Source organism: Arvicola amphibius, chromosome 5 (genome assembly GCF_903992535.2).
Source record: "Arvicola amphibius chromosome 5, mArvAmp1.2, whole genome shotgun sequence".
NCBI classification, from domain to species: Eukaryota; Metazoa; Chordata; class Mammalia; order Rodentia; family Cricetidae; genus Arvicola; species Arvicola amphibius.
This window is the reverse complement of record NC_052051.1, coordinates 157094613-157166701: the sequence shown is the minus strand read 5'-3', so window position 1 is coordinate 157166701 and position 72089 is coordinate 157094613.

Sequence of the window (72089 nt, the reverse complement as noted above, 5' to 3'; positions counted from 1 at the left end):
TGAGATTTCTCACTCTTTTGAAGCCTTGAACTGACACTTCTATATATTTGTAAAATAAGAGTGTGCTATACCTGCTGCAAATTATATTTTATGGCTTTGAATCAAATAGGTTGCAGCCCTAGAGGGAAGCAGGTTACAAAAATGGCTGGCCCCAAGTCCTGTTATTATGGGAATGGGGAGAGCTGCCTTCCTGCCCCTAGCAATCAAATTGCCTGAGAGCTTCCTTTCTTCATTTAAATTTGAAAAGACTGGAACATTTTAGTTGTTCCCAAAAGAACACAGCCCCCTTTTGGCTAGGAGAAAACTCTGAAGGTATTCAGTGGAGGCCCAAGCAAGAAAATGCAGTCTGCAAGTTTAACTGCAGGGAAAGCTTCAGTTAGAGCAGGGGAAAGTGACGTCAGCCAAGGGGATAACAGGATAGGGAAGTACTGCCATTTAGCTGAGCATCATTGGCTTGACCAGTTGGAAGGGGTCCTGAACGAGAATGAAGGCGGGACAGCTTTGCAGCTCTGGTGAGAGCACAGACCCTGGAAGAGCCCAGCGGGCTGACACTTGTCAGAACCATGGACAGTGCTCAGGGCACTAGCTCAGACCTATGTCTTCTCTGCCAAAGCTGCTGAGATTCAATTCTTTGCCCTTCCAAGAGCAACTTCTGGCCCAGAGTGAAGGCTCTGATTCTATTAATTGTCTTGCTGGCATGACCAAAAAACTAACATGAAATAATTATAAGAAAAGAAGGGTTTGGGATGGAGTGGTGGAAACGGGGGCTCAGTTTGAGGAGACACAGTCCCTCCTGGCAGGGAAAATATGGTGGCAGAAATGGAAAACATATGGTCACAGGTGAGAAAGCGGAGAGAGGTGAATGCAGAACTCAGCTTGCCATCTCTTTTTTTTTATATAACTAGAATCCCATTCCAGAGAATGGTGCTGCCCAAATTTAGGGCCAGTGTTTCTACTTCAATTAATCTGATCTTGAAACCCCCTCACAGTCATACTCCGAGATTAAACTCCTGGGTGATTCTAGCTTATGGCAAGCTGACAGAATACACCACAAGACTGATCCTCCTCCAGGCACCCATAGGTAATAAGTTGGCCGATGGTTGTTAAGGTCTCAACAATGCCAAGTGTGTGAGGGTAGACAATCACAATAGCGAGCGATAGACAAAACTGGTCTGAAAGGAAAACACTTAGAAATCTTTTTCTTGACTGAAATCTCTAAGGTGAAATGGTTCTCCCTTCTCCTTACAATGCAGGACCTTCTTATTGGGCATTTTGACAAAGAAGTAACAAATTTTATCAGAGGCTTTAGGAAATTCAGGTGCTCTCCCTAGAAGTGTTAGCTGCTGTCAATATCCCACACCTTAATTTGCTGGAACCATGAAATCTGTACTCTGTGCCACTGGGAGATTTCTCCTAAGCCTGACTTTTCCCCCTATCTATTCTGTATTGTTACAGTTAGTACTTATCACTTACTAGAGACCACCAAACTCCATGACCTTACTATGCCACTGCATCTATGGGAGTAAGCCTTGCTCAGCCTCCTGTCTACATTTTCTTAGCTGAATCTAACTCAGTTTAGGAAGCACTTCTTCCAAGAAGGTTCAGCGCTGTCATATAGACTTATGTATCCTATATTTGAACATAGGATCCTATTAAATATGTGATTTCTGTTTTAATGACCTATCATACAAGACCATAAAAATCTTGAAAGTAAGGAGTAGATCGTGGTTACCACCTTCTTCCAAACACCTCTCATTGAACATACCCAGTAAATAGTCATGTTTAATAAAACCAAGAGTCCCAAAAAACATCTCCAAATACAATGAATCTACCATCCATGGACTTCTGGAAAGGCAAAGTTTTGCACACAGAGGGGGCTGTGTGAAGGAATAAACACAGTTCTTTCACTTTTGATTTTATTGTAACACAAATGATTGCCTTCAGTCAAAAGTTTACTCAGGGTGTTTGGCTACAGTCCTTGTTTCCTGGAGATCCACTGTGGTGTACTGTGTTATCTCATTCACTCATTCACTGAAGTATATCTCTCGGTCTTTGACCCTTTTTAAATGGAGAACGCTATTTTAAAAGAAATTTTGTGATGTACATACCCCAAATCCATGGGACACCCATGCTTTTTCTTGTTGGTATGACAGCATCCCCAGAGTCTCACAAACTCTCTGGAGTTTGCTAAAGAACAGACTGCCAAAGACAACCAAATAGCATGCAGTAGGCTGTTGAACATTAACTGTGACTTTCTTCCCATTATCGTTGAAGACCCAAAAAATCCAAGGACTAAGTTAAGAGAACACTTATCTATCCAGGATTTCACTTAATGGAATGGTATACATGGAGATGGTCATGGTTACTGAAAGTGTAATTTAGAATTAGAATTAGAATTGTAAAGACAATTCCAAAGTGAAGTAAGATTGAAGGAATGACTTTAAAATGATAATCATGCAAGCTTACATGAGGTTTCTACAAACAGTAAGCAAGTGGCTTTGTTTCCCTCACTTAGAATGAACCTATTGTCTGTAAGTGAAGTCTTCTACTTGTCAAAATAGTCATCTTTTATGAGGTTTCTGTGCTACTGAGAATCTAATTAAGAAGTAGAGCATTGTCTTTCTGTCTGACTCTGCCTATCCTTTGTTACTTCAGAGATATATGGAAGAAAAAAATTCCACATCTCTCTGGTATTTCACAAGCATTATCATCAATGATGTTCTTACAACAAAAGATGTATTCATAAAAGAAACACATAACAAATTAGTCATAGATAGACATGACACAGGAGTCTAAGAAATAAAGAACCAAAAATCCATGGAATACCATTTGACTTTGCTTGTTTGATGAGGAATAAACAAACAAGGTATAGTTGGTCAAAAGGGGGCATAATCTAATGAGATAAACTCCAGATCGGGTAGCAAAATCTGTCCAAATTCTTCTTGGCTTCCAAATGTGGGCTGGAAACACATACTCATGTAGCTACATGTTTCAGGGGAAGTAAATTAGAGTGTTCTGTTATGGACAATCCTGTACAAGAAAGTGGGGAAACCAGAATGACACCTAGTTTCAACGGTTTTCTCAATCTCTAAAAATATCTCAAGGTTCTGAATCTAGAGGTACCATGTTCTAAGCTCAGGTGTGAATAGAACGATCTATAATAATGATAGAATCCAGAGCCTAACATATCCTTCTTGGTCACATACATTGTGATATGTCTTGAAATCACTAAAGTTCACAAACCCATATACTTACCCTTCAACTGATTTGTACAGATATGTCTTTAATTCTATTAAAATCATTTTCTTTCCTCAGAAAAGAAGGCTGCAATGCTAGACAAGTTCCCCCATGGCCTTATGGGCCTTCCTGTGACACCTTATCATCATCTCACTTACTTTCTCCTGTTCCTGAATTTACTCGCACAGCCTTCTCAGTCCCTGGTATTTACAGAGACCTGACTGGTGTCATTGGGCTACTGCTCAGGCATTCTTCTTCCTAAAGATTTTTTTCCACACATACTGTGCCTAACACCAATTAAAGTTGTTTTGCTGAGGATCCTGCCCTGCTATCACTGTCCACCCAATAGTTGCTACATAGTAGGCACGTGTTTGTTGAGTAAAATGAAGGAGCAGACTCAGAAGTCAGGGAGCAAGAAGAAATGGAGGGTAGGAAAGGAATAGAAATTACTTACAAGAAACAGAGTGACATATATTAATATTCTTTATAATGAAACTTGGATTTACGGATTATCTAACGGGTACTGGAGGGAAGGTTTGGTGTTCTAAGTTCCTGCTCCACTTCAACAGATCATCTTCTTGGTTGGAAAAATGAGAAATAAGGCTTCCACAGAACCTTTTGAGGTGGGCCTTTTTGCATCTTTAAGGAGAGGAGTTTGGTGTGTTTCTCTCTAGATCCCAACAAACTCTGCATTAAGACACATCATCTCCAAATCAGTCATCGTGGTAAGACAATCCCAGTCTCTGAAATCTAACTCTTCCTAAAAAGATATCTCAGGACTTCTCCACACTGACTCTCAATGCTTTTGTATCTTGTTGACCGAACTCCTATCAGTATAACTGACTACTTTAACCCCGGTATCTGGCCACCTGGAAGCCACAGATGGGACGTTGTTTGTGGTGTCTCAAAATGCACAACTAATGCACTACCAATGTCCTCATGTTACCATTTGTGTGTGTGTGTGTGTGTTTAGTGTATGTATGTGTGTCTGAATTACCTCATGTTTGCCACTTGCATAAGGAAAACACAGAGGTCAAAGAGGAACACAAGATCCCATGAAAGTGGAGTTTCAGGCAGTTATGAGCTATCATAAGAATGGAACCTGGATGTTCTGAAAGAACAGCAGTTACTCTTAACCACTGAGCCATATGTTCAGGTCCATGTTGAATGTTTTAGTATCGTTCCCAAATATTGACTTCCAAAGTTCAAGCTTCTGTATACACAGTCACAAAAGGTTGTGAGAGAATACAGTCAACAATGGACACAGACAAATGGTTATATAGGTTGAAACCTCTAGGTAAATTCTCTCTCACAGATCACCGTGCTAATAGCAATTGTAGCAGGATCTTGACTCCATTTCTATGCTTCAAAAAAAAATCAATGTACCACTTAGTGCAGTAGCCTCTTTGTCTGTTGCAATAAAGAACCCTGTGCAGCCAAGAAAGCTATGCAATTCCATCAGAGAAACTACTTCCTATGAAGATGTCCTCTGTATGATTATTGTCAAAATTAATATGATTATTGCCACCATCACCAGATACCCACAAAACTTTTCATTCCTGATGCAGCAACAGAGACTTTTCTCATTTGTGTGTAGGCCCACGTGAAACCATTCTAGCTTTGACTTCACTGAAACAGAGAAAGACCTGAGTTCTGTGTGCTGCGAAAGCATCTTCAAGGACCCTGGAGAGTCAGAAGAAAGGAGTAATGAGTTGTGAATGTTGCTTCCTACTGGACTACAACAGCTACGCAAAGTCGTCAAATATTTGAGCACAAGAGACAATTTGGTGTGAACTAAATGGTTGAAAAATGGCCATTTGGGGGCATAAGTTATTTTACTGTCTCTCTTACTCCCGCCTGTTTAATGAATTCGGTATCATAAAAGTGTAAATTGAGAAGTAGAATCAGAATAGGAGGAAATAAAGGTTGAACGTTAGCAAATACACTTAGTGATCCTTTTACAGACACACATGCCCAGAGTATGTCTCAGAGCCGTTAAAAAGCCCATCATCACTTACCATGCATGAGTGCCTTAACACAGCCCTACAGCTACTGTGTGCCACGGATGGGACACACAGCTATTTTCAGTGTAGCAGAGTGGATGGCGATGAAGGTGGTAATAGCTCAGGAGCACACCAGCCATAGCGGGGAGACAGGGGCCAGCGGTGCTCTCATTGAGCAGTGATAGTAGGGAATGCGAGAGGTTAAAGAGTTTCTTTTTTAACTTTGTTTTTGTGTCAAAACCATTCGACACATTCACTCTGTCCCATTAACTCAACCACCAACCCTGTAGGACAAAAAGGGCCTCCTCTGGGTAACCTCTCTGTCAGGATGTGCTCTTCGGACAGGGAGCTTCAATCATAAGTGGCAGAATTATATATATGAGGCTTTTTACCTATGATAGCAAGGAGCCAGAACTAATTGCAGTCTGGGCTGTGACCCCTCCTTTTCAGTAGCCTTTAAGTGCAGGTTAATTGTACAGACACTGGATTTCAATGCAATCTTTACATATGCATATAACATACGTTGACCGTATTCATCCCATTATACACTCTGTCAATTCTAAAGTTTTGGAAGTTGCTTACAATGCACTTGCTGTTTACTTAGGTAATATTATATCTTTCTGGAGTCTCTGAATGGAGTTGAAGAGTTTATAGTTTTTCTTAGTTATGATAAAAGGTAAAGTACATATAAATGTTGTAACTGTGATTCTTGCTTGATACCTGTTTTGTTATATGTAATTTTACTATGTTAAAGTTAAAATTTTCCTTTTTTTATTTAAACATAATAGGGGAGGTGATGTGGGATTCCCCTCTATATGCTGTGATTACCATCAATGAATAAAGAAGCTGCTTTGGACCTATAGCAGGGCAGAACTTAGCTAGGTGGGGAAAACTAAACTGAATGCTGAAAGAGAGAAACACAGAGTAGGGGAAGCCATGGAGCCACTGCCACAGACAGACACGCTGAAACCTTGCCAGTAGGCCACGAGCCTTGTGGTTAAAATATAAAATAATGGAGATGGGTTAATTCTAGATGTAAGAGCTAGCTAGCAATACACTTAAGTAATTGGCCAAGTAGTTATTTAATTAACACAGTATAAATAACTCAATGTCCATTTCCCTGGGATTCACTCATGATCTTCTGGGCTCCTCCAAGGAGCCTGAGTCACCTCTTTAGCTCTGCCCTCTGCATCATACACAGCTTGTCTTCTAGGCCTGACAGGGTTCACTCCACCGCTGCTGCTGCTGTGGGGGCCTCTCCCATGGCACTGGCATCTCCAAAACACTGGGGTCATCTGTTGCAGCTGGGCTGAACTTTAACTTAATGGTGCCAAGCTTCAACATCTCTGCATGACCCCTTCAGTCCTGGCCTTCAACTGCCACTGAGGCTGCATCTTCACCAATGGCCTCTCCTGGGCTCTCACAGTGCCAAGCCTCAGCTGATCTCCATGACCCCTTCATATCCACAAACCCAGTACCACCTGGGTGACTCTTACACATTACCAAGTCCAGCTGCCAGTACAAGGTACAACCTTGGCCACCTCTGGAACACAGCTTCTCTGTCAGGAAATAAATCTCAGAGGATTTCTCCAGCCTTGCTGGTCTCAGTCACCACTAATCTCTTAGCTCTAGCTGACCAGCAGCAAGTATCCTGCAAAGCAAGGTTTTTGCTATAGCAGTTCTGGTGCCTTGTTAATCATAGCTGATTCGTCAGCCCCGGCTAATGGGAGTCACAGGATCTTAACTCAAAATAACAAACAGCCCCGACAAAGTCTTTAAACTTCCTTCAGAAACTTTGAAAGCCACACCTCCATTCTCTGCACTGCTCTGAATATTCTTATCTTCCAAGATCCCACAGGATAACTCACAGAGGTCTTAGCACTCAATGGCTCTTCTAACCCAAAGTTCCAAAGTCTTTCCACAATCCTCTCCAAAACACAGTCAGGTCTGTCACAGCAATACCTTGGTACAATGGTACCAATTTGCCTTAATTAGGGTTTCTATTGCTGCAACACAATGCTATGACCAAAAAACAAGTTGGGGAGAAAAGGCTTCGGTTGTCTTACCTTTCCGCATTGCTGTTCATCACTGAGGGATGTTGGACAGGAACTCAAACAGGGCAGGATCCTGGAGGCAGGAGCTGAGGCAGAAGTCATGGAGTGGGGCTGCTCACTGGCTTGTTCAGCCACCTTCTTATAGAACCCAGGACCACCAGTACAAGGATGGCACCACTCATCGTAGGCTGGGCCCTCCCCCATTGATCACTGATTGAGAAAATGCCTTATGGTTAGCTTTCATGTAGGCATTTCCTCAGCTGAGGCTCCTTCCTCTTTGATGACTCTAGCTTGTGTCAAGCTGATACACAAAACCTGCCAGTATAATAATTTAGCTATCGCAACAAGTACAGTGATCTTGGCTCTGCAGGTATCTCTCTGGTATGTTGACTTTGATTGTTTCAGCAATATATCCACAGGTGTACAGTTGGATGACTTGGTAATGCTCATTCGAATCTTTGAGAAAACGTGACACTGATTGGCATAGTGGCTGAAATAATTTGTATTCTGTAAGCATTGTATACAAGTTTGTTTTTCCCACATCCTCACCAGCATTTTTTAAAATTTTTTGATGATCATTTTTCTAATTTGGGCTAAGGTAGAATCTCAATATTGACTTACATGTCTCTACTGTCTGAAGACATCAAACATTTATGTATTTACAATCCATTTATATTTCATTTGAAAGAGAATGATTTCCAATTCTGTCAACTGTTAAGATTTTCCTTAATTGCATCAGGCATTGTAACCGAATGCACATCGAAGATTAAGGTCTTGCCCCTCCTCAAATTCTCTAAAGCTACTAGGAAACACTAAGGTGTTTAAACCTTTAAATCAAAACACTGCTAACTTTAAACAGGAAAAGCTTGAACAAGCTCTGAAGAATTTAGAAAAGTCTCTGCAGTACATGGTGTGAGCTTAGTTTTCATCAAATCTTCCCAGTTTTTTTTTTTTCACTAAAATATCAATTTTTTCTTTCTCCAGAGTCTTTGTAATACATTTCCTGGATTAAAACCCAGGTCATAAATTCATGTTTATCAAAGCTTCTACACAAATCTCCAACAAACAAACACACGAAAAAGTCTATAGTCATCTCTGAATTCTTAGTACGTGATTGCAAAGGAAAATGTCCACTCCAAATCTTCTGCTGAGCTGTCTTTACATGGACTATTTTAAAGTGTTCTGTAATCGGCATACATTCAGCAAGAGGCAGTAAGAAGTACTTGCAATCATTGTCTCCATTATCTTCATCAAAACAACACATAAAGTAACACTAAAATGCAGCATTTCTTTTTCCATGTAATCTTTTCTGTATGCGAATATTATTTAATACTTTTAATCTTTCATCCTAGAACCATCTGAGCTAAAATACTTCTTTGGAAATAGAAATATTTTTTCTATTGTGTTAAACGTCTTCCTGCATCTAACGGCTTAGAGTCAATGCGCAGGATATAAATATAAAATAGCAAAATCTTACAGAAATATACAGTTGAGGGGGAAAATAAAGCTCTTTTACCCAATTGCTTCAAAGAACATTTCTGATGTATAAACAATGCACTACATTTTATTAAAAATAATTTTCTTACAACATATTTTGCTCATGTTTACCTTGCCCTCAATTCTGCCTGGATCCTCCCCACCTCCCTACCCACCCAATTTTATGTGATTTTATTCTTCTCACTCTTAAAAGAAAAAGACAAAGAACAACCACAAAATGAGCCAAGAAACATACATCAAAATATCCCACCTAACAGCACAAAAGTGGAAACAAAAATAAACAAAAGACCAATGGGACAAAAAAAAAAAAAAAAAAAAAAAAGCCCAAATAAAGCAATATGAGAAAAAAAAAAAGTCTGCAAAAGACCACTGAGTTTGTCCTATGTTGCCCAACTTATCCTAGGCGTGGGGCCAGACCTGGGAAATAGTTACTAGAACCCAGTGATACTTCACTGGAGAAGACTGATGTTTCTTCCTTTACCGCTAAATTATCACATGCAGATAACTTTTTCGTTAGCGGTCGGAACTCATGTCTACTCCTTTGTCTCAGTACTGAGGCCCATCTGGCTTCTATCTGTCCAGGCCCAATGCAGCCACAGTCTCTCTGTGAGCTCACATGTGCAGCACCAGCCCCGTGAGTGCAGCCCCAGTCTCTCTGTGAGCTCACATGTGCAGCAGCTCTGTCGTGTGGGGGGAGTCATCCCCTCCGGCTCTTGCAGTGTTTCTGCCTCCTCTTCTGCCCAGGTCCCTGAGCCCTGAGGAGAGAGGTCTGATGAAGACATTCTGTTTAGGACTGCATGTTCCAAAGTCTCTCACTGTCCATTTCATACACCACTTTTCAAAATAGATTTTATTGTGTTTATGTAATGTTTAGAATATGATATGGAAGGATTATAGAGATAGCAAAATGGTTACTATCGTGAAGCAGAAAATAGTTGCATATAAATTAATATTAACAGAAAATACCTAGTAAGAAAAATATCTTCATGGTTTTTAGAAATAGTCTTTGCTTTAAATTTTTCAAACCCTCAAAGTGTGTGCCGTCTGCGAGCCAGGAGTTGCTGAGCTTGGGGTAAAAGAATGGCTGCCTTTTAGCAATGAGTCTGTGTCCTCCGGAGACAGCAGCACTGATTTCCGCAGAGGGCACTGTTCTTGGACTATGTGTCATTGTAGTTTTTCCTTCAGTGTTTGCAAAATGATTCTCAGGTGTGTTCATACGGCACATTCCCTGGTCTGGGGGCATCATAGTGGATTCTTCCATTAGTCGGGGAAGGACATTGAAATACTAATGAAGACCCCAAGGAAAATGTGTTTTACTTTAGAGGATGCTTCCTAAGTGTGCAATGGGGTGCCCCCCAGCTTAGGGTTAGATTGCAGTGGGGTGGTCACACAGTGGGGTGAATCCTCCTTGTGAATCGTTGCTGTGGCTGATTGTGTTGAAGGGTTGTTTTCAAAAGTCCTATTCATTGCCAATTATGGCATGAAATTACTGCTGAGTATTAATCATCTAATTCAGTCATACAAATTTGTGATTGGTCCATTACATTCCACAAGCACTTGCTGCTCTCTTGTATCCAAGAGGAGGAAGATGAGCAAGGTCAGAGAGAGCCGCTGGTCCTCCCACAGAGATGAGCTAAAAGCAAGCAGGGTCACTTAGATGTCATACTTCTTAAAACCGCCAGTGTGGTAATCACACAGCACTTTACCCTTCTTCGCGGAGAACAGGACTGTGGGATGACCCCTAGATTCCAGACGTAGCTCTCAACATCAGGGCCACATGACTCACACAGACCCATCAAGCCCAGGTCTCGGCAGTCCACTGCATCATCCTCCATGGAATAAGTGCTCAGTATCTGGGGCACAGCAGTGACAAGTCAGTGGTTAGGTCTGACTTCTCAGTCCAACACCCAGGACAGCACACGTGTGCAGCAATGATGCTAATTATTTCTGGCAATAAGTCGAACAAAACAAAATTTGAATTTGAGGAAGAAGAGAGATAAAAACATCACCACCTCTTTTGCTTTGTTTCAGTGACATCTTTGCAGCAATGCTGAGACAGAGAGAGAGAGAGAGAGAGAGAGAGAGAGAGAGAGAGAGAGAGAGAGAGAGAGAGATCAAGGTGGTCAGGCTGGTCCCTCCTGAAGAACTTAATCTATACATCTAATTCTAAACTTAAAAGGCCATCAGAAGGCTGGTGAGGTGGATCCATTCATAAAGGTGCTGGCTTCCATGTCTGAAGTTCTAAAATCAGTCCTAGGAACCCCCATGGTTAAAGGAGAGAACTGATTCCCACAAATTTTCCTCTGACTTATGCAAAAGTGTGCGTGCACACGCATACATGCACACACACACACACACACACCTAACACCAATAAATGAATAAATGCAAATAAATGTTTAAAAGAACAATGGAATAGTCAAGGTTTGCCAGAGAATGACTGGTTAGCATTCTCTAACTTGAATAGACTTGAGTGTAGCAGTCACACTAGGGTGGGGCGTGAATGTCACGGTCAAGGCCAGTGCTGCAGCTGAGAGCCAGCATCCTGTCTGCAGCTTGTGGGCAAACACCTGGCATTCGCAGAATTAGATTCAAATTCCCCTCTGTTACTGGCAAGACACAGCCTCACACTGACCTCATCACTGAAGATGATACTGTTGTGAATGAGACTGACAAGCAGGAGGGAGAGACATCGAGATGTCCTGTTGCCACAGTAAAGCAAATGACCGTGGAGAGATGATTATCCGCACAATTTCTGTTTTTCACGTAGGTTGAAGAAGACAGCCTGGGGTACCACCATGAATGCAGCAATCACACTGAATACATCCTAGAAGGAAGGAAAGCAACCGTTCCCTTAAACTACTGGTGTTCCTTTTGAAAGGGGCTATTTTATAAAACACAGATGTCTGAAAACCCCTGTACAAAACACTTAAATCAGCATCTTTGGATCCAGGATTGCAGTTCTTTCCAAATCCCCCCACCCCCAGCTCAGCTCCATAACAGAAACGTGAAGCCAGGGTTGGCAATCACTCTTTCGCTCATCTCTCTGACTGTCACCGGGTCTCAGTGTCAACAAGACACAGGTCTAGCATGCCCCACAAGGGACCAGCCTGCAGTCTTCCAGCACGTCATTGGTGGCTGTCATTGGTAGCATCACTGGCTACAATTTCTGAATTGATTTTTCTGTCCTGGCCCACATGCTCACGCCTGATGACAGTAACTAATTATTGTTGGCAACATTTCCATTATCAGTTGGAAAATCCTTCCATGGGGGGCCTGGAGAGGGGGAGGGAGGAAAAGAAAGCTCCCACCTCCAGAGAAACAGGATCCACTTCTCTGTGTGAATTTTGCATAAATTACTTAACTTTCTTGTGGTAAAATAAGATTGAAGTAAAGCACAATGTTGGATTATGAGGAGCGAGAGAAAGACTGTGTGTGGGGTGTGTGTGTGTGTGTGTGTGTGTGTGTGTGTGTGTGTGTTACCAGTGCATTTTCGTAAATCAGTTGACTGGTTTCCAGCAAGAGGCACCTATTCATGTTTTATTGGAACGAAATCCAGTGTCAATGTAGTGTGTCTTTGCTGAAAATTTAGCTTATTTCAACCCGATTTTCTTACGAATTATGAAGCAGAGACCAATTCAACTATACTCCATGGACCAATGCTAGATCAGAATTCCCCGCACCCTTTATTGACCTTTATTCGGTATCACCCACAGGACAGTCCTGGTGGGAATCTCATCTTGGCTCACGTGTTCTTTGCATTGCTGATAATCACAGATACCCAAATGATAATATACCATGATTTCCATGACAGAGCTACTCAGGATAAAAGTCAGGACAACATTGAAAAGCTACGGTTTCATACTTTTCACGGATAGATTTGTTATGACTTAGAGGAAGATAATTCCTTCGAAAAGCAAAGGTTTTTCCTTTAATTCTATCTGTATGTAATGAGATTTTTTTTTTTTCCACACAGGCTGGAGAAAACAGCCTGGGGCACATCATAAACGCAGTGTTTATTTATGTATCTGCGAGTAATGAGAACACAAGAGAACAAAACCCAAAGCTTTCTTCCAATTTAATTATTAGAGTGAAATGTTAATTGAGAAATACACAATTTGCATGGTTTAAGACTGTGACGTGAAGTAGTTAATAGTTACTCTGAATATTACAGCTAAATGTGTTAGGAAGAAGGAGAAATCACTTCGGTGTGTCTTTCGCGGCATCAACCAGATAAGTAAACAAGTGATGAAATAAACCAAAGAGCTGAAGGAGCAGAGATTATAGCACAAGGCATCTGCTCCTCAAGAACAGGAAGCTGCTGCGGAGATTGTGGAGATTATGCTAATCACTTCACTAGCGAGGGCTGGGTGGTGGGTAGTCAATGACTGAAGAATTTTGCTTTAATTATCTGTTTTTTTTTTTTTACAAATTGTTCCAAAACTTAGTGATTTAAAGTAGTCATTTTACTTCATTCATGATTTATTAAGCAGGAGCTGCTCATCTCTGATCCGTGGGGCTTCTCATCGGAGGTGCTGAGAGCTGAGAGGTCCGTTTCCAAAACGGAGTACTCTGGCCCCCACACTCACACACAATCTGTGGCTTCCCACGTTCTTTCATTCCCATTCTCAAGAGACTCGGACTCCTTATGTGGTGACCCCTAGGTCCAGTGGTCCAAGGTCAACTGTTTAGGACCTGAGTTCAGAAGCTAGGATCACATCACGTTTGTACTTTACCTTCAGTTAAGAGGATCTGAGGGCCGCCTAGATCTGAAGGATCAAGGACTTGATGAAGGGATGGGCAGAGAACTCACAGGGATATTTAATCTTGCTTTTACCTTTAAGGCAGCGATTCCAACAGCAAAGGTGTAATCCAGAGAAAGGTGACTAACGTTAGAGTCCTGTTTGGTGCCCACAACTCACTAAGGGGTAATGGGGAAAGACCAAGAATTCTATGCAACCGCGCAGACTGCAAAGCCACAGCAAAGAATGATCCAGCCCATGAGCCAACTGTGCTCATGCTGAGAGACACGACCGTCAGTGCTTCCTTGACCAGAACCGAGGGATTACTGAGTGTTACTTTCTCCACACATTCCTTGGGGCCACAGTGGATTCCAGAAGAAAGTGGAATCCAGAAGAAAGGCAGAATTGTTCAATGGTTTTTAAATGAAAACGATAGAGACCCTGATGTATGCCGGGTGCCGTGGTGAGATCAGAGACCTATGTGTAATACATGATGCTTGCCCTTGGGAGAGGTGGAGTCCAGTAGGCATGGTGACTGCACCAAGGAACAGGTGAGTGAATCCTGTCATAGGAGGAGCGAGCAGAGCTGGAGTGATGGCTCAGCTGTTAAGAACGTTTGCCACTCTTCCACGCCTCGGCTAATTTCTCATCACCCACCTATACCATTATCTTCGCAGACCCAACGCTCTTCTGACCTCCAAGAGAACTGCAACACACAAGGCCTACATGCATGGACACATATACACATAGTTTAAAATAAATATTAAAGCATAAAAGAAGAAAAAGAAAGAAACGTCTGACAGACTCTTCCACAGCCCTGGCTTGTGCTAGGTAAGTTCCAGGCCCGTTACAGTTGCTCGATAAGGGGCTGTTGAAAGAAAAAATGGAACTGAGTTTTTCTGAATGAGGGGAGTATGTAAGATAATGCCCAGACTGGTTCCCAGAGGAAAAGGACAGAGCTAACACGCCCTGCCCCACCCCCTAGGAGGACCTTCACTCACGACAAGCAGCAAAGAAACACTGGCTTGCTTACACTGTGCACTCGGCAGATTTAAAGTTCAGATAAGTGGACAAGAAGGCTACAGGTCAAACTCTAGTGCTGGGCTGAGGCTGTGGTTACGGCCATGACGTCTGTACGGCTTCTTCTGTCCCTTGCCCAGGTCCTCCTGTTTCTCCATGGTGCAAAGCAGCCTAACACTCAGGGTTCTGGTCACTTTTCTGTGGCTGTGAGAAACACCAAGAGCAAGAACAACTTTAGGGGAGGAAAAGGGTTGACGTCAGCTTACATTTCCAGGTCAAAGACCATCGTGGAGAGGAGTTGGGGCCAGCGTGGCAGGAACTGAAGCAGAAACCATGCTGAAGGCTGAGTATTTGCTTCATTCTCAGCCTCATTTCTTTTACAGCAAAGGCCCAGGAGCCTAGGATGCTGTTGCCCACAGTGGGTTGGGCCTTCCCACATCCTCATCTACCAAGACCCCTGCTCACAGATATGGCTAAAGGCCAATCTGATCCAGGCAATTCCTCGACTGAACTTTTATCTTCCTAGTGTCAAGTTGACAACAGAAAATAACCAGAAGGTCCAAGATTCTTTCTTCAGAGTAACCTAGATGGCAAGAGGAAAGCACCCATCAGTAACGAAATTAGAAGATCCAGATTGGAGAGCAAGCCGTGTTGGAGGAGGCCGCTTGTTGGTTCCCGGCTGCTCAACCCCGAAATAATCATGATTTAAATAACTATATTATTTAAATCACTGCTTGGTCCATTAGCTCTAGCTTCTTATTGGCTAACTCTTAAATACTAATTTAATCCATTTCTAGTAATCTGTGTGTTGCCACATGGCTGTAGCTTACTGAGTAAAATTCTGTCCAGCTCAGGCAGGGCTACATGGATTCTCCCTGACTCTGCCTTCTCTCTCCCAGCATTCAGTTTGGTTTTCCCTGCCTTGTTAAGTTCTGCTTAGCTAAGTTCATCTTCCCTTTTCTGTTTAAATAAAAAGGAAGGTTTTAACTTTAACATAGTAAAATTATATATAACAAAACAGGTATCAAGCAAGAATTACAGTTACAATGATATAGGAGTGTTTCTATCTATCTGCTGTTTCATTGGTTAATTAATAAAGAAACTGCTTGGCCTGATAGGTTAGAACATAGGTGGGTGGAGTAGACAGAATAGAATGCTGGGAAGAAGGAAGTGAGGCAGATGCCTCAGACAGATGCCCTGCCTCCTCTCTGGGACAGTCGCCATGAAGCCAGCCACCAGGTCAGACATGCTGAATCTTTCCCGGAAAGACACCACTTCGTGGTGCTACACAGATTATTAGAAATGGGTTAATCAAGATGTGAGAATTAAACAATAAGAGGCTGGAACTAATGGGCCAGGCAGTGTTTAAATGAATACAGTTTGTGTGTTGTTATTTCGGGGCATAAGCTAGCCAGGCGGCTGGGAGCTGGGCAGGAACGCAGCCCGCAGCTCCTCACTATAGTTACAATATCTTATATCTTCTTTATCTTTTATCATAACTAAGGGAAACTATAATAATAACTATCTATTCTTCAACTCCATCAAACACTCCAGAAGGATATATTATTACCTAAATAAACAATAAGTTCATTGAAAGCAACTTCCAAAACTCTAGAATTGAAAGAAACATCTCGCTGCCTGGACAGTCACACAAAGTTCTTCTGCAATGTTGGGGCATCCATCTTCAGCCTACAGGCCCATAGCATCTGGCAGACTTTCCCATGAAGCAGGAAATTTCAAAGACAATTCCACCTATATTGGCAGTTTGTCAGTCACTTTCTCCTGTGTCCTGCAGAATGTCTGGCGGACTCTTTCATGAAGCAAGATCCCTGAAGGAAGTTCCTACCTCCAGGCAAGTTTAGCAGTCATTTGTCTGTGGGTCCTACATGTCCAGTTTACACAGCATAGCATCAAGTAGTCCAGGCAAGAGCAGTTTTATGCCCAAATGGCTAACAAACTTCAGAAGGGGCCTCTTTGTTGCCTATATTCCTCTTGAAGTAATTAGTGCTACCAGGAGCAGATGTGTCTCACTGTCATGAAAAATCCTAAGTTTTTAAAACATTTTAAATGCCATATTCTGAAGGTCTCCGAAAGATTTGAAGAATACCTATGTAACTGAAATACATCTCTATATATCTAGAAACCCTAATATGTCTAGAAGTTTGACTATTATAGAGGATTCTCTATTAACCTATATTTCTTAATTATACATTACATTTTTAAATGAGCTGCATTAACACAATACCTTAATCAAGATCAGAAATACATATACACAGTATAACAAAATTGACCTTAACTTTGTATCAATAAACCAAGATCCATACCAATGCAAATCTCTATAGTAAAGCTGCTTTACCTCACAGGGGTAACTAAGACTGTACCAGAGGCCAAAAAGCTCCATGTGAGCCATGTGAACCATGTGAGCTATGTGAGCCAGGGGATGAGACCTGTCCTTCGCTTCCAGCAAAGTGCATAGGTCTTTAACCTCTGATCTACTTTCTCACTCAGTAAAGGAATGTTGGACACATTTACTGATGATGGGGTAAATATAATCCTTATCATGTTTCATTAACTTAAATGGTCATTATGAAAAGCAAATGCTGACATTAACTATCATCAAGTCCACCAAATGTAGGTGAATACTCTGAGAAATTGGTGGGAGAGTGTTTTTTAAGTTTTCTCAAGTCAACCACTCCACAAAAAAAGACTGAAAGTTTGAAAACAATACATAGAACAAGAGGTATGACTCTCACACTTAAAATCAAAATAATTAAAAATTAAAGAGCCAACTTCTTGTAAAAATGATTGAAGTGAACCCAAACTGGGAACATATTTGGTGAAAGAGGTGTTATTCAGGTGGCCAATAATATTTTTTTAGCCATATAAACGAAACATGTTCATCGTGGTAACAGAGAAAGGGGTACGAATAGGTTCATCAGCCTGTGAAGGAAATCCCAATGGACATGTGGAATAACACTTTTCACTGACAACAAAGACAAATAAGCAGGAATCAAGTATAAATTCAGTTCTTTCTGTGCAAAATTCGTTTTCTAAGGCACTGGATACAAATGATTAAGACAAATTAAAAAAAACATTTAGCAAAGAGTTAAACAATAAACTAACCTTTGAGCCAAAAATTCTATTTCTGGAAGTTCATCCTAAAAAGATTAATGAAAAATAATCAAAGAGCAAAACAAGGGATGAACAATCTAAACTGAGTAAACGTTAAATGGAATTGAGATGGTGTTTTCATTCGCAGTGAAACGTATGTAGTTATTGACATGGAAATTGTTGTGATATTTAAGTGAGAAGGGTACAATGCCAGGTTGTATTTAAAATATGATCCATTTTATGTGTGCACTGATAGATGCAGAGAGAAATAAAAATTTTTTAAATATGCTGAATGTTCTATGATTGTTGGGTAATATTGTGCGTGAATTTTTACCAATAAATATTTCAAAAGTAAAAAGTAAGGAAATGCAATTTTGATTAAAGTATCAGAGTTCTGCTGGTATATTTTAAGACTCTCAATGCATGTGGAAGAATGATCTTGAATGAAATTCAAGATTGATTTAGATTCCCCCACTCCACAGACAAGACCAAGGCAGCTTATTAGGTTACCAGTAAATTGAGTTCCCTACCTTAAGAAGACTTCTTTTCAGAGAAATGTTGACAGTTTTAATTTTTTAATGTTAGCTCAGCTAATATCAAATATAAATGTCACTGTCCCAAAATAAACATTTGCTTTTTGATAGTCTAAGGCATTTGTTGATTCAGAGTAGAGTACAGAAAGAAGTATTTAGTCATTGCCTCCAAAGACATTCTAGAAATGCTGGGGAGAAAAGAGAGGTCTAGGCTTTGTCTGCAGAGGGCATCAATTGATTCGCTTAATTTGAAAAAGATCTCTCATGGTTTACTCGGCGTTATCAGCAGCACCGTACTGAAAGAGCAGGTGGGGTCGTTCTGGCCTAAGAAAATCTAAGCAAAATTCACATATTAGCAGAAGTAAAATCCTAGCATTGAAAAAAACAGTTTTCTTTCTAGGTCTACACATTATCCATCTGGGTATTTGCTGCCCTTCATTTCTAATTAGGTGCAGCATTCAGGAACTCATACACCACTACCTCAAAACTTTAAAAATAATAGAAACTGGTGGCGTAGGTATAGCCCTCCTTCAACTTCTGAAGGCAACACCCCCTAACAGATAGGTGCTCACAAGAAAACACTGGAAGTAGTGAGAGTTCATCCAGAGTTCTCCTGATTCTTCACTTATTTCTACCTCTCTGTTGCTCCATTTGAAAGGTAGGAGAAACGATGTCTTCTCTTGCCTGCCTCTTAAGAACTAATGGGTGATTAATTGTTCAGCAAAAGGAATGGAGAGCCCAGACTTTGCAGAACTGGCTTTGCATGCACATTACATGAGTAGTCCAAATTAAAAGAACAATTTCATGTGTACAGAAGACACCTTAGGAGTGTTGTCAGTAAGGAAATCCATGGGGAAGAAGCCTGCCTCACTCCTTGCCTCTTATCAAAGCTGTTGAACTTGAACTACAAGTGAAGTAAGGTGACGACCCTCTCAAGCCAATGGCCATGGGCTTGGACTCTACGGCATGGACGGGCTCTGTGGGAGCCTTGTCAGTTTGGATGCTCATCTTCCTGGACCTGGGGGGAGTTGGGAGGACCTTGGACTTAACATAGTGTAGAGAACCCTGATGGCTCCTTGGCCTGGAGAGGGAGGGAGTGGGGGTATGGGTGGAGGGGAGGGGGAGGAGGGGAGGACATGGAAATTTTTAATAAAAAAATGAGAAAAAAAGACTTGTTTTAACGTAAAGCCAAGCCTAGCCACAAGTTATGTTTTACAGTTTAAACACCACTAACCCACTGTTCATGATTTTGTTAGGACCAAGGTTTCCAACCATGCTTCTGGCATAGTAAACACCAGCGAGGGACAAACACAAAAGAAAAGAAAGAAAATTACACATGAAAAAAGCCAACTTTGCTAAATCTGAAATCAAAACACTTTCTAAACCTTCCTAGCAATAGCTTAAGATTGAGTTATTATCTCCAGGCAGCTTGCAGATGTACCAAAGTGATGTAACTAGGAAAGGCAAACAGACAGACGAGACAAGGAGAGAGATGGCAATACCTAAACCAAATGGATGGAGACAATCTATTAGTTTCTCTCCTGCTCTACAAGTGGGAGGCTTTGAATGTAGATGTCGTCGCAGTGTAAACGTTGAATGTTTTGGGGAGTTGATGAAAACTTGAAGCAGCAGGATCTGGGACGATGAAGCGGGTCACTAGGTCGATGTCTTTGAAGAGTGTACTTTGTCTCTATCTCCAATCTTTCTCCCTCTGTTTTCTGGGTGCTCTGAATTAACCAGGTCCACTTCATCAGGCCCAGAGCCTTATATCATGACGGACTGAAACTGTGAAAATCAGTCTTCACTCCCTTGCTTATTTTTTATTTTTTCCAGTATTTTTGTCATTCTTTCATGGAATGTATTTTAGTCATAATCACAGCCCACCCAGCTTCATGTTCTCTCTTCAGATGGCTGTGGTTGAGGAAGGTTCAGTAAAATACTAGGTCTAAGAAAAATAAAGCAGATTAAATGTTCTTTCTTCCCCCAAGTGAAGAGCTCACCTCATCCATATACATGAAAATGTACATAAATATGTAACTTTTCTGGAAGTATGTGAATATATTTTTGAGAGAGAAAGAGAATTACTACACAAAGAGCAAAGAGAAACAAACATAATTAATCAGGTACTATCTGCTGTCCATCTTTCGTCAAGGATTGTGACATGCTAAATGCAATTCATGAAAAGGAGGCGTGTATTTAAGAAAAGATGCTTGTAAAAACAAAACAAAACAAACAAATGAAAACACCTCTGAGGTCAATCTAACCTGCATATTGTTTGAACAATCAGAAACCCATCTAAACCATTTGAATATTAATACAATTGTGTTCCCCCTCTCCAAAGGGCCTCCACACTTCTCCTGTATTATGATCTGAGACCAACTCGACAGCATGCAGCAGATGCTGGAAATCTGAATGCCTTTTGAGAAGAAAAGATACAGACCTTGTATTGCATGGTTTATTGTAGTGTTCACTGCCCATCTGGGGACTGAGTTTTATTAGCTGCCCACACTGGCCAAAAGCACACTAAATGGTCACGGATCAATCTGTGTGAGGGAGGCATTTAATTTGTGTCTTGGCTGAGAAGGTCCTGCTATTTGCAAAATTAGTTCAATCCAAGTCAAACGCTAGGGATTGGCTGCAAAGGAGCCATTTCTTCATCAAGGAAAACCAATTCCCCAAAGCCAAGCAATGGAATGCATTTTATTTTCACCACATTACCTGGGAAGCCACTGTGTAGCAGAGAGGCCGGGGATGTAGGAAATGCTGAGACCAAGATGAAATCAAATGGCCAAATGAGAACGCCAAGTTCAATTCAAAAAATAGGAAGAATATTGAATTTCTGAAAATGATCACACAGCGTTTCCTGAAAACACTTGAGCAGCAATTCTTATACTCGTGGAGATCATTTCAAGATGTTGAAGATGATCCTAGCAGTTCAAGGACACCTTGAAGGCTGCATAGACCATGCTGTGCGTGACAGGAAAACAGTCCAACAGTCACTTTTGGGCATCTGGGGATTTCCTCTGCATCCTCTTAAGCCTGTACGGTGCAGAAATCCTTCATCGAAGTGGCCCTGATAGGATGGCAAGGTGCATCTCTGCATCCTCACAAGGACTCCAGTTCCAAACTGGTTGTGGAGAGAAGCTGGGGACAGAGCCGCTAGGGGTGGCATGCCGGGGAAAGGATAGCACACCACTCCAAGTTTATGGAATTTCCAGGAAGGCAGAGAACAAAATTATGGAGCTATGTACACAGGAAGCTCAGACCTCTGGACCACTATAGCAGAGACCACCTTTGTTCATGTGATAAGCCCTCTCCAGAGGGCCTCCCAGGATGTGAGGCCAGATCACCAAACAGAAAGCTGAGCATGTATGCTACCTACAGCCAACATTTTCTGTCCTGGTCAAAATCTGTACTTCCTCTCTGGTCTGCAACTTTAAAGGGAAGAGGGAAGCAGGGTTAGAGTTAACATGATAGTTAATGACTGGTTAGTTTGAACAAATAAATTCATATAAATAATTATGTATTTTAAAGTGCATATAAATTATTTATGTACGCATATACATACCCTGTCACAGCCCAGAAGTAACTACAGACAGTTGCTAGCCTAACTCAGGTACCTGGAAAGAATGTAGGGTTGGGGAGGAGCATGTGTAACAGGGCACTAGGGAGGTCAGATAACAACTTTCTCGTTTTTCCTCTCCTTTCACTGGGAACTGGATAGTCCACGGGTCATCAGGGCTACACACCAACGCCATTATCAATGGTGTACCATCTCGCCAGCCCTATCCCTCTCATTTTTATGAACCGGTTGACATTCTCTAGAGCACAAGTGTGGGACACAGGTTTTATATTTTCTCTTCGGCTAGTCCAGCAGAAGCCTACCAGTGGAAAATAAAAGAAGGTGAGCCATTATGAGAAGGAGAAGCCAAATTAGTCAATGTAAGAAGACAGCAGGTTCCTCAGTGCCTGAGCAAAAGAAAAGCACTAGATAACATGCACGAGTGCATGTGTGTGTGCATGTGTGTGCATGTGCGTGTGTATGTGCATGCATGTATGCTTGTATGCATGTGTGCATACATGTCTGTGCATTGTGTATTGTGTGATCATGTGCATGAGTGTATGCTTGTGTGCATGCAGGCATACATGTGTGTCTGTGTGTGTACATGTGCATGTATATATTTCTGGGTGTGGGTATGTGTGCCTGTGTGCATGTGCATGTGCATCCATGCATCATGAGTGTATGCACATGTGCAGTGTATGCAGCTGTGTGCATATGTATGTGTTTCTTATATTCCTGTCATCATGCCCTTAGGAGAAAAGATCCGGATTCCTTGTAGTTGCTTGGCTTGCATGCAAGGTGGCTTCTGTGATACATAGACATTCATTAGGCTACTTGGAGGCAAAGTAGCTGCTTACAAGGATTCAGAAGGCAAGTATTACTTCTTTAGCCTCTGACACTTTGCTGACCTCTACTGTTTGTGATGTCCAGGTCAGGTTCCAAGGTCCTGGTCATACTGGCCTAGAGAACAGAGAGCTCTCTTTATCAGCCAGCCTGGAAAAACAAAAACTAGAAAAACACAACAGGAATTTCCTGGAGTTTGCTATTAGCATGATATCACCTTGGTCTCCCAACAGCTGAGGACTGTTTTTTACAATCTTAGAGGAAAATTATGCAGTCATAGGCTAAGATGGCAACATAGGCCACTAACTATTGCTTAGTGATTCCATTTCTAAAAGAAGGAAAAGCAGGTAGCTAAAAGCCAATAGGCATTGCATTCACAATAGCCAAGCCCGAGAGACAAATTAAGTGCCCATGGGCAGATAAATGGAGGAAAAAAGGTGTCATGTCCATGAAATGGAATATTATTAAGTCTAAAGGTAATGAGATTCTGACATGCACTGCAGTGGGGATAAACTTTGAAAATGTCCACCAGGTGACAGGAGCCAGACATAAAAATTGTCGATCCTCCAAGTCTGTTTCTCTTAAATATCCTGAACATGAAAATTCATAGAGATGTAAGGCAGAGTGGGCTGGACTGCATGGTGCCTGCAGAGTTCAAGTTTGAGAGATGAAAAGATTTTGAAAGCTGACAGCACCACACGAACACAATCAGTGCCAGACTGTAACATACACCAGGAATGGGTGAAAACAGCAATTACTTTATTTTGAGAATAATGAACTGTAATTGGGGAGGAGATGGGATGGAAGAACACTTACTGGACATCAGAAGACAGCAGACTAGCAAACTTATCATCCCGTGCTTTACTTTGGATATTCAGATGAACTGTATGCTGAGGGTCTGATATCCAACCTGTGGCATTCCTGGGAGGCAGTAGAAAATATAGAAGATGAAAACCTATTGAAAGGAAGCCAGGTCACTAGAAGAAAAAAAAAAAGGAACCATAGAGTAAGGCCTTGTCCTCCTTTCTCTATTTGCTTCCACACTGCTATGAACTGAGTACGGTTCATGCAACACACGTTTCCCACCGTGTGGTGCTATGCCACCACAGGCTCAGAAACAACACGTCAATTGATTGTGGAACAAACCCTCTGTGACGGTGAACCAAAATAAGTCTCCTTTTCTTCAATAGTCAATAATCTCAGTCATTTTGTCATAGTGGAAAACCAACATGTTGTCCACCACCACACGGTGACATGAAAGCCCTAAGTTATTCTTAACCAGCTTCCAGGCAACACATCTTGATGACCATGGGCTCTGTGGTTGGCTGTGTAGAATCTTGGCTAGGGACCATCAGAAAGCAAGTCCTCAGCCATGAGGCAAGTCCCTATCCCTACCTCATCCCAGAAGTCTCCTGTCTGGTTCCATTCTAGCAGACAGACCAGTGTGACTTCTGTATTTCCCACCAGTTCCAACCTGTCTCTGGGTCTTAGGACAATGTGCACATGGAACAGTTTCTCTGGCATTAACAGGCTTTGTGACCCCAGCTCTGCTCACAAGGTCAGGTGTTGTGAGGAGGCCGCTTGGTTGTTCTGGCCGTTCAGCAGCTCAGACCTGAAATAATCACATAGAAACTAACACTGGTTGGCCCATTAGCCCTAACTTCTTATTGGCTAACTCTTACATCTTAATTTAACCCATTTCTAGTAATCTGTATATTGCCATGAGGCTGTGGCTTACCGGGTAAAGTTCTGCCATCTGTGTCCACCTTCCTTCTCTGAGCATTCAGTTTAGTTTCCCCAGCCTAGCTAAGTTCTAGGCCCTGCTATAGGTCCAAAGCAGTCCTTCATTAACCAATGGTAATCACCGCATACAGAGGGAATCCACATCTGTCAGGCTATACTGACCTTAGACAATATTTAATTCTGTAAATCTGAGATGTTTGTAGGCCCTTTTCCTGGATGTTTGGAACACCCTAGTTTTGATCCCATCCCAAGTTGTCTCCATTGAAACAATTCCACCCCTCTTCCCAAACCAGGGTGCTGTGTGTGAGATAATGCTATTACTGCCCACATGCATTCCCTTCAGAGTGTCTTTTCTTCTAGGAAATCTGAGAAGTCAAGTGGGGGTGGGGAGCTATCTCCTTGGTTAATGTGTTTGTAACACAAACATAAAGTACTGAGTTCATTCTCCAGAACTTAGATGCAACAGCTGGGCATGGTGGTAAAGACATGTAATCCTAGTCTCAGGAGGAGGACACAGGTGGATCTCAAGAGATCCCTGACCAGCCAGCTTAGCCTCTTTTGAAAATTCCAGACTAATGAGAAATTCTGTTTCAAAAGAACAAAGCAAGTATCACCCAGGAATGACAGTCAAAGTTGGCCTTTAGCTTCTACATGTGTATCAAGTACACACACACACACACACACAGAGAGAGAGAGAGAGAGAGAGAGAGAGAGAGAGAGAGAGACACAGAGAGAGAGAGAGAGAGAGAGAGAGAGAGAGAGAGAGAGAGAGAGAGAGAGAGAGTTAAGTGACCTTCATGTAAAGAGTCACTGGGCGGAGATGCTAAAGTTGGCTCTGGCTCCATTCCCTGGACCATGACAAACCTGGGTCCTGGCACACTGGGCTCACATTAAGGAGCCTGGGAGGCTGATGGCAGTCCTTTCTCTGTGGCTCCCATTTGATCCCTCTATGCCTCGCTTTCTGAGGCTTCCTCAGCACTTGGAGTGCAAACCTTGCCTGGGAAGCCTGCCGGCCCAGGTGTTGTATGGCTGTGCTCATCAGCGTGGCCCTGTTTGTCTTTTAATGTTGGTGTTGATTTTCAGATTCACCCATCATGGAAGATCTGGGCGCATAGTCAAGGACAGATGCATGCTTCATTAAACTCTGAGCATCCCCAACCTTGATCTTACACACTCTTATCCCTGAATAATAAATCAGGAAAATGTCAGGACAGTCTGACGGCCCTATAGTCACGTGCAGTGCAGGTGGCCAAACCCCAATTAGGTGCTTCCAGTCAGGCAGACACATTCCACGAACGCACCCTCAGCACCCTGGTACTTCAACAGCCTGCAGGGTTCCACCTCAACCTGCTAGACTACGTTCACATCTCCTACAGAGGGAGCTGAGGCCCTAAGCTTGGTGTGGGCAGCCTTACTCCATGGGTATCACTAGGTACGGGAGCACGGTTTAAGCTGGAGGATCAATGCAACAGGCTTGCCTCCCTAGTTTTTGGTCTATCATGTTTGTCTTCAATTCCAGAGCTCAAGGTCTGTGGCATGTTTCATTCACCCTTCTCTGTGGTCACAATGTCTGTCCACATCTTCACTGCGGAATTGGCACAGGCTGTGGGTTCCAGCACTACCAACAGCGTAAACAAAGCTCATAAGTCGAACACTCTGGATACAGCTGTGCTTACATCTGGTGCCCTGTGATCCCCTCACACAGCCCACACATATCCAGAGGCACTTGCTTTGTAACCAGGTGTGTATGCCATTGAGTGGTCTGAAGCTTGGGGTGGGGGTAGTGCCCAAGATGGGCCAACATAGAGCTAAGGGCCCCAAGTGTCAGTGGAGCACACTGAGCACCCTGGACTAGGGTGCTCCTATCCCAGCCTGACTTCATGAGTCTTTATAAAGGTTTAAAATAATCACCACTTACTGTAAGTTGGCTATTTGTTACATTACCTTCAAACCACTCCGCTTATTAGCAGACGTGTAATTTCCAAGCTGTTCCACCTTGATTTGTCATGCCTCACTCCAAGTTTGCATCAAGTTTCAAAGTTTCCCTCACTTGTTTAACATCGAGCTTTCTGTCTATCCTGCTGCAGGGGGAGAGTCGGTCTTTGAAGGGTTCATGGCAGACACCACATGTCCCATGACCAGTCAGAGAAGACCCAGTATTGCCTCAAGGAACATGGAAGCACCTTTGCTCTTGAACATTAACAGCATTGGAAGGACATTTACAGTCATAAAAAATCAGCACATAGAGACCACTGTGGTCTGTGGTGGTCAAGAGACTTGGTCCAGAGACTTCTAGGAAACTATGAAACCTGATACGACCCTTCAAGACAAGTAAAGGCCACGGAGCAGAACAACGCAATAAGTCATGACGGCAGACTTTACTCTGCAGATCAAACCCCAGGAAAGCAAAGAAGGAGCTGAAAGTAAATTTTTGTTGGGGGAGAGTTAGATGCAGCATGCAGCAAATACGTCGGGGGCTATTTATTATGAAGTGTGAGGACTTTGAGCCAGATCTATCAAGTGGGAAAAAAATCATTTTGGAAATCAATGTATCACTACGGAAAGCCAGGATGAGAGTCAGAAGGCAATTGAGAGACAGATAATGCAGTGATTTGGAAACTGTGAAAGGCACCGTGGTTAAGGTGAGATATTTTAGCCCCCAAAGTAAATGAGTAGTGATTGTTCTCATAAAGAAATTACATGCTTTCAGAGGCAGAAGGCGAAGAGAGGATTTTGATCCATTCTATTGGGGAGGAAGAAAGAGCATGCTATTTCCACAGGACTTCTCAGCAACACAGTATCTGCTGTTCTTTCTGCTCCTTTTGTTGAAAGTGCTGTAAATCAATGGGCCCATAATGGCCCCATCTAATTGCTTATTTTTGAGCCGTTATCTTATTTCTCCAAAGACGCTTGACTTACTTGAACTGCCCCCCTTTTAAATGCATTTTTAAGCACATGCAAGCAGTATGTTCTGCACAATGCCTAGAGCCACGTGATTCCTTCCATCGGTAAGCTTATTTCCCTAGGAAACATCCTTTAATCCGATGACTGGGCACAAACGCCTTGCATCTGTGCAATCATGGCAAGTATGATATGAATGTAGAATGTGATTCTGGGGAGGTGGCTTAGTGGTTAAAATGTCTGCCAAGCAAGAAGACTGGAGTTGGATCCCCAGATCCTATATCATAAGCAGTATGCAGCCATGGTATCCCACCTTCATTCCAGCCTCAAAGACAGGGCTTGTTCCCAGAGCAAGATGGCTAGAGAGACTAACAGTATCCCAAGCTCTGGGTTTGACTGAGAGACCCTCGCTCATTGAGTAAATGGAAAGAGTCGTCAAGAATGCTTCCCAGCCTTGATCTTGGTCCGCTGCATGTCCTTGCACACATGTGTATGAACAACCACCCACGCAAGTGTTCCCATATGTGAGCACACATACCACACAGTCATGAACATGGAAATAAAGAAGAATAAAAAAGGAGATTAGAGTGCTCTGAGTTTGGCATGTGGGCCCTCTTTAGTCTGAGAGCAAAAGCAAGAACTCTCCAAAGAGATGGTATCCCAACTGGGATATGGAGTAGAGCATTTACCGTAATCAGGAAGGTGGTGCTTGTCATATCAGTGACAGCAAATGGCACTGTCATGGTCCAACCTGGCATACTGGAGGGCCAAGAAATGCCAAATGGGTTTTTGCTTCCGTGAAAGTAGATTAGGGGAAGAAAGGTACTCAGGGTGTAGCAGAAAGACAGATGGGTTGGATGCTGACACTCACAGTACGGACTGTAAACTTAATTCAGATCCAGCCTGATCCACATCATAAGCTCTGTATCTTCGGTCCTGGGGCTGTGCATGTGAATATGGCCAGCTGGGTTACGGTCACCACCTGTGGAGCCCACCTTCACTGGGTTCCACAGGGCTGTCCTTCAAACTGGGGTGACAACAGAGATGTGGCCGGAGGAGAGACCAAGCAAGAGCTCTGTCTGAAAGATAAGGCAGAAGCCGCTGTTTGGTGGTGAGAGGAGAGGGCGGGAGGATGGGGAACCCCGTGTGGGTGTACAAAGTCTGATGTGTCTGGGACACACCTGGGTTCCTTGTCATAGAAACACAGTAGAATGTGTCCTTGAGTTTCAGCAAGGTCCCTGTCCATCTCTCTCTCTCCCTCCCCACTTCCACCCCTTCTCATGGGAAAGTCCCTTCCTCAGGCTCCTCGTGGAGTCATCCTCCTCATCATCCCCTCGTAACAGCGGTGGCCCACTGCACACAAAACCACAAGACTTTTCTGGGCAGCCGCCCACACACTGGGTGTGAACCTCTCCCTCACAGGGGTCTCCAGTCCTTCCCCAGTGCCTGTTGTGCTTCCCCAAAGTGTCTGTCTCATCATTAGTCACGAGCAGGTCAGATCCACCCTGGAAGCTCTCTATCTGCTTCCACCCTTGTGGTTCTTTCTGTGGGTACACGTGTGAATGTACCAAATCTGAGTGTGTCTTCCCCTTAAAGAAGAAGGCAAGGGTCACGCAGGTCTGTGTCCCAGCTCCTGTGGGTGGTAGTAGTATCCACCCAGCACCTGCCACAGATGTATATCATCTCCTTTAACACGAGTTTGGCCACTTCATGAAGACTATGACCATCTGACTAGATCCAGGTCCCGGAACTCTCTATATCCTCTCCCCGCCCATACTTGGCCCCAAGCCACCCCTCACATGTTGGTGACCCTGAAGCTACCCTACCCTTCTTTGGCTAGGGTTTTCCAACTCCAGCACATTCTGTAGCTCATCCTGAGCATACTATTTTAGCAAGCAAGACTGACCACATCCCAGTCGGAGCCTCACCAAGCCGCGATGCCCAAGGGCGCGGACTGAGTCTGGCTGGCAGAGCCCTGTGAGCCGCCTGGCCCCTTCCTGCTCTGTGGAGCTGTCTTCTCGCCGTGCCTCCGCCTGCAATCTCAGTGCCATCCTTGCCATTCTGTGAGCACAGGCTGACTCATCGGGCTGTGCCTTCGCAACTGCTGCTCTCTCCACCTAAATACCTCTTTCCACTTAAGAAACTGCTCTTTGTTCAAATGCCATGTCTCCTTTGAGCCTGCCTGATGCCTCCCAAGGAGCTCACTGTTACGCTGTGTCTATCTACAAGAGCTCTCACTCCCTTCCTTAAATCCTTTAGTTCTTTGAATCCTGCAGCCAAGGGTTAAGCTCATCTCTACTAGCTTGCTCTGTACTCTGGTTGCCCCTTCAATCTCACCAGGAAGTGACCTAAACGTAGCCCTGCCTGGGAATCACCTCAGAGTGTCCTACTTACTTGGCCGGGTGGATACGGGGATGATAGACCCCTGATGCAACCAGGCAATGATGAGGTACTTACAGAGACATGAGCGAGCGTAAGAAGTGGTGATTCTCATGCTTCAGAGCTGGGAAGATGTGCCCATAAGCGAGGAGAAGCAGGAAAACACTCCACCACCTGCCACACTCAGCTGGGCCTGTTGCACCAGTCCAAGCAATTTGGCAGCACCGGAAGCAAGAAAGCTGGCAAGCCCGTGAGGGGGCTGATGGACTGGATCTTGCCTAGATATGCTCAGACCAGATGGATGAGTTGGAGGCTAAGTGCTATGCCATGGTGTAGGGCAGGGATCTGAAAGTTTGCCTGGATTTCCCTTCCACGTCACCCCCGTCACAGCAGTCACAAAGGTAAAGACGCGATGTGGCTACGTCTATAATACAACAAGCGGTCACGCTCTTCGCGTCCTCGCTCGAGCCCCAGGTACACCGGGGTTATTACACTGTGAGAGTGAATCTATTACTAATAGAGAGAAGGAAGACGTCAGTGCAGACAGCGCCTCACATGCAAAGGCTGGCCAGAGGACTCCCAGCTGCCATGCACCACCCGGCCTTCTGTTTCCCGTCCTGATTCAAGACTCTTCTGCTCCCCCAATGCCATGGCAGCACCAATTGACCACAGTCAGCACTGCTGGCCAGAGTCCGAGGGAGCCAGCATTCCTGCCTTCCCTCCCTGAGCACAGCTTAGGTTCAGCGCTCAGCCCACATGCAGGACTATGAACTCTGGCTGAGCCACTGATCCTTGGCCTGACCCTTCCCTAACCACCCAGGAAAGGCCCCAGGGACCTTTGAAATCCTCACCCCTAGGGACAGTGTGTGTGAGCACAGGCTGACATTTGGAGAAAAGAAACAAAATAGAACAACATGTAGGAAGTTGTGAGCAAAGGATTATTTAATCCTTTTCTGGGAGCTGGCAGGCTCCAGGAGCGGGGGGGCAGGAAGACCCAGTTTAGAAAATGGAAAGCTAATCTGAATAACGATGAGCAGGAGAGCCAGTGGTGTAGGGATCGGGCCTTGCGGGCTCATTTATAGCCTTGTGAATAAGGGAATAATTGAATCCTGTGAAGACGAACATGCTGCAGGGGAGGGATCAGGTTGGCCACCCCCCCCCCCAGTCAACAATGACTCACAATTTCTGCTCCATATCGCTGGATAAAGAGTTACATAACCGAAAGAAATACATCTTCTCTTCAGAGTCTCACTAAAGACATTTCTTCCACCCCATCCATTCAGACGCCGCACCGCTTACACTAGCCTCCAGCTTGGGTGGCCCGCTGGCTCCTGGATCTTTTTGTCTGAGTCCGGAATAAAGCCACATCTTGAAAGCAAATTCTAAAATACATACTCATTTGTCGAAAGCAAAATAACAACACGTGTCTGTGGTTAACACTTTCCCAGATGATATGAGATGTTGCCAACTGTGGCTGTTTGTGTCCTTGAACCAGAAAGGCCCGCGAAGCTCTGCCCGTTGGCCACCTCGCTTCGCGGGAAGCACACTTCAGCCCGTCTGCCTCGTCTGTCCAAAGTGCAGCCTCAGGGAGCAGTGTTTTCTGGCTCTGGACTCTGTTTTGGGAGATCCAGAGCAGCTCCTAAGATTAATGAGTAGTCTTGGTTTGGAGAACTCCTGGGGTTAGCGAGGGGAGGGTCTTGGTAAGCGTGCTGCGTTCTGTTGTTGAAGAGGCCACGGGGCCTCTGTGGCTTCCAGCTTTGGGAATAATCCTCTCCTCCCTTACCGTTACTGCTTTGAAAGCAAAAATATTGTCTTAGCACGAAATAGCTCGCTTGTCTTAGCACCCCTTAATAACTGACAGGCGCTATGTAAATAAGGCACAAAGAAATTATTTGTGGCCAGATTAAAATTATACAAAAGTCACTAATTTTGAAAGAAAAGTGCATCACAGGATAAGACGTCTAGCCGTGGGACCCGAGTGCAGAAGTCAGTTTCTGATGAAGGCCATGAAGGCTGATGATGAAGCGTGGCTCTCCCAAGTCTCCCAGGCTTCCTCAATAGCAGTCAACGGCCCTGAGCATTCACAGGTCAAACTCCTTTATGCCTCACAACACTGTGGCCTCCACTTTGTGAAGCAGCTGAACACAGGAGATTGTTTATTCCCGTCAAAATGATACAGCTGGGAAATAGTAAATCAAGCCAGGCGTTCTATGGCCAGAGCCCACTGCACTGCCACGCTGTGTGCACCTCCCAGTGCCATCTAGAGTCAGAAATTTGGTCTGTACTTGCTGGTTACTAACCCTATGTAATAGATGATAGAAAGTGGCACTTCAGCAGGGTTCTCTGAGCTCTGAAGGGAGGGATTTGAAGGAGACACCCACTTAGGGCTGAGTGTTCCAAGGTGTCTTTCCCTCTCCCTCACCCTCTCCCCCTCTCCCTCTCCCCCTCTCTCCCTCCCCCTCTCCCTGCTCCCTCTCCCCCTCCCCCTCTCCCTCTCCTCCCCTCGCTCTCCCCCTCCCCCTCTCCCCCGCTCCCTCTCTGACTCCCTCTCTCCCCTCCCTCTCTCTCTCTCCCTCTTTAAAGAGTGTAAGAACCAGAGGGATGTAGCACACCAAGAGAACACGGCTCTCTAAATCAACAAGAACTAAGCTCATGTAAGCACCACACAGACTGAGGCAGCATGCACAGGGCTGATGTGGGTCTGCACCAGGTCCTCTGATATTTATTTTTGGATTCCAGTTTAGCATTTTTTTACGGGATCCTGCGTGTATGAATGAGTGGCTCTCTGATTCTTGTGCCCTCTCTTAGGTCCGTTTCCTTCTATTGCTTTGCCTTGTCTGACCTTGATGTAGATGATTTTTATTTAATCTTATTATATTTTTAAGTATTGTATTTGACCTATTATCTCTTAGAAGCTTGTTCTGTTCCAGGACAGCCTAGGCTACAGAGTGAAATCCTGTTTTCAAATAAACAAAAACAACTTAATTTTCACCAATAACCCACTAGTAAATTCAAACTTAAAATTGAAAGAATCTTGCTATGGCATTATACAACTAAATGTAAAAAGGATTCTTTCTGGATCCCAACCACATCAAAGTGTGAACATAGCCCTACTATGGTATCCAAAATACAGTAATAGTAATACTCCAAAGATACTTCTGCTTATGTTATAAAGTTTAGTATTAGTGAGATGTTTATTTTATTTTTACATTTATTTGTTCGATGTATGTGTGTATACACCTGGTGTCCACCAGTGTGGCAGCCAAAGGGACCTTGCAGGAGTCTGTTCTCTCCTTCTACCATGTGGGTCCTGGGGATTGAAACTTAGGTCACCAGAGTTAGCAGGACAACTGTTTTACCTGCTGCATACTCTCACTGGCCCTTTTAGGTGTTTTTTTTTAAATTTTCTTATCAGTTAGAAATGTATACTTATTATTTTAAAAAGAGTCCGTGAACAGAAGACATCGACTGTAGGGCTTGTAAGGGATGAGGCTCATCCTTGTTATTACAAACCCAAGGAAAGGACAGGTGATTGTACAAGGCACTCAGATCCACTGACTGCCGCTCCACCCCCCATCTCTCATCTGTCACAGAGTAAATGGCACGCTCTGATGCCCGCCTTGCTTCATTCACGGCATCCTCAGCTGTCAACAGACATGATGGACAAGCTATCCCCTATCTCTGAGTGTGCAAGGGAAGGCAGTTGAGATTGGGAGGCTTTGGGAAGACTCCATTCCACAGATACAGAAAGTAAGGCACCAGACATGCTCTTTTTTTTTCTGGCGTCACATAGTCTTTCTTCTTAACATCCTGACAGAGCCACAGAACTGAATCTCAGAAGTAAATAACTGAATTTTGAGGTTAAAAAAGGCACCACAGTGGAAGTTCTGTTCTCTGTCAGTTTTCCCCCCAAGAAGCCCAATTCCAGTTCCTTTATAAACAAACGATACCAGGACCATTTTGCTACCGGACAACTCCATCTGGCCTTACAGGCCCAAGTGCGCCCTTCTCATGGTGAAGTGAAAATTCAGATTTGCACAATTCCACTAGCTGCCCCATCTACCTTACTATTTTATGTTTCTTTCAACTGACCCCCCCCCCCCAACATAGCCAGAACTACACTCACAAATAGCTCCTCCTAGAACCATTCTCCGATGCCACCAGACCCCATTGGACCCACTGTTCAGGTACTCTTTTCATTGCTGTGACCAGAATCCCTGTCCAAGAAATCTTAATGGAGGAGGGATTTCATGCGGGGATCACAGTTGAAGGGGAAACAGTCTCAGTGAGGAAAGTCATTGCCTCCACAGCCAGCAGGATCACACTGGATAGGGAAAACAGTCCTCAGTGGGGAAGGACATTCTGCTCTACAGTGGCAGGATCATGTGACTTCTCACCTCCTTGTCATCTGCATGTGGGACAGGAAGCAGATACCAGATGGAAGTAGAGAATGGACTACAATCAGGGCCCATCATCACTGACCCACTTCCTCCTAGCAGGCTCCATCTCCAAGAGGTTTGCAAGCTATCCCAAATTACTGTCACCCAGCTAGGGCCCAAAGCCCTCAAACACATGAACCTACTGAGAAGAGTCACATTAAAACAAATTTCAATGCTGCCAGTTTTTAACTTAACATTCTTCTCTGCTTTCCACCAAATTCAATTTCATGTGTCCAGATCCAGGTCGCAGCTGATCCTGAGGATTCACCTCTCCTATCCTTTGTTTCAGAGATACTCCTTTACTAGCCCTGTCTTCTCAACAGCCCTGCAAATCGTTAAATCTTCCATTAAATTCTCTACACTCAGTATCTTGTAGGTGGATATGTACAAGACTGAGAACAGCGAGCATTCAGGGTCCTTGCTACTTTTCTATTACTATGAAGAGACACCACGACCAAGGCAACTCATGAAAGAAAGCATTCCATCAGGGGCTTCTTTATGGTCTCAAATGGTGAGTCCATGACCAACATGGAGAGGCACGAAAACAGGGAGGCAGTCATAAGGTTGAGGCTGTAGCTGAGAGCTTTTAAGTTGTTCTGCAGGCAACTTTTAAGTTGGAGGCAGAGAGGAGAATGCCTCCTGGGAATGGTAGGGACTTTTGAAACCTCAAAGCTTATTCCCTGCCGCCCCCCACCTCAGTGACACGCCTCTTTCAACCACAGTCCCACCAACCGGGGACAAGGCATTCAAACGTGTTAGTCCATGGGGGTCATTCTCATTCAAAACCACCACACTCAGTGTTACACCAGGCACCATCAACACTCTTCCCTAGTATACTACATCCCAACTCACAGTGGGAGCTTGTAAACCCTGGGTAGGTTCAGCCTTTCAAAGGGAGAACCAGGGTTTCTTCAAAGGAGTAGAGACCCCAGCTTTATCTTCTTCCTAGGAAGATAAGAAACAGAAGACAGCTATTTTAAGGCATGCTGTCCTAGTTTGTTTTCTGTTGCTACAATTAACACCAGGAGCCAAAGAAACCTGAGAAGAAAATGTTGCTTTCACCTCATAGTTCAGTCTACCATCAAAGGAATCCATGGCAGAAGCTTAACCCGGGAACTTAGAGGTGGGAACTGGAGCAGGAAACATGGAAGAACCTGCTAACTGCTTACTTTCCTTGGTTTGCTCAGCTGACTTCCTGTATAGCACATCTGCCTAGTTTTGTCAGAACTACTGTGGCCTGGGCCTTCCTACATTAACCATTCATCAATAAGAAAATGCTTCACAGACATGCCTACAGGCTATTATGATCAAGATAATCCCCCGTTGAGACTGTCTAGATAACTCTGGAAGTTAACCAGGAGACATGCCATCACAGACCGGGGCACCATTGCTTTCTATAGCAACAGTCCCTGATGCTCAATCCTGAGAGAAGCCGAATTGAGAAAATCCTGTTCTCAGTACAAGTTGGAGTTTTCCTGCTGTGAAAACAAAGAAAAAGGAAAAAGAAAGAATACAGGGGGGGGGGGAATGAAAAGAGAAGGATTACTTGTTTGGGTTCACCATGACAAAAATTTCAAATGTCCATAGACCTGGGCATCCACGATTCTGGACCCACAGAGAGGCAGAACGCCATGGAGGCAAAAGCATGTGGCAGGACATAGTCTCACTTTCTCTCACAGGAAGCAGAGTGGGAAGGAAATGGAACTAAGAATAACCTTCAAAGGCATGCCCCCGGTGATCTGCTTCCTCTAGCTTGGTCCCTTCTGTACCCTTTCCACTCTCCCCCAAAATAGCCCCTCCATCTAGGTACCAAACATCTAACACATAAGCCTATGGAGGACATTTCGTATTCAAGCCATAATATTGTGCCCCAGGCTCCTGAAGGCTCATGGCCACCTCATAAATCAAATTGCATTTAGTCCATCTCTGAAAGTCCCTGAGGTCTAAAAACTCCAACATTGTTTAATAGCCCAAGTTCAAAGTCTCTTCTGACAGTGCGAATTCTTATGTGTGAGCCCTTGCAGAATCAAAAGAAGATATGCACTTCTCCGATACAGTGATATATAACAGGTATGCCATTATGAAAGTGAAAACCACAAGCATTGAGAGCAAGACTCGACCAAAACAAGATTAAAATCCAGCAGGGTACACATTCAATTTTCAGGCACCATGGCCGGCGTGGAGACGTGCTATGAAGTCAAAGGGATGGATGGTGGTGGGAAAGGTCCTCCCAGGAGTGTTAGCAGCCTGAGATGCTGCCAGTTTTAGTCCAGGTGACCTCTCTCTTGGGTTGGCTCTGCTTACCACCTGTAGCTTTTCATGGTGAATATTCTATGGTCTTTACAACTCCAGCTTTCTTGGATTTCCTCTGCAGCTTAAATTGCTCTCTCACAGATTGAAACCCCCCTCAGAGGGCATTTTTCAAGGACCTTAATCCTGTCACACACTGCCTAGCTACCCAGTCATTCATTACAAATCTTGACAATGCCATCCATGATACTACAGTATGTGTGTTTTACGCTTGTGCCTGATAAGACAGCATCATGTGACAGATCTGTTGCCAGCTTTAGTGGTGTTGACATCTAAGCGCTCTTGCACCAGTCTCGAGAGTACCTGGGTGACTGAGATCAGCTACAATGAATCTTAGAGAAACAACTTCCCAGGTGGCCCTAGGCAAACAGGGTACCTCAGAAGCACTGCCTTCTCAAGAGCTCAGGTGGGTTCATTCTCACACAGCCTTGAGCCTCTGAATAGAGTCCTCCAGATGCCTGGGTGCTCCCAAGACATTTTTACCATCCCAATGCAAAACACTTCACTTCCTTTTCATGATCCTAACCTCTTCAGTAATCTTACCTTTGCTAACCTCAACTTTGCTAGAGCTTTTCTGCCAAAAGTGCTAATTTTTTAGTGTATCTGTTCTGCTATTTGCTCCTAGTTACTGCTATTAACCTGACAAAAAGCAGCTAGCAATAACCATGGCGTAGCCTGAGTGATGGACTATGGAAATCACTGAATAATTTCCTCCCCAGATTACTTAATCCGTCCCCTTCAACATGTCACTCAAAGTCTTGGTACACAGAAAAATAGACACAAATTAATTCCAGTTCCCAATGGAGTTTTCATTCCCATCTGACATTTCATGTCCATAGTCTTCACAGCATCCCTATCAGCATTTTGTTTTTTTCTAATTCCAACCAAAATCACCCAACTAAGCTCTACTTACAGAATTCTAGGGCTTCAATAAAACACATATGCAAACTCTCTGAAATTCCTTCTGCAAACAAGTTTCAAACCACATGGTCAGGTTTCATCACAGCCCTGACTTCTCCAGTACCAGTTTCCCAGATTTGACAGACTTTTTTGTGTCATGATGAATTATCTGAGCACTACAGGGATAAAGATTCACCTTGGCTCAGTTCCTGATGTTTCCTTGTAAAGCCAGAGCCCTTGGTTTTACAGTCATTGACCCCCACAGTGAGGTAGAAAATCATGGTGGAAACTTGAGGCAGGGGCGGTTGAACCCTTACAGGTGGGCAGCATGGGGCAGCGGTCACTCATAATGAAGTTGGTGAAAGAGAACACACCCTTGAACTAAGCATAAGCTTCAAAAGTATATCTTCAGAAATCTACTTCCTCCAAATCTTCCACCTCCTAAATTTTGACTAACACCCCCAAAGAATATCAGTACTGGAAGACCAAGCATTCAACACCTGATCCTATCGAAGGTTCTTCATATCCATACCATAATAAATACATACTCCATACCATGCCTGTGCTGTGGACCGTGTAAGTGCTATTTAGAGGGAACAAAGGCAAACCAGATGGAACTCCTAACATTATACACTTTAGGCTAGTGAAGGTAAAGTCTTCACAGTTGGGTTAAATATCTTAAAGAAAGCACTCAGAACTAAGAAGGCCAATAGTGGGTTGACCTAACCTAAGCTGTCAAGTCAGAAAAAACTCTTGATGTGACAGGTGAGACACTAGCTAGGGCAAGGAGAGAAAGAGCTTTCCTGAAGTGCTCATAGCTAGCATAGCTTCTGAAGGCCAGGAAGTAAGCGGACCATGGGAACTGTTTTGTTTGCTTCCTTATGGCTGTGATAAAATATCCTGACAGAGAAACCTAAAGCAGAAGGGATTTATTTGGACTTACAGTTCTAGAGAGACATAGTCCATCCTGACAGGGAAGATATGATAGACAAGAGAGGCACAGTGGCGGGAGCAGAAGCCTACTGCGGCATTGAGTCTTCACTCATGGAGGGAAGAGAAAGTGAGGCTGGATCTGGCTCCTCGAGGCTCCACAGTCTTCCCAAACAGTGCCAGCGGCTAGGGAACAAGTGTTCAAATGTTCAAACCTGAGCTTGTGGGGAACATTTCACGTTTAAACCACAAGAGCTTTGGAGCACTGGTCACAGCAAAGCCAGGAAGTACAGAAAGCCACGTTAGCAAATGTGTCCCTTATTCTAAGAACAATGGGAAAAAATTGAGCAGTTTTAAGCAAATCTGTGACTGCTGGCCTTCACAGAATGCAAGAAAGACAGGAGAAAATTGCTTTTGTGGCCCAACAGAGAAATGAAAACTAATTTGGAGAGACGTTAAATAATTATAAACTGAAGAATGTTAGAAGATACTCTGGTTGAAAACTCCCTGATGGAAGAATAAACAGCAGGACTCCCCTTGCCACTCTTAGCACTTGCCTTTGGACTTCAGACGAGTTCTGTGTCCTATCTGAAGGTCAGTGTCGTATAAGAAGCCTGCAAGCTACGGGAAGTCAGGGAGGGAAATCCTGTTCAGTATTCCTATCAAATTCACCATCCCTTGGTTACTTTGGAGGCTGTTTCTGCAATATTGTCACTGATTAATGCTTACTGAATCACAGATATTCCATTGTTGACTTATTGATTGTTGAAACACATGGCATTGAAACTAGTCCCTTGTGTATGCTAGGCAAGAGCTCTACCACAGAGTTATGTCTTGGGCTATTTTTATCTCTTTTTTTAACTTTGAGACATTGTCTCACGAGGTTGCCCAGGCAGGCATTGAACTAACTCTGTAGTAGTCCAGGCAGCCTTTACCTCACAGTGCTCCTGACTCCACCTCTCGAGCTGCTGGACACACAGGCCTGTATCAGTACTAATTATTCTTACCAATTCAAAATTCAAGCATGCTTAATCAGCACTCCTGTTAGTATCACCAATGTCCGCTCTGTTTTCTGCCAACATCGTGTGTCCTACTACGGATACAGACACCTATACCTGTTTGTGCTTTCCCTGACCCACCCAGGACAAAATGAAGACAGACACTAGAAGAAAAAGTATGACCCCAAAGCATCATGTCTTCTATTTTTGTGGGCACTGTTCTTTCATCTTCTCAATGATCTCTCGCTGACTTTGCCTTTTAATACGCAGTGTTTGTTGCCTAATGTACACACAACCTCGCGGACTTTGATCCGTTTCTTTCTTCGAGCTCCTCCCCCATACACCGACTATTGAAGCCATTCCTCACCAAAGTCAGCCTCCTCCACAGACATTTTCAGAGTAAGTGGATAGACACAGCTTTTTTCCTTTTGCCTAGACAGAAAATAATCCCTAAATAGAAGTGAGGAGATATATTCACTAAGTATATCAAAGCCAAGATACTAACTTATTCTGTAAAGATGGTCCCTAAATTGAGAAGTATTTTAACCATAACAGACATGATGAATATCTTTTCCAAATGGAAATTCCCTGATGGAGCAACTATAAAAACTACATTACTATTGTTACATATTCATGTGACTAGAAATGGATCAATAAATAGACATGCAAGAGGCCATATATTCTCTACATATGGACACCATATGCTTCAGGTTTTCTGGGAAAGAAATATTATGTCCTGTGTACCCATATGTATAGTCATCCTGGCTAAACCATGTGTCCCAAATTCTAGCTGAGAAAATATGGCCACTAAAGCTTATATAAACTGTTAAGGCAGAATTTAACCGATGTACCCAGGAGTGTGTATTGTGTGGTTTCAACAGTTTGTTAGGAAAAAGCTTAGGACAAAACTTTGTGCAGGGTCTCATAATTAGCACATGATACAGAAGACACACACTATGCTTATAAACTTTGCAATAATTAGTCCACAGGAAAGAAGTAATTAGAAACATGCCTACCACTTTACAGGTAATGAAAAGAATTCTGTAGGAAGCCTTTCCACATGCATCTGCATTAGGGGCAAGTCTCGTCCTGGCATTGAGGAATCGCACTTAAAGAACAGAAGCCACCAGAGCAGAAGGAAGGAAGCCGATGAAAACCTGAAAGGCTGAGCACAGAGCAATCACAGACACAGCCAGGGTGGAGCCCCTTGGATAAGCATAGCACACAGACTATGGTGATCTGTTCAGTGGTCAGAAGCCACCCCAGCAAAATGGACAAGAGTCAGATTGGCATTTTCCAACCACACCTGTTATGATTTGAATCTGAAATCACTTGGTCCCAGCTGGAGGCACTGTTGGAACACAGCCAAGCCCAGCTCTGTTCCCCTTCTCTGTTTCCAAACATGAGAAACTGCCCACAGACACAGACAGATAAAACTCCATAGCATGCCTTCCCTGTCACGAGGGAGTGTAGCCTCTGAAACCATGAGCCAAAATATTTCCTGGGTTAAGTAGCTTCTGCCTGATTTTTTATCACAGGGATGACAAGACAATCAACTAATACCTAGGAAGAGACTTTCCCTGTTGACACCAGGATTGTGCTGTTAGTGTTTGTGGGGTTTTTTGATGCCTTGTGCATTTATCTCTGAATTAATCATTTGGTGAAGTATAGACAATGCACTTTGGTTAGGATTTGTGGTAAGATATCAGGTAAGAATTCATTCCTGTAATCGTCTCAAACTTCAAGACCCAGCTTCACCAAAAGTTCATCTCTAACTGTTGGTGTCCTTGCCTAGAGAATGGAAGCCATTGCGAGTGGCTTCCCACATAGTAAGGAACTTAAAGTGATATGCAGACAGCTTCATCTCAGAACTGCTAATAACCTGGGAAATGCATTTGTCTGAGTGGCCAGAAATCATCTAGCTGGCTGGCCGGTGTGATTGTGAAAAGGAATGTGGATGTATGGGTATCTAACCAGCTATCAGAGGGACTGGGGAAAGAGCCCAGTCATATATCTTATGTGACTGAACCCCAATCAAAACTCTGGACAGTGAGGCACGGGCAGCTTTTCTGATTGGCTATGCTTGGCACATTGTCACACAGCCCTGCGGAAAGGAGTAAACTCTGTAACTGTGTCCACTAACAGATCCAATTGGGAACTCTAGGAGAGTTTGCCCAGGATGTCTCTAACCTGGCTGTGTGTTGGATAGCTGTCTTCTCTAGATAAAGCCATACCCTCCTGAGGGAGCCTCATGAAACTCACAGGACACTTAATAGGCTTAGTAAGATAGTGAAACTCACTTAGTTTCCCCCCCCCACCCAAGGTTACATACAAAGTAAACAAATATTGAGAGAAGATTTCAATGGGGCTGCCTAACTGTTGTACAGAGACAGTGGAGATGGAACTTTCTAAGTCATCCCCATGCTGGAGGGGGACAGTTATTTGGTGGCCCTTGGTCTATGGGATTCCAACGAATGCATGGAGGAGCTGCACATCTGCCGTACAGCCTCAGGAACGTCTTCCCACCTTCGGATGCCATGGACTTAAAAGCTCCGTGACGTAACAAACAGCTGATGAGGCCTCCTAGAAATCATGGAAGCGGAAGGTGATCTTAGCGACCCGCAGACCTGTGGCTAGTGTTGGACTGAGTGGTCTTTGGAGCCATGTAACTTCATACTCCTTGTATTTCATCACTGTGAAGACAGAGTGAAACAACCCACATAAGTGCTCGGTTCACAGCCTGGGCCCAGCGGGCGCTTACGGTGCTGCTTCTGCAGTCCTGATTTGTGAAGTGTGTGTGTGTCTGAGGTGTGTGGTGTCTGCATGAGTATGTGTGTGCGTGTCTGTGTGTGAGAGTGTCTGTGAGTGTGTGTGAGAGTGTGTGTGTGCGTGTGTGAGTATGTGTGTTATGTGACTGATATACCTTCTCAGAAGCTCGTGGAACTTTCTCCAAAACTGACCACATTCAAGCAAAAGTCTCAAATGATACAAGGAAACTGAAATAAGACCCTGGCATCCTATCTGACCATGATGTGTTAGAGTTGAAAATCAACAAACACAGAAAATATCAGAAAGTTTACAAACTCATAGAAACTGAACAAACTCATTGCCAAATGAAAATAGGGTACTGGTACAAGACAGAAATAAAGAAATCAAAGATTTTCTGGAATTAATTGGAAACTGAATATATAAATGCCCAAACTTATTGTGTTAATAAAAAACCGTTTTAAGAGGCAAATTCATACCATAACGTGCCTACATCAAAAAATTGGAGGAATCTCATACTAGTAATTTAACAGCACACCTGAAAACTCTAAGGCAAAAAAGAAAAATCACACCCAAAAGGTGTATATCACAAAAAAATAATCAAACTCAAGGATGAAATCAAAAAAGTACAAAAATTCAAAGGACCTATGAAGAAAGAGTTGATTCTTTGAGAAAAAACCAATAAGATTGACACACCGTTATCCAAGTAACTAAAGGCAGAGATGAAAAAGAAAATATACAAAATTAAAGACAAGAGGAGAACAAAACAGCAGACATTGAGGAAATCCAGAGAATCATACAGACATACTTTAACCAAATTAAAAAAATCTAAAAGAAAAGAATTTTCTCAATAGATAGCACTTACCAAAGTTTAAATCAAGATCCAGAGAAGCAGCTGAAACATATCTATAACCCCTATCAAAACAGAAGTCATAAAAGTTTCCAAACAAAAAAAAAAGGGGCAGGGCCAGAAGATGGTGATAGCACAGAATTCTATCAGACTTTCAAAGAAGAGTAATGACAATACTCCTCAAATTATTTCACAAAATAGAAACAGGAGGAACATTGCCCAACTCATTTATTAGGCCATAGTTACCCTGATACCCAATCTACACAAAGATTCAACAAAGAAAGGCATTTACAGGACCAATTTTCCTTATGAACATAGATGCAAATACTTACTAAAATACTTGCAAAACAAATCTAAGAATACATCAAAAAGATCATCCACCATAATCAAGTAAAATTTATTCCAGAGATGGAGGTGTTGTCAATTTACATAAATCAATAAATACAATCCACCATATAAACTAACTGAAACACAAAAAAAAATGGGGGGTCATTCTCTTAGATACAGAAAAGGGGCCTTTGACGAAATTCAACACTCCTTTCACAACAAAAGTTCTAAAGATATTTGTGATAGAAGAAACATACCTAACATAATAAAGGTCAGTTTACAGCAAACCCATAGTTAACGTCCAACTTAAGGTGCAGAGGGAAAAACTCAATGGTAATTCCACTAAAATCAGGAACAAGACAAGTTTGTCCACTTTTCTCCATACATATTCAAATAGTTACTTGATGTCTTAGAGATCACAATAAATAATTAATAAATAATATTAATTTAATTAAATTATTTAATTATTAAATAAATAATTAAAGGAATTCAAGCAGATACAAATTGGAAAAGAAGAAGTCAAATTATTATTTTTAGATGATATGATAGGAAACATAGGTGACTCTAAAAATGCCACATGGAAACTTCTGCAACAAATAAACACTTTCAGCAGAGTAGCTAGGTACAAAATAAACTCATAAAATCAGCAGCCTCCCATATACAGATGACAAGCAGACTGAGAAAGAGTCAGAAAACAGCACTTTTCATTATAGTCTCAAATAATATAAAAATATCTTGGGAGAACTGTAACCAACCCACTGAAAGACTTATGTGGTAAAAATGGTAGGACGTTGGAGAAAAAAAACTGAAGAAGGCGTAAGAAGATAGAAGGCTCTCCCATTCTCGTGAAGATAGAAGGCTCTCCCATTCTCGTGGATCAGCAGAACTAATGTAGTGAACATGGCCATTTCTACCAAGAGCAAACCACTGAGTCAATGCAGTCACCGTCACAATCCTTCACCAATCTTGAAAGGACAATTTTCAGCTTCATATGGAAACAAACCAGGGATAGCTAAAACAATTCTGAATAATAAAAGAACTAGTGGATCCACCACCATACCCAGTTTGCACTAATAATAATAAAAAACAGTGTGATCTTTTCACAAAAACAGAGAAGTTCTGAGATGAAATCATAAATCCACACACCTATGAATACCTGATGTTTTTATAACAAGCCAGAAATATATAGTGGAAAAAAACGCAACACCTTCAACAAATAGTGTTTGTCAAACTGCACATAGAAGAATCTAATTAGATCCATTCTTATCACCCTATATAAATCTTAACTCCAAATGGATCAAAGACCTCAGCATAAAACCAATGCACTGAACCTGATAGAAAAAAAGAAATGGAGAATAGCCTTTAACTCATTGGCATGAAAAGGGCTTTGTGAACAGAACAAGCATCAGTGCAAGCACTAAGATTAACATTTAATAAATGAACCTCATGGAACTGAAAAGCTTCTGTACAGCACAGGACACCATCATTCAGACAAAGTGGCAGCCTACCGAATGGGATAGGCTTTTAACAACTACACATACAATAGAGGGCTTATATCCAAAATACATAAAGAGCTAGCTTTCATGGTACCAGAAGACACTGTGCAAGCTTCCAAAAGAGGGAAGCAACCAATGGCCATGCCTAGCTATGATGACTATGATCTGTAAAAACCAGCATAGCACAGTCATTCTAAGATAACAATAGTGGCATGCATAACTTGGTTGTAACCAGCAGCTTTCTATTGGATTAAAAACACATTCCACAAGGGGGAAATCATTCCTTGATACAAAAAATATCTAAAAAGCTACTCAGGGATAGTAAAGTCATGGATCATGAAGAGAATGTGCAACCAACACTTTACTAAACCACTATAAGACTTGCCTTATTCTAAATATTTATCTTTGTTTCTTGTTTGTTTTCAAGACAGGGTTACTCTATGTAACAGCCCTGGATGTCCCAGTGTCTAGGGTCTTGGGCAGCTGGAGGCTTTAAGGCTGGCTTCTCTACCTTGCTTTCATTCCCCCAAAAAGATCTGTTCCAGTCATATACCAGACGAGCTAGGAAACAAGGACCAAGGGCTGTACATCCCCCAAGCGCCTCACATCCCTACTGTGCCTTTCAATAGACACAGGCCTGCAGATGAAAGTCAGTGAACTGTGGGAGCTCAGAGCCCTGCAGGAGGTTCTAGACTAAGGCAGAATCCTAACTCCATGGGTCTTCTAAATACTGATGCTTTAATCCATATGTTCAGGAGAAATGTGATAAGTAACTATGATAGTTAATCTTCATTGCCTACTTAACTATATTTAATAATCTAGGAGACACACTTCAGGCCTTATGGACCAGTATCTTCAAAGAGATTTCACCAAGGAAGGAAGAGTCATCCTTAATTTAAACAGCACCATAACATGGGCTTTCATCCCAGACCAAATAAAAATGAAAAAAGGAAAACAGTTGGGTACTAATAACACCCTCTTTTTCTCCCTCTTCCTCTTCTCCCCTCTCTCCCCCTCTCCCTTCTCTCTCTGTTTCTCTCCCTCTCTCTCCTCTCCCACCTCTTTCCCTCCTTCCTTCCCTCCCTCTTTTTCTTTTTGTGCTTCCTGACCATGAACACAATGTGACAAACTGTCTTTTGCCTGTTGTCACACTTTCTCAAAAGTTGTGGACTGTGTCTCCTTAAACTGTAAGCCTAACCCTGCGTCCCTACAGAGCTTTTGTCAAGTGCTTTGTCACAGCAAAGGGAAAGGAAACTAATACAGCTCTTGTGACCAAAGACTAGGCAAGCTATTTGCCTTCACAAAATTCACCTTCCAATAAGGTAATGAGGAAGAAAGGAAAGAAATTAGATATGCATGACTAGTAATCCTATGCAGTGATATCTATGAAGAAAATAAAATATGGCCACAGAACATGGGAACGGGCATTTCCAGTTTACACGGGATAGACTACCCGACCTGGTATGCTCACTGTACAAACTGAAGTGCTGTCCTTCCCTCTAAACTCATAATAAAGGTGAGTAAGGTTTTAAAGGTGAGATAGTTGGGGGCTTCAGGATCATTATACTGAGCCTCAGTAGCTGTCAGACGGTGTGGTGTGGATGAGATCCTAGTTGGCATGTATCTGAAAAAACAAGGACTTTACCAGTTCATTGGCCCAATAATCGTCCATGTGTCAAGAACTAGAAACATTGTAATGGGCAATGTAGGCTTGGCCTGTGGTGTGTTCGTGTTCTACAGTAACAAGTTAGCATAGATGCTGTGGTTTAAATACACACTATTACCCTACCTTCGTAGGCTAGAAGTGTATCTCAGTTCTCACTTAGGGACTGTGAAACAAGCTATAAGTTTCCCCTCATGACTCTAAAGGAGAAACCATGTCATTAGCTTTCAGCTTCCATAACTAATGAATTCTGTTCCTCGTGGCACTTTCTCCAAGAGCTAATGAATTCTGTGGCCCATGGCACTTTTTCCAGAGTTAATGAATTCCATGGCTCGTGGCACTTTCTCCAGAGTTAATGAATTCCGTGGCTTGTGGCACTTTCTCCATATTCAACCTCAGCTACAGGACAAGTCCTTCTTACTTCACCTCATCTTGAATGCCACTTCTGTTTCCTTTTCCAATCTGGAGAACCGTGGTGATTACATTGGGTCACTAGGTTATTTCCCTCCCCTCCATATCTTGATCCTAATTTTATATGCAAAAATCTCTTTGCCCTATAATAAAATAATAGCTTCACGAGTTCCATGGATTCTGGGTGTGGATATGTTGGAGAGGACATTATTTTGGCCCGACATATTGGCCTTGTAGGCCCTCATGTAAGTGGTGAGCCTTTTACCCAATGTTTCCAGACCCAAGGTATAGACGCCCGCCTCCCTATGCTGACACCTGCAGAAACGGGATGAACCCACTGTCACTCTGCTGCCATCCTCGGAGGACAGAGAGGAGGGCAGAGCTGCCCCCTTAGCCGTTATAAGTGATCGCACATTTTAGGAAGAAGAGATGACAGTTTAATCAAAATACAAGCCCCTGCACCATTAGTCTTTATCGACTTGATTATTGAGCAGAAGCTGACTTCATCACACACAGGGATTTCACCTCAGTATCCTAATTAGCATTTGTGAATGAGCCTTGCATGGTTAATTCACTAGATAAAATATTTACTCCTTGAGATTCTCTTGTTACTTTAATTGTCGTCGTGTATAAATTATGTTACTGCGGATTTATTGGAAAACCACTCATGGTTCTCCAGGCTACACCAGGGCAATCACCATCAAGCTACTTCGTGGCCCTAGAGTTCAGCAGCAGAGCGGCGATTTTGCGCACCATTTAACACTCGTGATCACGCTAGCCCTACCGTCTCATATTTCACGATCAGCAAATGGAATTCAAAGCATGAAAAATCATCTGTATTTAGTCTTAAAATTCCCTGTGTAAGACTGATGAATCATAAATTCTATATTTTGAATGAAATTCTGAATTTAAAAGACCTGAATCAGAAGAGAAATTACATAGATGGTATTAAAAGAGAAAAAAAAAAAAAAAGCCACTGAACAAGAAAGGTCAGGTGTCAGCCTTCCTTGTTCCATCAAAACCTGTCTTATCCTATCCCATAAACTGTGAAGGATGGCTCACAAATTTGAAGAAGCTAGGCTCAGAAGTCAGAAAGATGTGGCCAGGAAAATGCCAAGCTGAGGGGACCACAGGCAAGCCTCTCCCTCTCAGTAATGACAAAGAACTTGATCTCCTATTTGCAAGATAAGAGGGCTGTGCAGGTAACTGGGGAAGGCCTCCTTAGCTGTCATTCTGGTTCCTATTGTCCTGCATAGATCACAGAAGGGTGTCTCCTAGCCTGGTCCTTTACAGAGTAGATTGTATCTTCTTGGAGACAGAGGACCCTGTGTTTGTCGCACCCCTCCCCCACCCCTCTCCCACCTTCTTATACCCATGACCAGTTAAGCATCTAATGAGAGACAGAGAACAAGGACTTTAGCATCCCCTGATGAATGACATTACACATGTTTTAATGTATTGCTAATATTTGTGCTTTTGACTCTCTTTTTCTCCATCTCCTTAATTTTTGAGTGCTGCACTCACAAACCTGTGTGTTTTCTATTCAACCATCTCCCCAACTTAGTTACTGGCCCTTTGAGTCTCAAATTTGAATCCTATTTCCTTTCCAGCACTGAAAATTTTTCAGCAAAAACACCTCGCTAATCCTAATTTCTGTAGGTCTCTTATTCTTTTCAACTACAAACAACTCTCTTTTTTTGACCCAGTTCTAGAATGACTTTCTACCTTCTTGCAGTACTCTGTTATTAAGAAATAAACTTCACTTTAACTTTACCAAGTGTGTCTTCAGAGAAACAGTAGGAGAATTCACTGGGCATATATTTCACTTGGGAAATGTTTATAAATGGCTTCTAAATTGCTCAAAGAAGTTAGGTTCTGCATTGGTAACAAAAAATTTCAGAACTTAAGAGAAGTGAATTTTCTTACACAGCCTCAGGAAACCCAGGGAAATCCTCCTGCGGAACTTATGGTTACCAGGCTGGATTTATCTCAATATGTAGTCTTGGGATTGTTCCAGCAAAGAATCAAAAATAGTGAATAACTCACACACACACAAAAATAGTTGAAAAACTCTCTCTCCTCTCTCTCTCTCTCTCACCACCTACACACACACACACACACACACACACACACAACACACACTTCAAGGCCAGAAGTTACCCAAGACACCTCCATCAATTCTCATTTGCTGAACTAGTCACATTGACCCCACTATTCTGAGAGAACTGGAAGTAGTGTCTGGAAGTCAGCAGAATAAAGCAGAACCTTGTGAGCTTTTGTACTGACATTTCATTTGTATTTTAATAAATAAAGCTGTAGTGATATTTCATTGTATTTAATAAACAAAGCTTGCCTGAAGATCAGAGAGTAAAACAGGCCCACTGGTCAGCCTGTGACACCACCTTTAATCCCAGTAGCACCATAGAAACCATGCAGTAGTGGTACATGCCCTTAATCCCAAGCCCTGGAGAAGACATATAAAAAGACGGAGAAGACAGCTCTCACACACAGTCTCATCTGAGATTCCTGGAGGCAGGATCATCATTTGTATGAGGTTGAGGTAAGAGCCAGTGGTTGGCTGTTCTGCTTTTCTGACCTTCAGGTGTTGGACCCCAAATACCTCTCTAGGTTTTTACTAATTGTGCTTGCAACCCATTCTAATCTCAGGGTCAATAAATTCAGTCTTGCCCTGGAGGATAAGCCTCAATTTCTCGGTGTCTGACTTTGTGTACTTTTACTTTCTGAATAATCAAGGAAGTTCAGCCAAGTCAAGAACAAGTCAGACCATCAATGTCTGGAATAGCAGGGAAGTAGCAGTGTGTCTTGAAAAGTGAGCCCAGAGCAAACTGGGTCAGTGGATGGTTTGAGAGCCAGGAGCTCAGAGTCCCCAACATCCATCCTTCTTCTCTGACAGCAAAGAATATTCAAATCTGAGCATTAAAGCTTAGAGATATTTTAGTCTCTCTGTCTCTGTTTCTGTCTCTCTGTCTCGTCTCTCTTTCTTTCTCTCTGCTACCAAATGCCATCATCCCTGGCTCTACAACTCCTATTGATCTATAAACTTTAAGATCTTCACCAACCCTGCAACTGACAAAGGTGATCTCTAAAATATATAAGGAACTCAAGAGACTAGACGGTAAAATGCCAATTAACCCAATTAAAAAATGGGGCGATGAACTGAACAGAGAATTCTCAACAGAAGAAGTTCGAATGGCCAAAAGACACTTAAGGTCATGCTCAACCTCCCTAGCTATCAGGGAAATGCAAATCAAAACAACTTTGAGATATCATCTCACACCTGTCAGATTGGCTAAAATCCAAAACACCAATAATAACCTTTGCTGGAGAGGTTGTGGGGTAAGGGGCACACTCATCCATTGCTGGTGGGAATGCAAACTTGTGCAACCACTTTGGAAAGCAGTGTGGCGGTTTTCTCAGGAAATTCGGGATCAACCTACCCCAGGACCCAGCAATTCCACTATTGGGAATCTACCCAAGAGATGCCCAATCATACAACAAAAGCATATGCTCATCTATGTTCATAGCAGCATTATTTGTAATAGCCAGATCCTGGAGACAGCCTAGATGCCCTTCAGTGGAAGAATGGATGAAGAAACTGTGGAATATATACATGCTAGAATACTACTCAGCGGTAAAAAACAATGACAGCTTGAATTTTGCAGGCAAATGGATGGAAATAGAAACACTATTCTGAGTGAGGTAACCCAGACCCATAAAGATGAACATGGGATGTACTCACTCATATTCGGTTTCTAGCCATGATTATAGGACATCGAGCCTATAAGTTTGGGATCCTTGAGAAGATAATAAGAAGGTGAACTCCCAAAAAAGATATAGTAATCCTCCTGGATATTGGAAGTAGACACGATCGCCAGGCAAAATGGGAACTTGAGGGTTGGGCAAGACTGGGCCAAGGGAAGATGGGGAGAGAAAAGTGTGAAGGGGAGAGCGGGGGGAGCTCGGAGGAATGGGGTGCTTGGGATATAGGAAGGGTGGATATGAGAGCAGGGAAGCATATATCTGAATTTAAGGAGCTACCTGAGGGTTGTCAAGAGGACTTGACCCTAGAGGGGTTCCAGGTTTCCAGGGAGACGCCCCAGTTAGTTCCTTGGGCAGCTGAGGAGAGGGAGCCTGAAAAGGCCAGTTCCTATAGCCATACTGATGAATTTCTTGCATATCACCATAGAACCTCCACCTGACGATAGATGAAGAAAATGACAGAGCCCCACCTTGGAGCACCGGACTGAGCTCCCAAGGTCCTGATGAGGAGCAGAAGGAGAGAGAACATGAGAAAGAAAGTCAGGACCGTGAGGGAACCTCCAGCTGGCGACAGATGGGGAAGGTGACTGAGCCCCACATTGGAGCACTGGACTGAGCTCCCAAGGTCCCGATGAGGAGCAGAAGGAGCGAGAACAGGAGGGGAGAAAGTCAGGAACGAGAGGGTGCGTTCACTCATGGAGACGGAGGGACAGAACTAATGGGAGATCACCAACTCCAGTTGGAATGGGACTGATGGATCATGCGACCAAACCCGTCTCTCTGAGTGTGGCCAACAGCGGGGGCTGACTGAGAAGCAAAGGACAATGGCTCGGGCTCTGATTCTTCTGCATGGACGGGTTCTGTGGGAGCCTTCTCAGCTTGGTCGATCACCTTCCTGGACCTGGGGGAGTTGGTAGGACCTTGGTCTTAGCATAGAGTAGGGAACCCTGAGGGCTCCTTGGCCTTGAGAGGGAGGGAGGGGAGGTATGGGTGGAGGGGGGGGGGGGGGAAGGGGGAGAAGGAGGGGAGAGAGAAAGGGGAGAAGGAGGGGAGGGGAGGGGGGAGGAGGAGGGAAGGAGATGGAAATTTTTAAATATAAAAAAAAAATAAACCATGAGGAAAAAAAAAAAAAAAAAAAAAGAGACAAAAAAAAAAAAAAAAAAAAAAAACTTTAGTTCCTGAATAGCCTGGTCTCTAAACATCATTAATGAATGTGAGCTTATCTCTGCAATGTCCCATGTCCCCTAAGGTGCCAGAAAATGAGGGGATGCATAGGTAGTGCTTTCAAGGGGAAAAAAACTGTTTTGCTTTTTAATCAAGCCCATTACAGCAGTCCAAAAATGCTGCCTTCCGGTTCATGCAGCCATGCTGCCAACCAACTGTGGCTGTAAGAGCAGTTAGGATTGACTGCAGAACCAAGGAAAACAAAAATTTATTTTCAAATAAATAAGTAACCACTAAAAAGCTACAAAGTTTAGTACATTTATCATTGGTCCAGCAGCATCCCATCCCAAGGCTATGTAGATATGATGCACGAAGTATCCTAAAGGAAGAATGACTACCACACAAAAGTCAGCATTGTCCTTGGGGGGGGGGAGGTTCTGCATCCCTGATTTTAGTGACTTAATGATTTTCTATTTATTAATGAGCTGAAATGGCTATAAACTCACATTCATCTATCATCCTAACCAGCATCCATCTCCATTTGTGTCCTGATGCATTAAAATTATAATTAATCTCTCTAGTATTGATTCTTAGACTTTGTCCTGAGCAAGGGCATCATTTCTACTAAGGCAGAGGCAGTTTTCTTGCTATCAAAATATTCCTCCCTATTTCCCTCTGTGGACCCATTCTTTAAGACCAAGGTCACTCCTTAGACAAGCCCTGAGCTTACTCTGAGTTCTGAGAGCATTGACTTGATTTAGTTAATTTACTAGTCATGTTTTCATGTGATTACATCTCACTGTGATTATTGGAATATTGAATTCATGAAAAATCCATCTAAGGAACCTAGCATCCTGTTTTATTAAGAACAATGTTCACAAAGTGGTGTCCATTGATTAACTAGAGAAACTGAGAGTCATTGTGACTTGTGTGTGGTCTTTGGCAGGAACAGGATAGAGCCCAAGGGTGCAGAGTTAATCTTATTTCTGCATCTTACCAGCATAGCCTTGGGCATCTCTGCTCCTTCAGCCTCAGCTACCAAAACTATAAAAAGGAAATAACAGTGCTTGTGCACTGTCAGAGTTTACATGTGCACTGTGTTGGGGGTATTTGACATCACTGTGGCAAAATGTCCAACGTGGATAACTAAAAGTGAAAACAAATTATGTTGGCTCCTTCTAGACATTTCAGTCAACTTTAGCAGGGAGGCCAGGTCACAGCAAGGCAGACAGAAAGCAGGCTGGAGCAGTTCCAGGAATGAATGGGCCTGCACTTGCTACAGCTCACAAAGGCACGTCCCTGGTGACTCACTTCCCAAAAGTAGGTCCTTCTTTCCATATTTCCACCACCAGTCAATAGTTTGGTCAGATTTTCGCTCTCTCAATGGACTAATCATTTATGAGGTAACAGACTGGCACCCCCAAAGGTGCCAATCAAGGGGACAATCAAGATTAAATATCACAGACATTCACATGTTCCTAAACGCCACTGAGCAGTTACTTAAAATTGGTGTTTTTTAGTTTCTTATTGGAAAAAATCTTCACTGTGTTCAATGTAACGAGAGATTCTGTTTAAGATACCTCTGCTTTACTCAGTGAGTCAGACATTTGTATAAAAAAAATCTCAACTTTGCATTCATTTCATGTGCTGGATACTTCTCTCTTCTTCTTCCTTCTCTCCTAACACTACCTCCTCCTCCTTTTCTCCAGGACCCACCTGTGCTGCCTTCTTTCTTACTTCTTCACCTTCTTTTCCATCTACTTCCATTTCCTGACTGGAGTCTGACCACAAGAAGAAAATTATCAATGTAATGAACATTAATAGGAGCTTACGATGCTCCAAGCACTGTCCTCTGTCTCACAGGGAACCAAAGAACAAATGTGGAACCTACATTCTAGAGGGAGCAAGTAACAACATAGTATGTCAGATTGGATAAAAGCTGGGGATGCAGGAAGATTGGGAATAAAAGATCAGCAGTTGAAAGTAGCCTCCATTGTAAGTAGTGTGGCAATGATGGATTACAGGAAGTGGTTTGGGGACAAAGTTGTGTGGGAATGAGAAAGGAACCATCCCAGTGATCCAAAGGGGAACACAGGCAGAGACGCAACCAGTGCTCAGTGGTGGGAGAAGTGCCAGCTTGGATTAGCTTGAGCATCAGCACCACATAAATCATGAATAACAAAAACACACCAAGAATTCCAGTACCAGGGAGAGACAGACAGGATGGTTAGGAGTTCAAGGCCATCCTTGCCAAATAGAAATAGAATGTTGGGGGGGTCTTAGTTAGGGTTTTTATTGTTGTGAATAGACACCATGACCATGGCAACTCTTATACAGGAAACATTTAATTGGGGTGACTAACAGTTCAGAGGTTCAGTCCATTATCATTATGACGGGGAGCATGTGGCATTCAGGCAGACACTGTTCTGGCTACATATTGATCAGAAGGCAACAGCACACCAACTGAAACTTGAGAAAAGAGACCTTGAAGCCCACCCCACACATACTTCCTCCAACAAGACCAGGCCTCCTAATAGTCCCCCACGGGGGAAAGATCAGAACTAACCAGTGATCAAAAAAATGGAGAAACTGGCACTTTGCGTGCCCATCACCTTGTCAACTGTGAGGAGTTAAGGAATTGCAGATATGTGGCAAAGGCAATGGAAGACAGACTAGTCAGAAAATATTTGCACTTTAGCCATGGTGACCTGAGTTCAATCACCAGCACCTACAGAGAAGAAAAGCTAGGATAAGTACCACATGTGTACAAGTCCAGTTCTAGGGAGGCACAGACAGATCAATTTGTGGGACTTACCAGCCAGCGAACGTAGCTTACACGGTGAGTTCCGGGCCAGTGAGAGACTCTTGTCAGAATACAGGGTGGAATTTTCCGGAGTTGGCCATGTTTTCCCCCAATATAAGAGAATAATCTGTAAATGTTACAGTTCAGATGCAAAGGTATCCTGGCATTTGGGAACCAAGGTACCACAAAATCACACTGCACAACAAACCTCACACAAGAGATTTATTGGGAGGGGAAAACCCAGAAGGATGGCTGCCTTTGCTCAGGCAAGAAACGACAGAGAACTGAGCAGAAGACAGGGTTTATATAGAAATCCTCAGAGGTGGGGAGCTTTATTTCCAGGGTACAGGTCGCCAGGGTAGAGATTAGTGAGTTTTCAAGTCCAGAGCTTAAGCATTTTACTCTGTAGGGCAGGGACTGAGTCTGGCTGTTAGGGCAGTTAGAGTGTTCAGTTAGGAACCTGGCAGTTGGATGTCTTCAGGGGAGGTGCCTGGCCACTTGCGTGCATTGAGGAGGTTACATAATCTCTAACTGTATTGTCAATATTTATCCTTATATTCATAGGTAAGTATAGCTCTCATCCCTCATCAATGAAACTTCTCTTTGCAATAGATGGGGACCATTATGGAAAACAACTGAACAAAATATAGATTTGGGGAGTCCAGTCCCGGCTGATATATCTACAACTCCTGCACCCAAAGCTCAGAGATCATTGTGAAAGAAGGATTAGGGTTTTCTAAGAGCCAGAAGGACAGGAAGTTTACTATGAAATTATGACTCCTAAAAGGAAATGTCAGACAAACTACAATCATGAGATTCCCCCAAATCTGGCAGCCTAAACATGACCTGAACAGCAATACCAGTAGATAGGCTAACCTGAGACCTCAACCCTACACAAAATGCTATAGGTAACTAAGGAATGGTGAAGAGTAGGAGAAATAGCCTCCCCCAGGGAAGAGCACATCAATTGGTTATAAAATATCAAACAGTCATCCCGGACAACATGTATGATGAACAAGTGAATTACATGCAAGGAGCAGATTGAATTTATGTACTTAGGTTGGTAGATGGATATACACATAACAACATCTGAAGACAGAGGCCTTCCATTTGAAAGAAAGCAAAGAAGTACATGAGAGGATTTGGAGGGAGAAAAGGAAAGGAAGATATTATGTAATTATAATCTCAAAAAATGTTTTAGCATATACAGTAGGCTATTAAGTGTCAATAATATCTGACTAGTAATCCTAAATTTCAGAGATAAACATTCTGAAAAACATTTTATCCTTCAAGAAGTACTTTTTAAATGTGAAATTATTTTATAAAAATAGATATATTTTACTATAAATGTGATTATATTGCTTGCAAAAAGTAAATGTGCAAAAAATAAATGTATCCATTATATGAGTAATGGAAGCCATGATTGCCACACAGACACACACAAAGAAAGGATGAATAACAGTGGAGAGAGCCTAATGAAAAAGGAGATATCCATATTCTTCCTGAGAAGAGCCTGAGATCTTCTGGGAACCTGAGTATCACTTCTCCACTGAACAAGGAAAAGGAAGAATTAGCAAGTCTTTGTTGAGTTTTCTTCATGTTATACTTTGGATAAAACATTTCTCAAGTAATCAACATATCTAATGCCAACCGTAGTCAATCTGACCCAAAGGTTGGGTAGCAAAGGAGACAAGCACATTACAAAGCCAGCGATGCTAAGCATTTCCATCTCGGTACCCCCACAGACATCTGTAAGTCAAAGTGAAGAGTTATGTTTTCAGGGGAAAAAAAGTGGCCTTCCGGTCCCCAAAAAGTAACAACCCACAAGGCAAAGCTGCTATTTATGACAAGGCTTCAGGAAGACAAACTACATGTCAGTCAGCTGTATGACTTCACACTCAGCAATTTCAAAGTCACCTAAGAGAAAGTGATGCTGTGGTGATAACTTGGGGTTTCACTCAAAAGAGCGCTGGAGAAGATGAAGATTAGTCTGATGCTGTGTGTGTTTTGAAAGTAAGGTCAGCAGGATGTCACAGGAGAGATTAGATGGGAGACAGGAAATGGAGGAGCATCAAAGACAGTTCTAAGCTTATGACCCAAAGGTACGGTCAGGCAAGCTATAGAAAGCAAATTTTAGAAGAAACATCAAGTTCAGTTGATAATTCTATGACTATCAGATGCCCAAATATCAATAACACACAGGACCCAGAGCTTACAAACAAGGGCAAATCTGAGAAGCACAGGCATAGAACCAAAAGGAGGTCATCAAGAGATTGGGTCTGAATAGTGGATTCTGCTTTTGAGGATCTTTTAGAAGAAGGAAGAGCAAGGAAGGCCGAGAAGGAGCCACAGTGCAGTGACAGGAAATCTGGCTGGGTGGTGTTGAGAATTATACAATGGTTAACAGTGGCATTGATTGCTGCCTGGCAGAGGCACGTAAGATGGGCTGAGACTTGCCCACCGGACTCAGCAGTGTAGAGCTCACCTTTGCTGAGAGCAGCAGTCTGGCAAGGTCCTTGGGAGAATGAGGAGAGAAAGTCTTAGGAGTTATGCATCTAAGACGGCACAGATAGCACCTGGTGGTGCTCGTAGGTGTTTCTTGTTTTTAAAATGGAAACTAGAACCACCTTTGTGTGTTGATAGCAATGATGAAACACAGAAAATTAAATGATATTCAGAGAACAGCATTCCTAGAGTGATGCAGCTAGGGCCAGGGAGGATTAGCAATGGCTGGAGCTGAGAACACAATCTCTCTTCAGCATTGCTTGGAAGCCTGTTGACCTAGACTGTGGAATCCCCTGGAAGGCTGGTGCAAACACGGGTTACTGGTTCTTCCTCCCAGAGTCACTAATTCTCTGGTAGGAACTGAGAATTTGCATTTCTGAGTCTTTGAGTTGCACTGCTACAGCTGGTCCAGGGACTGTACCCCCGGAAGCCCTGATAGTAACAGATGGGAAGGCAGAGCCAGTGGTAAGCCCGGAGACACGTGGGAGAAGGATGTGGAGATTTTCTTCACAGCATTCCAGTTATCAAAGTCAAGTGAGAAGACAGTGTGAGTAGGGTGGGAAGGAGGCAGAAGTTTGAGGGGAAAGTAGGAGAGGTGAGAGAAACCAGCACGCCATGCTGAAAGTGGTAAGCCAGTCAGGAGGCGGAAACATGGTTTAAGGATGGAGCAAAAGCCTCAGTCTGGTTTAACAGTGTGGCAGAACCTCCACTGCATCTCACTGCATAAAGGACAATCTACAAGCCTCACCTGCCTTGGTTGTTGGGGACCAGACCTCGGACAATGTTTTCATCCAAACCCGTACCCTGGCTAAGTTCTTCTGCATAAACTCTGCCCAGCATCGCAGCAGGCATCTGTGCCCCCTCCCCAACGAGCCAAGTTTAGCTGTCGAGTTCTAGGCTCTTGTTCATGAGATAAAAGCAAACCCTTACTTCGTGAAGACAGGTTCCAACTACTCATGGTCTAAGGAAACACCTGGCTTATAATGTCACTAAAGTCTTTGGTACAATGACACAATTGGGATGGGAATTGCTAAATAAATGTTGGTTGTGATCACCCTCAATATTGCTTCATAAAAATATCAAGGGCCTGAGATTTTACCCTACTTGGAACTAACACACTAATTTGTACTACTTCTTTGTCTGAGTCAAAGACAAAGGATTTTTTTTTTTTATTTATGGAGATGGCAGTAACATCTGTCAGAGTATCACATTCTCTTTGATTCCCTAGGTTCCCATGCCTCAAGCAGTTCAACAGGCATAGCAGATGGTTGCACAAAATCAGGGTTTAGAAAAAAAAAACGGGTTCATATTCTTAATTAGCACATATTATACTTAACAGTGAGTTACATTGTGACATTTTCATATACATATCATGGCTTTTGGTCATATTTAATCACCCTATCTGTGTCATCCCCACTCTCTCTGGTCTCCTTACTCATCCCAAGTAGTCCCCCTTATATTTTCATTTCCTCGTGTGTGTGTGTGTGTGTGTGTGTGTGTGTAGTAGGTTACTTACAGGAGGACAGATAAAGTAGGGTTACTTACAGGAGCACAAATAAGGGGCCATTATTTACAAGACTATGGATAACTTACCAGAGACAATACTACTAAATAAAATGCCTATGACTGCCACAGCAACCCTGAACTGCCTGTAGGTCATCAGGGAGAGGTGGGGAAGGGGCTTCTGAGCTTCTCCTTATCTATGGACTATTTTGAGCTAGCTGCAAACTCTGCAGCAGGTAACGACAAGGCAGCTTCCCTCATTGTGGTAAGAAATGATATGATGATGATGATGCTATCCTCTCTAGGAACTCCTTTGTGTCCACCTCTTGGGGACCATCCTCGACAAAAATACCTCTTGCCAGGGTGGGGCATTGGGATTTAGAAAATATTAGTAAAGAATATAAAGACAAGAATGAAAATAATAAAATGGAGAAACATATAGGATAGTACTAGGAGGGAGCTCCAGTGAGTCCTGAAAATGCCCTGCATTTAATTTCCAATTGCTTATAACACCCCTGAGCACAAAAAGGTAGGAGTAAGACAAAAAAAAAAACCTGCATCAGCCTGATACAAGGAAGTGAACAGACAGTTGAAGGTCACAGGCTGCAGCCACAGTTAAACATTCTGTTGCTAAAACAAAACAAGTCCTGCTTGCACTCTAGACCAAAATATTCTGTAGGCAAACCACTCCCTGGATGGAATCCAATGTTATCTCCTTAAGAGAAATGGGATTAGTTGGATCCTTAGACTTTTGTTTGAGGTAGAAACAGCTCTACTTCTCTGTTCCTGGAGCACAAGGTCTGGCTATTAGCCACACCTGGTGACAATGACCTTGAGAGAACCTAACTCTGAACTAAATTTAGGTGGAATCTTTGTTTGAGGTAGAAACACAATAATCTTGAAGGACTAGAGAAGTTCCGACTCGAACCTTTGGTCAATGTGGAAACAGGCTCACATTTTTGGGGCCTCCACATCTACCTTCAGAAATCCAGGCAGAGCAGCCATCAGGGCCTGGCACAGTAGGAATGTGCACCTTGAGACTACCAGACACCACATCCACTCAAGTGATAGTTATTTTTATACTAGTATGGCAAGTAATCTAGAAAACTCTGAATAGTGGACACGGACAAACCCAGCCAAACTGCAATGGTGGGGTTTGTTTCTGGCACTAATCTTGAAAATGAAGCACAGGTAAAAATGGGTGGAGGACTTACCACCTTCAAGAGACTGTAGAGTTGCTGCCAATGACTTTACCACTCACTGAAGCCTAGGACCCAGCTCCATTCCTAACTGAATTATCTGCACTGCTCACTGACTTCTATTACTGCCAAATGCTTGGGGTTTATTTTTGGTTTGGTTTTGTTTGTTGTTTTGTTTGTGCTGAATCAAGACATTCCAAATGTGTCATTAGATACTTATAAGGTTCAACTTGTTTGTGGTTGTTTATTAAGATTTCTAAGAAAAATATACAATGCTACAGGCTATTACAGTCAGAGTACCACGTCAGTGGGGCTTGGAAATAAAACTACACAGTCTGATTCAGGACTTACACCTGGCAGCATTCACAGCTGCACCGTAAGAAAATTCGATGCATCGCTCTGGTATCTGGTCCTATTAAAATGTACAATAATTCTCTCTCTCTCTCTCTCTCTCTCTCTCTCTCTCTCTCTCTCTCTCTCTCTCTCTTTCTCTCTCTCATACATACAATAAATATTGTTTGTTCATATGTATGCATGTGTGAATGCAAGTGCACATGTGTTTCAGGCATATGTGGAGGTCAGAAACGGGCGTCATGTTGGTGCTTGCCTTTCACATCGTTTGAGAAAGGGTCTCTTGATTTGTTTTTCTGCTGCACAGACCAAGCTAACTCCCTCAAGCTTTCTCCCAAGCACTGTGTGAAAGACTTAACCATACCCATAAGTGAACGGTGATAACACTGACTGCTACTCTTAAGCATCCTTTGTCCATGAAACAAACTATTTTATAGACGAATAGCATGAACGTGCCAAATGTATGATGTATAATCTGCAAAGAAAAGAGTATTTGGAGCAAGACTTGAAGAAATGCTGTCATGGAAATGTGATGTGGGTGCTTGAGTTACCCTTCAATTAGAGAAAAAAAGCAGTCATACCCATGGGTGTGGATACTATAACAAATGGCTCACGGACTCAGTTAAGATCACTTAAGAAACTTAGAACTCAACCGCATTTGCAAAATCCATTCACTACAATACCCAGAACATTTAAGCACCCAGAAGAGTGTATGTGTAGGCTGGAAAATGCCTCCCCATGGCCCAGACTGTTTGGAAACATACTAGAGAGCAGGAATGAGGCTCAGCACAGCTGACTCAGACACACGATGGCCCCAACACTGTGTGGAAGATACAGAGAAACAGTTCAGTTCTGTTCTGTGTGAATTCCAGAGATACCACAATGGAGTTAACAATTCTTACACTTCATTCATAAACAGAGGATAACGACATGTCTTTTAAATCTTATTAGGAAAAATTTGGTTTTTGATATAAAGAATTTAGCCAGTGTCTTGTCATCTAAACATCACCAATATTGTACGTATCCATGGAAGTGTGTGTGTGTGCGCCCACACACACACACACACACACACATACACACACGAAATACAAAACTGTTTATTGGCCATTAGCATTAACACAAATAAACACAGAAAATCACCCCCTGTGTAGGAATAGAATGGCAAAGTCAGACACCGGGCATCAGAGCCCTGGGTTTAAATGCTAACCCTATCATTTAGGCTGAAACAGCCCTGAGGCCTCGCATGTCAAAGGTTCAGTGCAGCTGGTGAGCTATTGGAAAGTAGCTGGATCTGTGATGTAAGACAATGCATCACTTCTTGGTGTTAATTAATGACTTCAAAATTATAAAAATTCCAGACCATTTCCACTGAAGGGTGGGAAAGCCTGCCAGGAAGCTGAGCCTGTACCACCAAAGCCCAGCGTCCTCGCAGAAGCGTGGTGGTGGCCTGAGGCTTATTGTAGGGAACAAAACAGATTTTGAATTCGTAGAAAGACATTCTCAAGGTGTCAGGAAAAAAAGATTTCACAGGCTTGTCAGGGAAGACTGAAGTTCCTGTTGCTAAAATGAAATACTCCTAACCTCCAAATATCACATGTGAAAACTGAAACAGAATTGTAAGCATAAATCAATCATTTCGGAAGAAATGCAGACTCATGGCGTTGTGGTCGTGATAACGCTAAGGGAATAAAATTGCTGGCAGCCTCCCTCGGGGCTGGGTCAGAGACAAATGGGAAGAGGCAGCCAATCTGAGCTGTGAACCGGGGCACTAGAGGGACCTTTGCTCTTCCCTGCTTTAAATCTTTCCTGAAATGTTGCGGGGTTATTGGTTATGTAAGAGAATTCTTACTAATAACACCAGAGCATTCACTTGCCAGAATACACCTGGCTTTTCCTACCAATTAATTAACATATTTATTGTGTGTATAGGCACACACATATGTGCAGAAGCACCTGTCCCCACGTGGAAGCCAGAGGTTGACATCAATCTTGACAGTTGCTTCTCCAGTTAACTCTTTGAAACGAGATTGCTTACTGGACCTGGAGCTCACTGATTTGGTGAGATTACCTGGGCAGTGAGGCCCAGAGATCTGCCTGTCTCTGCCCCCGTCTATCCCTGCCCAGTGCTGGGTTATGGGCTTACACAACCACACTCAGTCTTTAATGTGGATACTGGATCTCAACCTAGGTCCTTAAGCAAGCATGTTACCCACTGAGACAACCTCTGCTTTGCATTTTCAAAGAAAATGGCAGAGGTGCATGTTTTGTATTTGTCACAGCACAACACCATCTGATTCGGGGGCTTGGAGTAGCACCAGCTTTGGCAGGAGCCACACTGTGGTACCCAGAACCTCCTTCAGCCCTTCCCTTCTACTGAGTAAAAGGCTGCTTCCCCCCCCCCCCCACACACACACATCTCATACACTAAAGGGGCTCAGAGTCTAAGCCTAGTGCCACTAGAGATCAACCATTCACTTAGCCCTTCTAGAGAAGGCTGTCTCTATCTCATTTGCTAAAAGCACCACAGTATGCACAGACATTTCGTATTTCTCAAAGCAAATCACTGCATTTTCTTTTGCAGTCGATGCTGGAAAATGAGACTAAGAGGCTTCCATTCTCTCTCCAAACCCTACCACCAAAGATGGGCATCCGTGTGCTTTTCTGTGTTTCTCAATGTCACATGTTTATTTTTAAGTATTAGGCAGGACTATTATTGCCTTTCTCCCTCAGCAGGTAGCACAGATCTTTTGGATACGAGCGCTAACTCTCAGTAAGGAGCTTTTCAAGTCACTTCCAGCGCACATCCTTCGAGTCCTGTGCCCAGAGCCTGTGCCATCTTCAGCAACAGGCTCTTACCTTTACGTTCTGGAAGGAAACCAGGGGAAACAGCTATCGCCTGTGCTATTTTGGAGACTTTTGGATTCCCCTGACTAAAAAAAACAAAGGCAGGTTTCCCATGCCAGATACTGGCAGTTTTGTTAGATGGTCTATAGCTCCTGAGGGGAACATCACCATCCTGTATGTCATAACTCCATTAAAACGTGCGTGCGTGTGTGTGCGTGCCTGTGTTTGCGCCTGTGTCTGTGTGTCTTGTGTGCCTGTGTTTTAACTAAGCTTATAAACTAATATGTTTTTATGCCCCTCTCAAAGATCCCCAGTGTTATTTACCTGCCTTTTTCCCTCTCGCTCTGTACTCCCTCCCCGTTCAGCAGCGAGGCTCTCTCCCCTGCTTTTCCCTTCATATCCCCTGTGTCTACTATCCCCCCACAGCATAAAGGCTTAAAATATTAAGGATTTACAGGGATGGGAAAATACTCTCCAGACAAATATTCCTTACACTAAAAATGATAAAGAAAAATGATCTATTTAACAAAAAAATTTTAAAACTCCTCCCTTAAGAAGATTAAGAAAATAAAAGGACAGAGCGAGAAAGATGGCGAAGCAGGTAAAAGTACTTGCTGACCTGCTGTCAAGCCCAAGGGCCAAAAGGAGAGAACCAGTTCTCAAAAGTTGTCCTCTGACCTCGCCATGCATGCCAAGTGAATGTGTGCACACACAGACACATGCGCACACAAATACACTAAAGCAATAAATGCAATTTTTTACTGAAAGAACGAAATAAAAGATAAAGCTAGTCATGACTCATATATGTAATCCCAGGACCTGTGAATAATGAGACAAAATCCTGAGTTCAAAGTCATCCTCAGTTACACAGTGAGCTTGACATTAGTCGGGGCTAAAAGATATGAGGTTTTTAAAAAGGAATAAACTAAAGAAAGGTTAGAAGGGAGCCAAGAGAAGAGAGGGGAAAGGTAAGATTTACCATGTATAAATTTGGTAAAGGATTTGGGTCTAGGATGTAAAGAAAACTACAAAAGTCAATAATAAAGCAAGAAACAATCCAACTTTTAAAATGATAAACATTTTATTTAAAAAGCAAGTTAAAAAAAATACACAGTGTGTGAAAAAATGCTCATCAATATACTGTATCCTGATCAGCCTACATCTCTGTCTCCACACACGACGGAAGACTTCCAGTCTCACCCTTAGATGTGCCTTCTCATGTCCCGTCCAACCATCCTTCCCACTTAAGTGAGTCACTACTTGGTCTCATCACTGTAATGGATGTAGTGTTAGAGCCTGGTGACCCACTCTGTTCTTACACCTGTCGGGACAGGAAGACAGAGTTATGGAAAACAGAGATGAGAAAACTAGTGGTTTCTTAAACACGCATTCAAATTATGGACTTAAAAAGATCCATTTGGGGGCAATGAAATGTCTTATTAGACTAAATTTTTAAAAAGTGCTTGCCACTAAGCCTGAGGTCCTACCTGACTTCAAGCCCCACAACCCTACATGTGGAAGGAGAGAGTGTACTTCCATAAGGTTTTATCTGACCTCCACATGTACAGCCAAACACACCTGTGCATATGCAGGCACACACACACATTAGATAGATGATAGATATAGATAGATAGATAGATAGATAGATAGATAGATAGATAGATAGATAGATGATAGATAGATAGATGATAGATAGATAGATGATAGATAGATAGATAGATAGATAGATAGATAGATAGATAGATGATAGATAGATGATAGCTAGATAGATGATAGATAGATAGATAGATAGATAGATAGATAGATAGATGATAGATAGATAGATAGATGATAGATAGATAGATAGATAGATAGATAGATAGATAGATAGATAGATAGATAGATGATAGAGATAGATAGATAGATAGATAGATAGATAGATAGATAGATAGATAGATAGATAGATAGATAGATAGATAGATAGATAGATAGATAGATAGATAGATAGATAGATTTTAAAAGCAAAAGAAAAGCAAACCAATGAATGTCTGCACACCTGCTCCAAAGCGGAAGAAACCATGTCCACAAAGTGTTTGCACAGGACTGTTCATGGAAGCCTCATTTTACCATGGCTCCAAACTGGACATAACCCAAGAATCCAGCTGTCTTTGGAATAGATCAGCAACTGCATTTTCAGACAACTGGTCTACTTGGTGATTACAGGTAACAGCAAGCAAGCAATATGTCACCAACACACTAAACAGCACCAAGGACCTCAGAGTGCTTTCTTGAGAGAAGTCATACGCCATGGATTACAATGGTATGGTTCCATTTACACGACATTTCAAAACTAGACATTACAGCAATGACAAAAGGAACAGCAGCTGCCTAGGGACACAGGGACACAATGGGACACAGCTGGCCTGAAAGGAACAAAGGGAAACTAGATGAGGTAAAAGAAATATTGTTTACATTGACAAAGTACTGCCCTAACCTCTCAAACATATTCTTGCCATCCATCCATGCATGTGACTGCATACAAATTATACCATTAGGGAAAATTAAAATTGCAGCACTTTTGCAGGTTTGTTGATGGTCTTTGATTTGCCCACAACTTAATGGAAATTTAAACACACACACACACAGAAAACATTAACAAGGCAACAAATAATTAATTTTATTGGTATTTACAAATTCCTTTTTCATTTTCTGAACTACATTTTTTTGTTCTGGCTGCTGGTCACAGAAGCAGAAAAACTTATTAATATTAGAAAAGGCTGAGTCTGTATTAATATGGTACATTATTTATAGCACACATACGATAAAGAACGCAGCTATATAAATGTTCTTTTTAGAAAATCATGAAGCTTTTATTAATCAATTGTCAGCAGGATATATAACACGTGATAAGGAGCCCTTGAATTTACGTAAAGTTGTGAGGAGACAAGCCGGGTACCTGCACAGCAAACAAGAGTATAATCAGGAAAATGTTCAACGAGTTGGGAGATGCTCATATGGGTACAGACACTTGCTCTACAAGCATGAGGACCTGAGTTCGAATTCCAGCACCCATGTAAGAAGCCGCCATGGATGTGCATGTTGTGGGGAGAGACTGGGATAGGAAGGAGCAGATCCCAGAAGCCTGCTGGTCAGCCAGTCCAGCCAAAACAATGAGTTTCGGGCTCTGAGAGACCCTGCCTTGGGGCAATGAGGCAGAAAATTGAAGAAGATCCCAGACACCCTGCTGTTTTCACATAAACACAAACAGAAATGTGAACGTCTACACTCCTGCGCATCCACCACCCACTTACACACACGTGAAAAAAATCAAGTATCCCACGGAGGTAAGAGAAAAACACATGTGCTGACCACCCTTCTGCCTCTGGGTAGTAGACAAAGATGGTTCGCTTTCCTGTCTACACAGCTGCATTTTTCTCTCTCATATTTTTTAGTGTCTTATAGTGCAGATCCTCCTGAAAGATCAGTACCTCTTGATCACTACAGACAGAGAAAGGTGAAGCTGTCTCCACAGGCGGGAGGACTCCCCCACCTCACGCCTATGCAGTAACCTTCCTTTCCACTTATTAAACACCCATGGGTGAGATACAACTGTAATTTTTAAAAATACACTAGAATCAGTGTGATACACTAACCTGTGTGTGCTCAGAATATCCTATTAATGTTGGCAACAGATGCTATGATCTTATTCAGAATGCCCTTGTTTGGAGATTTATAGAACTTTCAGCACTAAGAAATGACCAGACTCTACTACGGCTCTTAGCAACAAGGAGCTGTGTCTCTAGGGCCAGCTCAGCCTTCCTTGCCATACCGTCTGAGAAAGTGCCAGGCACTAAAACTGACTTTCAGCTCACATTCAAGGATGAGTAGGCTCCTGTCCCAGACCTTCCTTTCATGGACCCTCTTAAAAGACTTCGGGCTGTAAGCACTTGACTCTTACAGTCAAAAGAGTCTCTCCACAGACCTCTGAGCTTAACCAGAATCCACTTTCAAACCGTGTGGTGGCTGCACCAGTGAGACCAGCACTGAAATGGACTGGGGAAGTCAGAGAGACAGGCGGCTCCCTGGAGCTCACTGACCAGCCAGTCTAGCAAACTGGTGTCTCTATCTGTCTCTCTGCTTCTCTCTGTTCTGTAAAGGGCATGCTTTGTCTGGGTGGGAGACTCAGATTTCATGAAGATATTGGGGATGGTTCTCAGAAAAAGCCAAAGGAAAGGAAGATTCCCACAACAGCTGGAATGGTCTCTCCCAGACTCATACTTGGGAGCCCTTCTTTTTCTTTTCCAGGTCATTTCCCTTCTCTCAAGCCTCCCTTGTTCCCCTATTCTGCATCTTGTCTGACCTTCAGCTCTCTGCAATAGCGGCATCTCTCTGAGATTCTGGAGCATGGTGTACTCAACAGTGCTGCCTCTAGACATGGACAGATAGTGTTTCTTTATAAGTTACTGATTATTTTCTAACCATCAGAATCATATCATATGTTTTACCTTTAAAGCAGTGTTACAAGCTAACTTTCTATAACCCAGATCTTGTCTGATAAGGATTATTTAAAAGTTGATGTGTACTTTTATTTGTTTTTAAAGATGGGGTCTTGCTATAGGCTCAGGATGGCCTGGCCAGTTCATGCACATGCATACACACATGCATACACACATGCATATCCACATGCATACACATGTGATTGTTGACCAAGGTTTCTATTCATCCAGGTCCCATAGCCATTTAGTCCCAAAGAAACACACAGAGGTCTACATTAATTATAAATGGGTTGGCCTATTGGATCAGGCTTCTTATTAACTAATTCTTACATCTTAAATTAGCTCATTATTCTTGTATGTGTTAGCCATGTGGCTTGGTACCTTTTATCAGAGATACGTTCTCATCTTGCTTCCTCTGTGTTTGGTTTCCTCTGTATCAACTGCAGACTGACTCTTTCCTCTTCCCAGAATTCTCCTGTTCTGGTCACACTGCCTATACTTCCTGCCTGGCTACTGGTCAATAAGCTTTTTATTAAAACAATACAACTGATAAATCTTTAAGGCTATAAGATCATTGTCCCACAGCACATGTATATACATACAGTATCAAAAACAGGGATCTACTCCAAGAATGACTAAGGAAGGCTATCAAGTCTCACATGAATCTGATGGGACTCTTTCTGAACAAATCTGGGAATATATGCACTATAGTATGTATGACAACTCACCAGATGACATGGGGCACCTGGTGCATTACTCATATAATAAAATAAACATGCAAACTGAAGTATGATGAGAAAGAAATTACATAAATAATCTAGCAAAACTCTTCTACAAAATGCCTGTGAATTTCAAAGGGAAGACAGCAGCTCTGCTGGGGAAGCCTGGCTCCACCCTCTCCAGCCATCTATGTGAGTTCTATCAGTACTGAAGTTTCACACTATCCCAGAAGCAAGGAAAAGATCACAGAACATTGTGGGTGTTCCTGTCGCAGGCAGAGAGCCTTGACATACTCCTGAGGAACTCTAAAGATGCAAACTGAAGAAACTTCCACAAGACTCCTGGCCATGACCATGGAGAGTGTCACGTCCACAAGGCAAAAAGGAGAGCAGTACTTCAGGATGAAAGACAGTCAGACACACAAAGACAACAGGTGCCAGGTAATTATTCTGGGCTGCATTATCCCATAAACAACATTGCTGGGCCTCTGATGAAACTGGAGTGAGTCTGTCTGACCCAGTTTGAATATGAAATGTCCCGTTGGGCTTCTGTTCTGAAGATTTGGTTCCCCGTCATGGGTGCTATTTGGGAAGGTGTCAGAAACCTTGAGAGGCGGTGCCCAACTAGAGAAAGCAAGTTACTAGGCCTATACCTGGGAAGGTGTGCCTTGGCCTTGACACCCACCACTCCCTCCATCTCTCTACGATCATCACCTGTCGTACAGACGTAATGTGTCAGCATCTAATGTAATCACCGTTTTATGCAGAAACTGTATCCTTAAGTATCCAGTAGATATGGGCATTCTGATGTCAAGTTATGCTCAGATATGTCAAAAAAATAATCGGTCCTCTCACCGTACCATCAGCTCCTTCTAAAACTTGTGCTTGTCTCAAGTGCGTCTCAACAATTAAAATACAAAGGAAAATGAGAACAGGGTGCATTTCTTTTTGAAAATGTGACAGCTATTTGTGAAGCTTAGCTTTGCTCTTCCTTTCTCTTGTTTTTTCACCCCTCTGTCCCCCACTCTAACTCCTCTTGTGTCTACCACCCCCACTCCTTCTCAAACTCACGACCTCTGATTCTTTATTATTTTCTGGATTTCATTGTCTATCCTCTTTCCTCTGTCATCTTCCCAGAATTATCTGTGTGCTCCTCTCGTGGGTTATTTTAAAGTTTCCAATCCTGTTGAAAATTAGAGTGAAATTTCTTGTCAGTCTCAACTCCAGAGAGCAGCACTTGTATTCCTTCAAGCCAAGGAGGAAAGAAAGAAAGAAAGAAAGGGGCAGTGATGACTTCCGGATAGCCAGAATCCCTTATGCTCAGCACACAGCCGCATGGGCTAATGAGATGGCTCAGCGGGAAAAAGCGCTTGCCACCAAGTCTGACAACTCAAGGATCAGTCTCCAGATCCTACATAGTGGAAGGGAGAAGCGACTCCTGCAAGTTCTCCTCCGATCGCCTCATACACTCTGTGGCTCGTGTGAATATGCACACCACACACACTCACGCACACACACACACACACAAATACACACACACACAATGTAGTAAAAATATTAAAAATTTTCTGCAGATAACTTAGGCCATTGTTTCTTAAAAGGTTATTTTAAAAAGAAATTAGCAGGATCTTCATTTTTATTCCACACTGTCCACTGATGTTCTCCTTCCTCTGACACACACTGGAGCCAATATTCCTCCTGTCACCAGAGCCTATTAGAAACCCAGAGAGAGAGAGAGGCAAAAAGCCAGACAGCTCACTGATCATAGTGGAGATACATATGATAGCTTGGCCTTACTCTCGAATTTCACTCCATTAATACTAAAGCGAATGAGTTTATCTTATTTCTTGGCTTCTGAAAATTCTCTGCCATAAAATTCTATTTGCATGAGCTGCATAAATAATCCCAACTAATAAAAACTAAAGCATGAGTTTGGGAAATAGCTCCGTTGGTAAAGTGCCCACTTCACAGACATGGAGCCCACTCCAGCACCCACATAAAAGTCAGGCATAGGATCATATGACACAGACACAGTTCGCTGCAGAGGCATTGTGAAGGTATTAGAAAGCCCATCTAAATTAGTCGTTCTTCACATAACCAGATTCCTGTTAATGACTTAATAGCTGGAAAATGTCCTATGTGCACTGACCCTGTGTTCCTCTTCCAGGCCAAGGCCAAGCTTTGTCAGGACTAAAAAGTCCAATTCTTACACACATACGCGCACACATGCACACACACATGCATGCACACACACGCACACACACGCATGCACGCGCGTGCACACACACACACACACATACACACACCTGCCAACATGCAGGTTTTAAGATCTATATTTAGAAGAAGAGAAAGTGAAACAAATTATTTTCACAGTGTTTAACACAGAAACAACATGGTGAGACTTGTTCTCCTGAATATCAATGACTAGAATAAACACTTCCAACTCTTGAAGAAGAATGGACTCATTCAGTTTCACATCAGGGAGACTCTTGAATCAACTATCCTGAATATTTAAACAGTCACTCCTGGGCTGGCAAAATAGCTCAGGGAGTAAAGGCTCTTGCTGCCAAACTGGTTGACCTGTATCGAATTTCCAGAATTCATGGGGTAAAAAGAGAGAAATGACCCTCCAAGTTGTCTTCTGACATTCTACAGGTGTGCAGTGACACACATGTGCATACACATGCATGCACATACACACACAGACACACACGCACACACATAAATAGATAAATCTTCCCTTTTTGTTACCAATTACTCAGAATAGAACTTAACACATTAAAACTTTCTAAACTAACTTTTAACACAAAGTGTGTTACCTGCTTCTCTATGTCAGAAACTGTACTACGACATGTAAAAACAATGGCACAGAATATAAGCTGTGTTCTACAGACTATCTAAATGTAGAAACCACAGCAGGGCCAGCACTCACAGCAAACATGCTGAAAACCCTTCCTGTCCATCAGGATATAAAGGAAGAGAAACGAGTCCTTCTCAGTATGAGAAGTCTCACCGGGACTGACCATTTGGTATTGGATAACCAAGTAGTAAAGAGAAGGGGAAATGTTGTACTTAACATCTCAAAAATTAAAGGAAAAAAGTATTTTAAAAAAGAATCATCCCCAGACACCGTCTTGTAGGTAAACAAGGAGCCAGAAAAAGAGGGTGTGCACACAGACCCATAAATGCAGTCTGAGAGAAGAAAGGCCACATCTGTCACCATGCTAAGAGTTTGTTACATACATGGGAAACAGGGTCATTCTTAGGTTATAACCCCCACATAAGGTCTCCAGGGTTGGTGAACCTCAGCATACAGCGTGAATGGTCATACATGTAAAAGTTTGCTGGAGGGCTTACAGGAACCCCATAACACAGCACCAAGAAGATGGTGCACACACAGCAACTATCTGGTCTGTTCTGCTTGTATTCTACTCCTTGTTCTTCTAAAATAACCATCTCCACCAAACACCAGACTAAGCAGCAGCCGGATTGAGCGACTCTGTGCCCTTCGGCTCTTTGGTGTCTGTGCTAGTTTCTTTTTCTGTTGCTCCTATCAAGTGCCCTGAACAAACAATGGGGGGGGGGGGAGAAAGGCTTCTTTGAGCTCCCAGTTAAGGGTACAGTCCTTCCCGGCCAGGAAGCTAAGCCAGCCTTTGTGTAGTCTAAGATCTCCACCAAGGAACGGTGCTACCTAGAGTGGGCGACAGGTAGTTCTATATTCGATAATTAATATTAAACATCACGGTGTCAAAGACATCCATCCCTAAGCGTACCTTAAAAGAAAGCTGTTATCACAAAACTGGTGGTGACTCATATGAACTTGGAGGAATGTGAACATAGTCACACGAGCTCTGACCTTTGTTGTAGGGCCTGTGAGAAGAGGATCCGTGGAGCCCAGGTGAGCGAAAGGAACTTGGTGGGCACAGCATGAATTATGATTCATGTCCCTAGAAGAGCACTTGGGGCTGGACACTTAGCCCCACCTCTTTTTCCTTTAAGACACACTTTCTCCACATATGGCCCCAGTTCTCTA